This window comes from Haliotis cracherodii, unplaced genomic scaffold, assembly GCF_022045235.1.
Source record: "Haliotis cracherodii isolate W230 unplaced genomic scaffold, xgHalCrac1.p SCAF_19, whole genome shotgun sequence".
Taxonomy (NCBI): Eukaryota; Metazoa; Mollusca; class Gastropoda; order Lepetellida; family Haliotidae; genus Haliotis; species Haliotis cracherodii.
Genome location: NW_027266274.1, coordinates 14,194,701 through 14,255,648, shown reverse-complemented (window position 1 = coordinate 14,255,648; position 60,948 = coordinate 14,194,701). Strand labels below are relative to the sequence as shown.

General features: G+C 43.6%; 1 protein-coding gene across 1 annotated transcript; it reads right to left on the bottom strand.

Moving 5' to 3' along the window:
- Positions 1-7,818: 7,818 nt before the first annotated feature.
- LOC139466773 (glycoprotein 3-alpha-L-fucosyltransferase A-like) lies at positions 7,819-39,058 on the bottom strand. The gene is given in 4 exon segments (XM_071248448.1): positions 7,819-14,648; positions 34,177-34,769; positions 34,771-35,673; positions 38,970-39,058. Coding segments are annotated over 3 exon segments (1,353 nt in total). The 5' UTR covers positions 35,188-35,673; positions 38,970-39,058; the 3' UTR covers positions 7,819-14,305.
- Positions 39,059-60,948: the final 21,890 nt, after the last annotated feature.

The following is a 60,948-nucleotide window of genomic DNA, read 5'->3' as shown; positions in this document are numbered from 1 at the left end:
GTCCGATTCCAAAGTTGGTTTAATGGAAACATCATCGTGTGCCCTAACAGTAGCAGAAACAACATTCACTCACTCACACACCCATTCACTCACGCCATCATAACAAGGATGACACACGGTGACATCAACGACGGTCCGAACATCACCATAAAAACATCGGCAACTGGAGAGTCGCGAGGTATATGTTTATATATATATATATGTATATGAGTGAGTGAGTGAGTGAATTGGGTTTAACGGCGCTTTTAACAGTATTCCAGTTATATCACAGCGTGTCAGCTTAATGTGGGAGGAAAGTCCGAAGTGATGCAGGTCTCAGACGTTTACCACTTCGGTGAAACCAACGAACACGGGTATGGTGCTGACAAACCTAGAAACATAATCAGGGTGAACCGGAATTCGAACCCACAATCATAGGTTTCTGGCATGCCTAAGGGACGCAACATTGGACAGCGAATCGCGGCGCCTTAGACGACTGGGCCCCGTGCCCCCTTTATATATGATGAAGCAAGGGACAACATAACGAAGCATTCAAAACTAAAATCTAGTCTCTGAAATAAACCTATCGTACAGAAAAAGGTTGTTAAATTATCTTAATAAAAATTTAATAAAAAGGAGCCCAGAGACTCTCTTCATTTTCAGCCTGATACTGCATAAATCTAAACTTGCCAAACATTATAGACTTGCATGGGCTGTATTTGATATATTTGTATCAGGGTCTGTAAGACAGACTAGAACCCTTCTACTTCTATCTCACGACTTTTATTAATATCTCAATACTGACTAGTAGATATAACTGAAAGTTAATTAAAGGTATGACGAAATACAGTGTGTTGTCCCTTTGTATAGATGCATAGACATTATTTGCTACACTACCGGGCAAAGGAATGAACACACCCATGTTTCATGGTGGCTAATGGGCGGTCGGGTAGCCTAGTGGTTAAAGCGTTCTCTCGTCACGCCTACGACCCGGGTTCGATTCCCGACATGGGTACAATGTGTGAAGTCGATTTCTGGTGTCCCCAGCCGTGATATTGCTGGAATATTGCTAAAAGCGGCGTAAAACCATACTCACTCACTCACTCACCCACTCACTCACGGTGGCTAAAATGACCTTTGGAACGTCCTCCACATGTCTGTCGACCCTATAACAAGAATGTTAAACGTCTCATCAAACAGCTTTTGAGCAAGATTCGTATGACGCTCTTTGACATTTTCGTAGAAAGTACTAGAAATATTCCTACACATATAGTGTTTTGTCACTCTGCAATCTTTTGGACCTTAATTTACAGTGGTTCGTCGCCTGTTTCCAGCGCTGTAACGTCTTGATAACGTTTGTAAAGCCTTGGACGAATCCAGTAAGAGCTTAAACCAATAAGGGCCAATGTCACGTGGAGTCCGTTTTGAGAAAAGTAATGAAAACTATAACTTTATGCCTGCTAATGGAAATTTTTTATTCACCGATAAATTCCTAAACTTTAACACATTCTGACAGTAGACATATTATTGTTGCTATAAAAAAAAACATTAAAAAAAGAATAATGTTTCCAAACTTCCAAAATCTCTTGAAAAACCAGTCTCAACCACACACGGAAATGAGAGCTAAAAGGGCCAAAATCCAGCAAAGTGACTTTTGAGCCTATTTAGAGCTTGATTTGGCCCTTTTACAGAATTTTAAATAGGTATATTTCAAAAAGTTATCAATGAAAACATACAATAATTAATCTACAACTAGACAAGAACTCATAGATGTTATTCATGCAATAATGTGCAGAAAGGGCTAAAGTGTATTTTGGCCCCAATTGGCCCTAAGCTCTTCACTGTTTTAAAGTGTATACTTTTTTTGCCCGGATCGTTAGTCAGACCATTGCTATTTTTAAACATGTCACAAGTGGTATTGGTCCCTGGGCTGTACCATATTTTGCTGATCCCCACCCCCTCCCATTTGTCATGGCCGATTCCTGTAATGAATTACCAGACTACCAAATTATAATGTTCCAGTTTATACTTTGTAGCACCCCCACCCCCTCCCCACTATCCAAACCCCCTATAGCTGTGATAGATTTTGGCGAACCCGTCTTTTTATCTGTCATATTTTCATAATCTTTGACCCAGAAAAACACGAATCATCATTTGGTATATGGATATGAATATCAAACATATTGAGTTTTCCAAATGTTTGTGTTTTTTAATCCACAAAAGCCTTGCCACTTTGTTATTGCACCTGGATAATTGTTTCATAAAAACCGTAGTATCCTGTCTGATTGTCTATGTGATAAGCTCGTAGCAGCCTGTCTGCGCCGGCTGTGTATTCTGTTCCTTGTTTACACAACACGCCGCAGCATAAGGTGCAACAAACACGTGCATACACACACCTGTTTGCTGGGTCGATCAATATTTGGACACCTCAACACGAATACTGTGAGTATACCCTAGGCACTGGAGACGCCATAGGAAGCATTCGTCAAACGAACTTGTCAACATTTACATTGTAAATATCATTGAGGTTGTACGTGCCTTGAAATAAGGTTCAAATCTTAATGTACTTCACAACACCCTCTCTATGTTCATAGTCACTGGCGATCCCACTGACGGCAATTCTTGCACAATATTTAAGTCTCGGGGAAACTTATCGAAAGATTATTTGACAAAACTGATAGTTATGGTTACACAGCGAATCGCGGCGCCTTAGACGACTGGGCCACCCGTCATACCAAAAGACGTTAAAAGATGGTACTTGTTGTTACCCTGTCCGGCGCTCGGCATTAAGGGGCTATACCAAGGACTGGTCGGCTCGGAGTCAGTATACTGTGTCTGAGTGGGGTATTCATGTTAAACTGCGGCATGGTATCTCAGTGAGCTAGCACTATAAATCGGCATCAGTTCCGGACTAGTACAATTTAAGCAGCTACACACACACACACACACACATACACACACACACACACACACACGTCGCCATATAAGTGCAATAATCTTGGACCCGACGTTAAACCCAATTTCATCTCACCACCACCATTGTATTAGTTGCACGTTCAATCGTAACTAGATGTATACCAAAAAGATGAACAAGTCAAGACTACTTTGAAACAAAATGCATTTACTGTAGCGTGGTACTGTGAACAACAAACCACCACCAAGAGACCATATACCGTACACATGTATGTGATCTCTGCCCCACCCTTCCAATGAAGATCCGGGTTAGAATTGGTCTTCAGCAACCCATGCTTGTTAGAGGTGGCTTATGGTGTCGGGTGGTCAGGTGCTCGTTGCCTTGTTTGATGCATGTTATCGTATCTCAATTGCAGTGATCATATGTCATGATATCAATCACTGGATTATCTGGCCCAGACTCGATTATTTACAGCTTGAATATTGGTGTGCGGTGTTAAACAACAAAGATAGCACGACAAAGGATGAGAAGCGCACGTAAAATGATATATTACACGCAGTGCCCAGTATGTCTTCAAGTTGTGTAAGTATTTATTTACTAATGTTATATTACGTGTTGTGTGATTTGGTCATCACAATATCACTCAAGATTTATAAGACGATTTTTTTTTTACATAAGATAGGGGTTTTCAGCCAGATATGATACCCCCTGAACAATCCCATCCAATTCCACCTCCACGCCCGACCCTCTAAGAGACATGTAACTTCAACGATCTGGAACCATGCTTTATGCTGCATGGACTAGAAGACAGTACTGTTAATCTTTTCATTGATTTCAAGTGGGGTTGATGAGTCCTTTTCGCTGACATGGAATTACTTTAATCGATTCATCCTAAAGCTTTTGTGATAGAAAAGAAAGTTCTGCAACCATGCACTGAGATATAAAATATTAATTCCCTTAACATGTTTGAAGCACACGTGTTAAAAAGCTTATTTGTTATACGTTATATTTGTTATATTTGTTGAATGAGCTATTGCGGCTGTCCTACAGAGAGAAGAGTCCATGTGATCAACATTGTGGTTTTATATCCTAACAGCGATTTATTAAAACAGAAATTTAAAAATGTTAATATTCTTTGCTCGAATGGAACGTTATTATCACCATTAACAAAAATGCAGACAAAGTTTTTTATAAGTTTTTCGTCGATTCATATCGAAACGAGACATATTGTGAACCTTACTGGCTATTTCATTGTATTGATCTTGCCCCCAGTTAGCATTCAGACGTTGGCCCAACGTTGGCAAAGGTTGGCAATGTCGAGGTCGGAATTCTGACGTTGGCCCAACGTTGGGCCGCCGGGCAAAACGATGTTGGGTTAACGTTGATAGTCAACGTTGGCCAACGTAAGTGATAACGTTGGCCCAACGTTGGCCCAAAGTCGGACTGCTACCTGGCCCACTTTCTCAACTGATCAATTTCAATACTGATGGTAGTATAATATCTGTCATGCATATTGTTTCATTCCACAATCAGTAAAATTCAAACCAGTGATTGACAGCATGAGCAACACCCCAAGTCATCGGGCCATGCTGGGGCTGTGTTAGTTATTGTGTCCTTTCTGAGCAAACACTAACAAGTAAACACTAACAAGTAAACACTAACAAGTAAACACTAACAAGTAAACACTAACAAGCAAACACTAACAAGTAAACTTTCCTTTACAATGTCACATACCCGTGAAGATCTGGTCTCATGGGTTAGAAATCATCTTGAGCAACCCCTGCTTGTCGTAAAATGCGACTAACGGGATCGGGTGGTCAGGCTCGCTGACTTGGCTGATGCATGTCACGTGGCGGTCGGGTAGCCTTGTGGTTAAACCGTTCGCTCGTCACGCCGAAGACCCGGGTTCGATTCCCGACATGGGTAGAATGTGTGAAGCTCATTTCTGGTGTCCCCCGCCGTGATATTGCTGGAATATTGCTAAAAGCGGCGTAAATCCATATCCAATCTCACTCATCGATGCATGTCATCGAGTCCCAAGTCCGTAGATCGATGCTTATAATGTAAATCACTGGATTGCCTGGTCCAGATTCGATTATTTACAAAACAGATTTACGGTTAGACTAACATTTAGTCTCTGAAATCTTATATCACACAATATCCTTCTTGACCCTAAAAAAAATCCCTATGCTGATTTCAGAATAGAGCTAGCTTGAGCTGGCTAGACTTGCTTTTGTATGCATTTCTAGATTTTTTTTTTCATAAAATAAATATATTCCACGGTCATGGTGCAGGACTTATTTACAGTGTATTAAATAAATTACATGTGATTCCATGGTATATGACTGGCTAACCGAGCAACTGTTTGGGCGTCTATGTTTCCGTAAACCTAAAAAATGCCACGTCCTGATTGGCTGATACTAAGGTCGGCTGGGTTAGCGTTGCTCTAGTGTGCTGCACGATGTCTCGGATTTCTGAACGTTGTCTACAGTTTTTTGTGTTAATGATAAGCCGTCTGTCAAGTTATTATTGCTGACCTATGTATTGATAAGAATTGACTTCAATATATTCTTGCGTCAAAGCGACACTTAAATGTACATACTGATGCGCACATTTGCGTAACTCCCCTACGCTACGTAGATTTACAAAGTGTTCATGTTGGTGTTTATGTATCCATAAACGCAGACAATATTGAAGTCAATTCTTAAATACAAACCAGCACGTGTCATACTTATTTTACGGAGCTCGTGTAAGAATTCTTGTATTTCCCGAGCGCGGGCGACGGTAATACCTGAATTCTTTCACGAGTTTTGTAAAATCAGTATGACACACAAGCGAGTGAAATAATTTCTTTATTACCCACTATATTTTTTAAGCCCCCCCCCCCCCCACACCCCCCAACCCCCAACCCCCTTCAGAAGAATGCGCTTATCACGACCTCCGTCTCAGATGAGCACGATTGTCGAATGACGTCAGCTATGACGTCGATTGACGTTTGATAAAAGTTCGGTTGCCGATGGATTGCCGCGAAAGTCAAGTAGAAACACTAATTGTTAATGCAGTTGTTGTTTTGCCTATATCTAGTTACGCTACTGTATAAGAAACAGGTTTCACTTTGAACTGTCCGACGGACACGTCATTTACCCTCTGACGTAATATATATATATAAATGCACACATTCCAGGAAACTTGCAATGTTTAGATAATGTTTGTGAGACATGGGAAGAGATTTTCGAGTACAGAATTGAAGAATGACATAATATGATAAAGAGGTTATAACGCTTGTGTCTTTGGGGAAGGTAAATATCCTGTATAAGGAATAAACACCATGTATACGGGGTATTTACCATTCCCAAACACAGTCGCGTGATAGCCTGTATGCACCACAGTGTAACTTGGTTGATGAATGTCATCGTATCCCCATTCCCGTGGATCGATGCTCATGATGTCAATCACTGGAATGTCTGGTCCAGACTCGATTATTTACAGACCGCTGTCATATAGCTTGAATATTGCTGAGTGCGGCGTTAAACAAAAAACAAACAAAACAAAACAGCGTAACTTGCACACTTATTCACTTATGTTTCAGTGATCTCAATTGTCCTTAAACTAAAGAGAAAGATGTAATCGCTTATTACTACAACGGGGGCGGTCGGGTAGCCTAGTGGTTAAAGCGTTCGCTTGTCACGCAGAAGACCCGGGTTCGATTCCCGACATGGGTACAATGTGTGATGCCCATTTCTGGTGTCCCCCGCCGTGATATTGCTGGAATATTGCTAAAAGCGGCGTAAAACCATACTCACTCACTCACTGACTATTACTAAAACGCCTCGTTGCCTGATAAGTGTCACGCCAAAGTACAATGCTCTCACTAGGTGCACGGGCAGGGAAGTCCCTCTTGATGTTCCAATACATTTAATAATGCAATATTATATTGGCGTTATAGCGAGGTCATATACTTCACATGTCTACATAATCATATGAGTGTATGAACTTCTTTAATTTGTTGCAGCATGAAGCAGGTGTGAATTGATTAATATACAGCGTGCCTAGACCAATAGTCAATAGTATATGCTTTGATAACGATGCAAGTTTGACAAGCACCCAAAAACGTTACAATTACATTTTTCAAGTTATGCTAGAACCTTTTTAACGTAGAACACATACCGAGATTTGTCCCAGATCGAAACTTACTTAAACGAAACAAGCCCCCACGCGCATCAAATTCGCTTCACGTTCAATATTTGTGACACATTTATTTACAACAGACATCATATATAATTCAGCTCTGTCCATTTGCATGTACGACTACAGTTAGTGAGTGAGTGAGTTGGGTTTAACGCCGATTTTAACAGTATTCCAGTTATATCACGGCGTGTCAGCTCAATGTGGGAGGAAAGCCCGAAGTGATGCAGGTCTTAGACGTTGACCACTTCGGTGAAACCCACGAGCACGAGACTTAAAGGGGAGTGTTTCAATTCTTTCAATGTGCACCAAACATGCATAGCATGAGGCCCGTCAAGATCCTGGTTAGAATAGGTCTTCAGCAACCCATGCTTGCTTGTGTGTGTTTGTGTGGCTGCTTGTACTAGTTCGGACTGATGCCGATTTATAGTGCTAGCACACTGAGATACCATGCCGCAGTTTAACATGAATACCCCACTCAGACACAGTATACTGACTCCGAGCCGACCAGTCCTTATTTTAGCCCCTTTATGCCGAGCGCCAGACAGGGTAACAAGAAGTACCATCTTTTAACATCCTTTGGTATGATGAAGCCGGGGATCGAACACAGAACTTTTCGCTCTCCGGAGCGGATGCTCTATCCACTTGACCACCGAGGCGGTCTCAAAAACATGGACATCGTGGACATCATAACCAGGACAGAAACAACATACACACGTGTTTATTAATAATAGGACGGTTTATTTAGAAATTTCAACTGAAACAAAACAGCATGTTTTTTCGATTTAATCCCTCCATCCTGTACGCCGGGCTCTCCCAGTCAACATAAGTTACAATGGAAAGCAAGCTTCCGAATTATTGCTAACAAAACATGAATGAAGTACAAAAACATTCACGCCCGTCCGAGCCAGTGAACATCTCCCAGGACATCACGTGGGCTACGTCACACCTCGGATGGCACGTGCGCCTACCACTAACCAAGCAATGCCTTCATTCAAAGTCCACGTGACACGCCCAGATGGCCCCGTTTATCCAGACACGGAGGTTCGGATGAGAAGGCCGGAATGACAGAGTTGACAGGAATAACCAGTATTGGTTACACCATCACAAGTTACATTGTTGTGATGTTAATAGGCCGATATTAAAACCTTTATAATGCATGGATAAGCACCTGATCAGGCATTGAAATATCAGCGCGTTATTCTGCAAAGGAAATATTAGCGTCCTTTTTAGGTATGAAGATTTTGGGGCCTTTTACAGGCATGCAGATACGAGCGCTTTATCGGGAATGCAAATACTAAAGTACTCACGGAAATGAAAAAAACCTGTTTTTCTCAATTTAAAAATCGACACAATGTGTTACGTAGCTGTAAATACGAAATAACAAAACAACTCGAAAAGTACTAGTCTGGATTTGCTAGTTTGATCTCAGTGAACAATACAAAATGTACTTTACAGGAGGTAATTTGTCGGCACTTTCAACATTCAAAAATAAAACTAAGTCCAAATTGACATAGCAGAAACAGACTATAGGCATTATGCACCTGTTCTCACCTGTCGTCAAGGTGTCATAGGTCACCTTGATCTACTTACACCTGGTTATGCCCTGTTTCACAATAGTCTGTTTTATTCACATTTTTACACACTTTTACGTGTAAAAAGGCATAAAAACATTTGATACGCTGTATTTGTGCCTCGGCCCAATTAGTACTAATTTAGTTGTTTGAATATTTACATATTTTGTATATTAACTGCAACAATTTAAGATCTGAGGTCGAAAAAAGTTTTTTTTCATTTCCGTGAGTACTTTAGTGGTTTGTCGGGCATGACCCATGTGCACCAATGTAACCGTAAACATTATTATCCAAAAATTAAGCTGTTCTGTGAAAATACACAGCGTGACAACGTGGGTATGTATTTATCAACAATGTGCGGAGCCGGTAGAAATTGCGTCAGTGCTTTCTTCTCTTCGCGTCTGCACAGCAGCGCTCCATGCAGTGGGGGTAAAGGTCGCGTCAACTTTATTTATACCACGAAGCACAATGCGACCAAGGTCGTAGGCGTTTAGACCTTTGGTGAAACCTACAAGCACGGTATGGTACAATTCCAGGATCAGCTGGATTCGAACCCGCAGTCAGCGGATCCTGGTAAAGTAAGGCGAGTAAGACGTTGAATGTGTTATGGTGTCTGTACAGGGCCGTTCCACAAAGCGATGTTAGCGCCACGGCTGTCGTAAGTCAGTGTTATGGGTGTTAAGATCGTTTTGTGGAACAAGAACTAGAGATTATTCTCCTCCTAATGACAGAACATATTAAACAAACATTTATATATCTAGTTTGTATTGGTTGGTTGGTTTGTTGTTTAATGCCACACTCAGCAATATTCCAGCTATATGACGGCGGTCTGTAAATAATCGAGTCTGGACCAGACAATCCAGTGACTGATATCATGAGCATCGATCCACACAGTTGGGATTGATGACATGCATCAGCCAAGTCAGCGAGCCTGACCACCCGATCCCGTTACGACAAGCATAGTCGCCTTTTACGGCATAGTTTGTATTCATATTATCTAGTCATATCTACTAATATCTGACTACAGCTCTCGTGTGTGCGTACGTGCGTGTGTGTTTAATATAACACTAACTACATCCACACAAAAGAGGACTATAAAGAGGATGGATGGATGATGGATTAGCGTAGCTTGGCAATCCAAGCAAATTTCATTGTAGGTCAACTAACTGAACCCATCTATTGCTTCCCCCTTACTTAATAAATACCCCAGTTACGCAGAGACCAGGTCTAAGTTTTAAATGAATAATTACGACGCCAAACCGGAGATGAGCCGCTTGTAAGACAAGTTTTGCTAATGACTTACATTTTCAAAACTTACTGATATGTAATGTCATGAGTGAGTGAGTGAGTGAGTTGGGTTTAACGCCGCTTTTAACAGTATTCCAGTTATATCGCGGCGTGTCAGCTTCATGTGGGAGGAAAGCCCGAAGTGATGCAGGTCTTAGACGTTTACCACTTCGGTGAAACCCACGAGCACGGGTATGGTGCTGACAAACCTAGAAACATAATCGGGGTGAACCGGGATTCGAACCCACAATCATAGGTTTCTGGCGTGTCCAGGGGACGCAACTCTGCACCAGCGAATCGCAGCGCCTTAGACGACTGGGCCACCCGTGCCCCCTGTAATGTCATGAAATACTATGTCTATGACTATGGTCGATGCCTAAAACACGCATAGCATGGATTATCTGCGAGTTGGGGTTAACGTGGCTTTGGACAGTAATTCCAGTTATATCACATTTGTCATCTTGATGTGGGAGGAAAACCCGAAGTGATGCAGGTCTCAGACGTTTACCACTTCAGTGAAAACCCACGAGCAAGGGTTGATGCTGACAAACCTGGAAACATAATCAGGGCGAAATGGGATTCGAACCACGATCATAAGTTTCTGGCGTGCCCAAGGGGCGCAACTCTGTACAGCGAATTGCGGCGCCTAAAACGACTGGGCCACCCGTGCCCCCGAATTATCCGTGAATAATCACTATAGTCACTACAATACCAAGCATCTCCTTCAAAGATATCGGAACTTCTAACATGGCAATATGATGACAGCGGTTTTTGTTTCTGAAATGGAATGTCTCCAGCTAACACATAACAAATTCATCAACACGTCATAAACATACATAAAACAACAAGTCTTGTAACAATCTCAATATTTACAAAACCAAAACAAGCAACTTTGTACAATTCTTTAGTAACCCACATTCATGGCAACCCGAATTCGCTACACACCTGGTAACACATTCGACTTAAAGGGAGTGAAACGGACCCAGCAGTGTTGATATACAAGGGAGAAGTCTTGGGACAAACCGCGAGACGTGGTTCATGGGAACATACGCTATTCAAAAGAAGTCAAGAAAACCCGATTCTTTTCACGTTACAGTAAACTACCTTAATAACGAACACGCTTATAACGAAATGGCGGATATAACGAACTGTTTTTTTGGTCCCAGCCATTTGCGGTATATATGCTGTATATATGTTTATAACGAATTAAGGTTATAACGAACTAAAATTAGTGGACCCTTTAAGTTCGTTATAACCGCAGTTTACTGTTATAGTTAATCTGCCATGACCTGTAACATGAACGAATCGGGTTTTCCCTAACTTCTTTTGAGTGGTATAAAAAAGATGTTCCAACGTCGTTAAAGACGATAATTCGAGAGAGCCAGTTTCAGACGAGTGTCGAAAGAACATGGAGTGAGTTGGGTTTAACGCCGCTTTTAACAGTATTCCAGTTACATCACGGCGGGTCAGCTTCATGTGGGAGGAAAGCCCGAAGTGATGCAGGTCTCAGACGTTTCCCATTTCGGTGAAACCTACGAGCACATGTATGGTGCTGAAAGACTTGAAACATAATCGGGGCGAACCGGGATTCGAACCCACAAACATAGGTGTCTGGCGTGCCAAAGGGACGCAACTCTGCACAGCGAATCGCGGCGCTTTAGACGACTGGGCCACCCGTGCCCCCGAAACGGGATTCGAACCAACGATCATGGGTTTCTGGCGTCCCCAAGGGAAGCAACTCTATACAGCGACGCCTAAGAGGTCACCCGTGCCCCTCGAATAATAGCGGACCCTGGTAGTTCCCTAAAGAAATTCAAGCATACAATTTCTCTGAATGAAACACCGGGTCGTGTTTGATCAGCTCGTGAAAGCTGTTATATGTTTAGATAAACTCAGGTCACAGTTGCTATTATTAGATGTTTGAAAAACTCCCTGGAATCGACAACACTGCCTTCTCCCAACACTGCAACAACATTTCACAAACACTAAGAGGATAGTGTATCTGTACAAAAACAACAAAAACAATATATTTTCAAAAATAGAAAATATCAATAACGGTACTATTATATATCAAATCATAAACACATACATCTGGTATTAACAGCGACTTGATAATGAATACCTTGTTCTTATCGCTACATGGCGTCAATATTGCCGATGCAACTGTAATTTAAACTCACACATTCGCTACAGTCGTCTTTCAGCGTTTCAGTGCCCTCGGAGATCAATCGTCACAACTCGCGCCTTTCCGTCCCCGGTTTGTCCGGAATGACACGAGTGGTCACGATGGTGCACATTCGTGACCTACTCGTGTTATTCCGGGACAAGCCTAACAGCGACTCGTGCCCATCTCGTGGCCATTTTAGCGACCGGGTTCCGTCTTATCGCAAACAGGCATACCTAAAACAATTGTCAACTCGTTGCGTAATGGTGCACGCATTTCCCCATATATTATATATATTTCAGATGCAATTTAAAGCATATCTTGACATGCGGAATTATACAGTATGATTGAACACATTTAACTGTGTCTTGGGTATATTTTTAGATGCAAGACATAAGTAAAATCAAAAATTATTTCTAAGGGATTCTTTGACAAAGAACTTGAAATCATACGCGCATTCTGATTGGTTTGTCGTATTTTAGCACATAACATTCATCGATTGGGGGACGAGTTTTTTTGCAGGTAACGGAAAGGGGCGAGTGGTGACGAATGGAATGTGTACTGGGATCGCCGGATCAATCCGAGCTTACCCGGGGTAGCATTGGCCGCGTCAATCACTAAACCAAGTACAAGGCCACCAGAGCATTAATATTCTGATGGTTAAGAAAGCAGTTAACGTTTCAAGGAATGGAGATTATCTTCGTGGCCCTGAAGCTCTGTCTTATCGAAAACATTACCTATATTCACCCGGTTTAATTATCAACAGGAGAGGAAGCCATATTTCAACCAGATACTCAACTGACTGTCACAAGCTATTTTTTTTCCAATCACGAACCTCGGCTGTTTCAAATAGTTTGTCCTATCTAAATTAATTCAATGTATCCCCGCGCACCAGTAAATATTTAATCCGCAGGATTATTGATTTTCTGATTAAGCGAAACCGGAGTGAACATACGTATGAATTATATTTGTCATGGTAATGTATATTTATCAGATTTATAACAGTTACTGTAGAAGAATACAATACATACTGTTTCACACCTGGTCATTTTAAGCCAAAGTCAACCTGAAAGCGATAGATTCGTGTCGCCGGCTGCCTTGCAGCTGGTACCCTAGCAATTAGTGAATTATTTAGTACAACAATTGCATATTTGACAAACGCTATCGTCACGACCCAACATACAAACGGTAGCCTGGTCGCCAATATTCACCGCCAACGCAAAAATCCCCCGCGGGTTATTGAATGTATAGAAAAGTGATGACGCATGACAATAACATCTCTTTTCACAACAACGTAACCAAGGAAACGAAGATAACCCCAACCGATGTGAAGAACGGAGCATGACTACATAATATCTTATATATGTAAGATTCATTAAATCACAAGATTATGGATTCAGTACGGAGATTAAGTCTTCAGTTATCATGGATGCAAATTTCACGTTTATCTAAATACACATTTGTATCATTTCTGAACTTAATTTCATTTGAATAGTTTTGGTCTCTGCTATTTTTACAAAATTAACCGTGAATACGTGTATTTTTCCCCAGACATATTTAATTTTCAAACAAGAAAGAAATGAATTAACCATGTAGTCTTTGTTCAGTTAGACTATTTCAAACCGGCTCTGAGGCCAGCGTCGGAAAGCGTGACAGGCGAATGAACGGAAAGAGGGACGGATGAAACCCGATTTCTCTGTCACCCGTCAAATATCTCCCATGGTGGGCGTGACAAAGGCAGGGGTATGCGTAGCTATAGTCACAACCATGCAGGTTTTAATAGCGAACGTTCTTTAAAAAAAAACATTTTAAGACCTCATAAAAAGTGACTTGAGCTTGTTACTTCAACGATAAATATCCCCACACAACACACCAATGTTAACACCCACAAATTCCAACAACAATCGGAAACTTGACCTTCCGACCAAAACTTGGCCCCGTTTCCATGGAGATTTCTGCCCATGCATATGCACATTCAACCTAATGTGACACATACGAATATAAACACATCTTTCCAAAATCTTGGTAATTGAGATTTAGAAAATAATTATAAAAATATTGCATCTTGGAACGTAGATTGTCCGAAGGCAGCAACAGACTGGATTTGCCGGTCGACGGGGAATCGCCGTCACGGTAGATAACTCTTGCATCACAGAAGATCACAGACGATAGTATTGTTCTTAAACATCTCGATCCCACTCATCAGCTCAGCTCCATCGATTTATTCCGCCAAGATTCCTTCCCTATACAAACATGAGGCCCGCGCCACCAATTGTCAACGTCCGAAAACCAAGATGGCGGCCTGGAATCAACGTCGTGAAGCAGACTACATATCCTACACCAGAAGAACGTGTTTATGAACGATCCTGTTCCTTTCCAGAGAAAATACTCATTATACAAATCCTCGTTCTGGTCCAGATGCTTCAAGTACTCCGCTAAAGCACTGGGGCTCTCGAAGTCGTCCACATGGATGAAGGAATGGGGCGGCGCAGCTCGCCTGTAGTCCGACGGAGATCCTCCCATCACAATAGGAATGACGTCATGTCTGAAATATACAAATATCAATATCTGAGGGTTTGACAAACGAGCTGATCCACCAGACTTTGAGAGTGTTTGTTTGTTTGTTTGTTTGTTTGTTGTATAACACCGCACACAGTAATATTCCAACTATATGACGGACGCTTTACGCCACTGTTAGCTATATTCTAGCAATATCACGTCGAGGGACACCAGAAATGGGCTTCACACATTACACACGTTGGGAATTGAACCCGAGCCTTCAGGTTGACGAGCAAATGCTTTAACCACAAGGCTGTCCTAATCCACCAGACAAACGACTGTAAACACTGATAACATCATTAAGCCATGTCCAACCGTTCACCTCAGGTATGCATCAGTGAATGAATGTTTTACGTCAGTTGTATTCAAGCTTTATCACGGTTGCAACTTTATCTAACATCACGAGTAACAAGTTACGAGGTTTGGCAACGAAGTCACATAATCAGCCAGGCCACATAATTCCTCATTCAGAATTTGGCTCGTTAGACACGGTTAGGGTAATTGGGACATATTAAGGGAGAGGTTGGTTCTTGTGCCCAAGAAACCCCCTACGGGGACAGGTTGGTTCTCGTGTTCAATAAATCCCCACGCGGAGTGGTTAGTTCTTGTTCTTACGGGAGACAATGGAGAATGAACGGGCAGTTGTGATACTGAGGTTCAAGCAACGGGACCTATATTTGTTCTTCATAAGACGTGAGGAGATTTATTTATATAAAAATGGCACCAAAATTAATATCAAGAAACTATGTATATTAGAGAAATGCTTTTGGAAGAGGCATTTGTAAAATATTGTTGGTGGAGTAGCACAGTGGTCAAAGCGTCGGATCGTCAGTCCGGGTTCGATTCCTCACATGGGTACTATGCTTGAAGCCCGTTTATGTTGTCCGTCGTGATATTGCTAGAAGCTGCGTTAAGATCATACTCACTCACTCAGCATCGTGGAACACATACGTTATGTTGATGTTATTAGTGAATTTTCCGAATTAATCATCATCATCATCATCATCCTCCTCCTCCTCCTCCTCATCATCATCATCGTCATCATTGGTTGTGGATCAAACAAACCAGATGTTGAAAGCGAGAGCATCGTATGATTCTGTCAGGGTACGATTGCATCCCCGACGTGATATTGCTGGAATAATGCCCAAAGCGGCGTAAAACCATACTCACTCACTCATTCACTGATCACTGAGGTCAAGCAGCAGCCACGGTGAGTGAGTTGTGTTTTACGCCGCACTCAGCAATATTCCAGCTATATGACGGCGGTCTGTAAATATTCGAGTCTGGACCAGACAATCCAGTGATTGATATCATGAGCATCGATCCATGCAATTGGAGTGAGTGAGTGAGTGAGTGAGGGAGGGAGTGGGTGAGTGAGTGAGTGAGTGAGTGAGTGAGTGAGTGAGTGAGTGGGTTTATGCCGCTTTAAGCAATATGCGAGCAAATATCACCACCACTTTCTAATACACCAAATTGTACGATTCCGACGTTATCACGAGCATGTGTTTATGAATCACTTAGCAATAGTACCGACACCAGGTGTTCCCGAACACCCATAAACTTAGCGCTGAGATCGCTTCGTGAACCGGGGCCCAGGGAACCCAACGAGCGCGCCTGATCAACGCGGGTTGCTGAAGAAATCATATGATCCCACTCGGGGCGACTCTGAAACATGGCTGCTTGCGTGCTCTCACATATCGGGCGCTTAGGACGTTACACATTACCAATCCTTTCTTTGTCTGGCTAACACTGGATTATTTACAGTCTATCGTCATTAGCTTGCGGCGATAACAACAGACAAAAAACACCCTTGCGGTAAGGGGGCGCAACCCACGGACAGCAAATCACGGAACCACCCAGACATTTATAATGCAGTACCTAAAAAGTGGTTGATGTTAAATAACTGATCATGGATCATGACTACACAAGCCTGTGATTGACATCATGAGCATCAATGTACGCAACTGGGATACGAAGACAAGCATCAAAAAGAGCCCGATCACGTTAGTCGTCTCTTACGACAAGCATAGTTTGGTGAAGACCAGTTTTAGCCTGGATCTTGACGGGTTTATCATTGAACGAGAATACATCACAGCATTATACTGCTTAAACCAATAATAGCAAACCTACTCCCATTTCCTCGAAGGTTGACATTTACGATTAACGATTTCTTAGTGGCTACATTTGATGCCCATTTAAAACGGGGCGTGTATATATGAGAGAGTAAGTGAGCTGGGTTTAACGCCGCTTTTAACAGTAATCTAGTTAAATCATGGCGTATCAGCTTAATGTGGGAGGAAAACCTGAAGTGATGCAGGTCTCAGACGTTTACCACTTCGGTGAAACCCACGAGCACGCTCTGGTGCTGACAAACCTCGAAACGTAATCGGGGCGAACCGGGATTCGAACCCACGATCATAGGTTTCAGGCGGGCCCAAGGTACGACTGGGCGCGTGGATAAGGTTTCATATCATGAAAACAATGAACAAGACTGCTCTGATTTCAGATAGACACGAACAATGAGACAGCTATGGTAATAGTGGCTATGAGGTTACGTTCAATTTTTGTCATATTACACCTGTAAAATATACACAATGCACAACAGCACGCATCTGTCGATCGATGCGTTCCCTGGTACGACCCATATTGTTATGATAAATATTGATCGTCATGTCAAATGTATTTGTTCGGGCAGTAAGTCAACAATTCGTCTTAATAATATTTTCATATCGCGCAAACGGGTGGAAACTTTTTGTCCACTAGTCCTCATAATGATAACATACAGCAAAACCCTTAAAATTGGCCAATTTCTACTAGTCCTTAGGATACCTTTACCATTGGGCACTTTGGTAAGGACTATAGGACTAGTGCCAATTTCTAACGCTGGCAAATATTGCCCTACATCACTACAATGTACAGTCGAACCTCGATGTGTCGAACTCGTTGGGACCTGGAAAAAAGTTCGAGACATCAGGTCAATTTGGATTCATTTGGACTTCCAAATGAGCTCGACACAAACGTTAATTCGACACAACGAGGTTCGACTGTATTTGTGTAGAATCCTGCACGTACTTGAGGGGACACAGACTTCAAACCTACTTGTCCTTTCGTTCAAAGCCGCACTCAGTAATAGTTCAGCTATATGACAGCGGTCTGGAAAAATTCGAGTCTTGACTAGATAATCCAGTGAATGACAATATGAGCATCCATCTACGCAATGGGGATACGGCGACAATCCAAGTGGCTCAACCAAGTCAGCGAGCCTGATCCCGTTGGTCGTCTCTTAAGACAAGCATGGGTTGCTGAAGACCTATTCTACCCCGGATCTTCACGGGGCCCGTTCAAATCACTGATGCAGAAAAGAGTTATGAGTGTACTGGGCCCGGTTCCACAAAGCGATCTTAGCGGTAAGATGATCGTAACTCCCATAGACCGCCTCCGTGGTCTAGAGGTAGAGTGTCCGCCAAGAGAGTGGAAGGTCCGGGGTTCCATCCCCGGCCGCGTCACACCAAAAGACGTTAAAAGATGGTACTTCTTGTTACCCTGTCTGGCGCTCGGCATAAAGGGGCTAAAACAAGGACTGGTCGGCTCGGAGTCAGTATACTGTGTCTGAGTGGGGTATTCATGTTAAACTGTGGCATGGTATCTCAGTGAGCTAGCACTATAAATCGGCATCAGTCCGGACTAGTACAAGCAGCCACACAAACACACACGTACATGCACGTCGCTATAAAAGTGCAATAATCTTGGACGCGACGTTAAACCCCATTTCACCTCACCTCACCGTAACTCCCATACTTAAACATAGGCTTACGACAGTCGTAGCACTAAGATCGCTTTGTGGAGCGGGTCCCTGGACAATAGTTGACGTCTAACCGCTCAGGTCGAGGTACTGCATTGATTGTGCTATTGAGTAATTTACAATCGATATCATATCAGTAGACGGGGTAAGCAAGTGCTAATTTTGTATACAGTCGACGTCTGGAAATATATGTTCTGAACACGGTTAAATCTGTACATTGGCTAATTCTGTACACGTGGTATTTACTGTACACCTGGTTAATACTGTACACCAGGTTAATACTGTACAACTGGTTAATACTGTGCAACTGGTTAATACTTACACCTGGTTAATACTGTACACCAGATTAATACTGTACACCTGGTTAATACTGTACACCAGGTTAATACTGTACACCTGGTTAATACTGTACACCTGGTTAATACTGTACAACTGGTTAATACTTACACCTGGTTAATACTTACACCTGGTTAATACTGTACACCTGGTTAATACTGTACACCTGGTTAATACTGTACACCAGATTAATACTGTACACCTGGTTAATACTGTACACCAGGTTAATACTGTACACCAGGTTAATACTGTACACCTGGTTAATACTGTACACCTGGTTAAACCCGTGAAGATCCGGGGTAGAGAGGTCTTTAGCAACCCATGCTTGCCGTAAAAGGCGACTACGCTTGTCGTTACAGGCGATTAACGGGATCGTGTGATCAGACTCGCTGACTTGGTTGATGCAGGTCATCGTATCCCAACTACATGGATCGATGCTCATGATGTCAACCACTCGATTGTCTGGTCCAGACTGGATTTTTTACAGACCGCCGTCATATTGCTGGAGTGCGGCGGTAAACAACAAACAAGCAAACAAACAAACACTTAGTTAATTCTGTGAACTAGCATATAGCTGTACACGGGGTTAATGCGACTTGCTGGGTTAATGGCATGGTGGTAAGTAATCTCGTGGTTAAAGCGCTCGCTCGTGTCGCAGAACACCCATGTTTGATTTCCCTCATGACTATACAAGCGGGTCACCCACTCCTAAACTCGCGCGACCCAGGCCCAGTCATGCGACGCACGGTGTTTGTCAAGTCAGTGCCTGCCCGTGGCAGACGTATTTAAGTCGTATTTATCTCATCTCCAGGGTGTCTGACTAAGCGTGTTGTTAGTACGACCTCCACAAAGGGGGTGTACAGTTGCTAGGGGCAACCACTGTGATATTTGCATGAGTGTTAATGTTTACGCTCGCAGAAAGACGATAAGTGTGAGGTCCAAGGCCACAACAAATGGATTATTTCTTGTGTAACGCCTCAATATTCCTGCTATATGACAGCGGTCTGTAAATAATCCAGTCTGGACCAGGTAATCCAGTGATTGGCATCATGAACATCGATCTACGCAATTGGGATCGATTGCATGCATCAACAAGTCAGCGAGCCTGACCACATGATCCCGTTAGTCGCCATCCGAAACTGTTTAACATCCTATCCGCCGATATTGCCCGCAAAGACGAGCCATGATACTCTCAGGTTGGATCGGGGGCACGGTCGGTCCAGTCGTTTAAGGCGCCGCAATTCGCTGTGCAGAGTTGCGTCCCTTGGACACGCCAGAAACCTATGATTGTGGGTTCGAATCCCGGTTCGCCCCGATTCTGTTTCTAGGTTTGTCAGCACCATACCCGTGCTCGTGGGTTCCACCGAAGCGGTAAACGTCTGAGACCTGCATCACTTCGGGCTTTCCTCCCACATTAAGTTGACACGCCGTGATATAACTGGAATACTGTTAAAAGCGACGTTCAACCCAACTCACTCACTCACTCACTCACTGGATCGTTATGTTCAATGCAAGTAGTACATAGAACAATTTAAATTTTCTTCTCGACAACGTCTTATTCTGAAATGTTCATCAAATGTTACAGTTTCTATTTTCTATCATACAAAACAATTACGACTCTTATACCACAAACCATCGCTTCCCGTACCACAACGTAACAGGGCCATGCGAATGAAAACAATGACACTCTCATCACAAAGTCTGAAGTTACAGGCCGCATGATGACAGGGAGATATCCGTTACACGATGAGCCCAATTCAAAATGACACTTCAGTCTGCTTGAATCAGACAAGGAATCAGTATAACATGAATGAAAGGCACGCTGACCCAGTTGTCGAACGCGCCGCAATCCGCATGCCAGAAACCAAGGTTCATACAGTTATGTTTGTTTGTTTGTTTGTTGTTTAACACCGCACACAACAATATTCCAGCTGTATCACGGCGGTCTGTAAATAATCCAGTCTGGACGTGACAACCCAGTGATTGATATCATGAGCATCGACCCACGCAATTGGGATGCGATGGTATGCATCAACCACGTCAGCGAGCCTGACCACCCGATCCCGTTAGTCGCCTCTAACGAAAAGCACACTCGCCTCTAACGACAAGCATGGGTTGCTGAAGACCTATTCTAACCCAGATCTTCACGAGTCATTTATAGAAGTAAAACCTTCCTTTGTCTAATCGGTCATTAACTGAGCTGATAAAAAAAATATATATATATCTTGAAAATATATGAAGTCATCATATCCCCAGCCAATATGACATGTCCTGTTGCGTGCAAGGCAAGAACTATTTCCAAGATCACGAGCACAACCGCCATTTTCAGTCTAAGTTAAAGTCGTTGCCATGGAAACTCGAAAGGTACCACTTCACCACTAGACCTATCCATGTGCCAAGTTTGGTTAAGATATCGCTCAAGGGTTTTGAGTTCTGCTCCGGAAACGAAACCTGACAGACGGAAGGACGAAACTTGATAGACGGAAGGACGAACGGAAGGACGAACGAACACTACCCATCCCTATATCACCCTTCCACTTCCTGGCGGGGAATAAAAATCGGTATTTGAAACCAACCTGTTTCGGTCGGTCCCTAAACAGATTTCTTTTTGTTGAAGTGTGTGGCTCCACAGTATCTGGCCCCTATACACTATACACACAATTCGACGCACAGTCTTCTGGTCTGTTTGGACAGCCATTTGGAAGATTTGTACACAATAAGCATTCAATGATATGATATTGAACTAGAATTAGCAGTTTGTTCAGGCGCAGTGTCGCGAATCTGAATCTGGTGATAGCAACATGGCAACGCGTAGCTGAGTTACGGCTTAATCTCTAACGCCAATATGAGCTGTTATTTGACACAGTGAAACCACAAACCACATATATTCACACACGTAACGGTATTTCTACTTGAAAACAGACATAACTTATGTTATCCTTAGCTGTGGGTAGGACACACACACACACACACTTTTCATAAAAAAAGAAAGAAAGAAAGAAAGTAAAAAGAAAGAAAAAAATAGTTAAACGACCACCAAACAGTTTTTGAAATACAAAAAAATGCCAAAGGACTTAAGAAGTTGCGTGCCCTTAAGTAAATCTTCAAGCCCTCATTAAAAGCCCGGCAACTAATTGTGACAAATAAATCCACACGCAAAGTTACTGCAGGCAATAAGGACCAATACAAATTCGAAATTACGGGCCCGACACAAGATTAACCTGCCACGGGCCTACGGGCAGCGCTTGTTTCGATCACTGACACCAGATTCTTTTCATATTAGTATAGTGAATCTGTCATCTTGGCACAGGGTGGCCATTATGAGCAGAACAATCCAACGAAAGACCCCCATGGAATTAGCTCGTATGGCCCTTAGGGGCACGATTTGTCTATTTAAGCTCATTGATAACATGACGTAGGGAAGTGTGAGTGAGTTGGGTTTAACGCTGCTTTTAACAGTATTCCCCTTATATTACAGCGTGTCAGCTTAATGTGGGAGGAAAGCCCGAAGTGATACAGGTCTTAGACGTTTACCACTTCGGTGAAACCCACGAGCACGGGTATGGTGCTGACAAACCTAGAAACAGAATCGGGACGAACCGGGATTCGAACCCACAATCATAGGTTTCTGGCGTGTCCAAGGGACGCAACTCTGCACAGCGAATTGCGGCGCCTTAAACGACTGGACCGACCGTGCCCCCGATCCAACCTGAGAGTATCATGACTCGTCTTTGCGGGAAATATCGGCGGATAGGATGTTAAACAGTTTCGGATGGCCTTGTGATTCTTGCATGTTATTAGTATCGCTTTCATGACATGGCAGATCCAACTTTAGCAACATGAAAGAATCGGATGATCCTTAACTGTTTTTAGTAGTATATTTTGAATATACACTTTATCACCTGAAGCAATTTACTAATGTAGTGAAATAGACGGTAATATAGAAGTTGTAATCCATCTGTCTGCGTAGAATAATTTTGAGAAAGAATCATTGAGAGTGGGGACGCTATATACATATCGGGATACCTCAGACTTTAAAATGGAATTGTCCAGATAAGATCTGACAAACAAAGCAAAGCAGCTTTAAATAGATACTTTAATATTATACTTAACATTTAATGACACTTTATATTTGATAAATTTTATACAGTTTGTAACAACACTTTGTGACAGTTTTTGGTAATGTACACTTTATATTTAATAACTTTTACAGTTTATTCATCATCGACAGCCGTACATTTCTCATTGCACGTCTTGAAGACACATCTCCAATGTGGGCAGGTTTGCCTCTCGCGGTTTCTGTTGTAAATATATCCATCTAATATCAACTGCTTACTTCCACGCCGAGAGGTGAGGTACTCTACTTTCCTTAAACCAGCCATATCAATACTGATAATGATACGTACCCCAATATCATATTTATTTGTATGATGAGTAGATAATCTAAACTCAACTCCTTCAACTGATCATACAGTAAGACAATTAAGCTACTCCATAGTTTACATAGGAAATCTCATGCCTATTGAACCTGTGCTGAGAGTAAGGTAATTGAGGTTAATTAAACGAAATTATAACATATATCCTCCCTAAACTGTGAGTCCCCTATCCCTACCCAGTACTTTAATCTAATTAGGACTGATCCATTACACCTGTAGGTATATTCCCTCTTTGCCTAAATAAAAATGTCTAACAATTGGGACGTCTAACTAATGGGATATAACCATTATTTCAGTTACATGATGGCATTGTCTACTCCCCATGGAGCTGCGAATAAAATTAGTGTATTGATGTAGCGCTTTCAGCATGTTTGAAGGTGTAGATTTAATGTATTATATATGTAAACATTTTTGGTTTTATACTCCACTTTTGATAAGAATATTTGTATCAAGCATGAGGATGAGGTAGGATAGACAAATGTGACGAAGTTGAACACTTTTATACATTTGGCGAAAGACATGAGCACAGGTCGGGTGCTAGCATCTTTCCATTCGTCAGCATTCAAGTCTTTTCGCAACCATTACCTTGGCATAGACTTACGACAGTCGTAGCTCTGAGTGTGTTTTCTACAACGGCAACCTGGTCGACACGAGGTCTTGTTCATTTGTTTAAATTTGTTGTTGTTTAACGCGGCACTCAGCAATATTCCAGCTGTATGACGGCGGTCTGTGAATAATCGAGTCTGGACCAGACAATCCAGTAACTGATACCATGAGCATCGATCCACGCAATTTAGATACGATGACATGCATCAACCAAGTCAGTCAGCCAGTCTGACCACCCGATCCCGTTATCTTTTACGATAAGCAGTCGCCTTTTACGACAAGCACAGTCGCCTTTTACGACAAGCACAGTCGCCTTTTACGACAAGCACAGTCGCCTTTTACGACAAGCACAGACGCCTTTTACGACACGCACAGTCGCCTTTTATGACAAGCACAGTCGCCTTTTACGACAAGCACAGTCGCCTTTTACGACAAGCACAGACGCCTTATACGACAAGCACAGTCGCCTTTTACAAGCACAGACGCCTTTTACGACACGCACAGTCGCCTTTTACGACAAGCACAGTCGCCTTTTACGACAAGCACAGTCCCCTTAAACTATAAACATGGGTTGCTGAAGACCAGTTTAAAACCGGAACTCCACAGCTATTTTCCGAAATAACACGACAGCATTCGTCCATACTCCTTTCCCTAACCACCAAGTGGGCCAGTTGCGTATTTACATATAAGCTTCCATGAGCAGTCAACCATGGCAGGAATACTGGGTAGATATTTGTTAATAGTTTTAAATTATTCAAACCTGACAAGCTAAGTACCAGACAGATCAATGACGCAACTAGCGCCTGAATGAACATTCATCTGTGAACACATGCGTAATCTGATAATAAAGCATAATGCCGAGGTACCATTAGTAAGTTACAATGTGGTACTTAAGCAATAGAAACTGGTAGATATACACACACCCCAAAACACATATAGTGGACAAGCATGAACTACTCACATCCCCCGCCAATATGACATGTCCGGTTGCTGTGGAAACTCGAAAAATACATTCACAAATCCCAAACTATCAAAAGGCATCAGTTTACCACTAGATCTATCTATGTGCCAAGTTTGGTGAACAAATATTGTACGGTTTTCAAGCTATACTCCGGAAAGGAGCACTATCGCCATTTTCAGTCACAGTCGTTGCCATGGAAACTCGAATAATAATTGGGCCTACATATTGGCCAAGTTTGGTGAAGAAATATTGTACGGTTTTCAAACTCTACTCCGGAATGGAGCACTAACGCCATTTTCAGTCACAATCGTTGCCATGGAAACTCGAATAATAATTGGGCCTACATATGGGCCAAGTTTGGTGAAGAAATATTGTTCTGTTTTCAAGCTATAGTCCGGGTAGGAGCACTACCGCCATTTTCAGTCAAAGTCGTTGCCATGAAAACTCGATGTGGGGTGTCTTTTCCTTTGCGAATGCAGTTCATTCATGAATGAACCTGGCGTCGTGAACACACCACACTCCCCTCCCGATGCGAGATGTGCAGTCATCTGCACAATAACCTGGTAATCTAAGTAGAGTTTGGACGAGAAAAACATTGCGCTACCTTGATCGTGAATACAACCAGCCCCGGGCCTCGATAAAGGGTAGACACTTGACAAACCAGACGCTGTTCCCCCAAGCCCCTTGAAACGCTTATGGCCGCCATATATTTTTAACGAGAGCTTTCTTGACATATTTGTTTGAGTTTGACTTTCACCGCTTTGAACAATAGTGCAGTCATATTAGACAATTTAGGTCGGTAGGTCAAAAAAAAATATATATACCAATTTCAAATGAATTATTCTCCTCTCGCGATTCACCATAATTAGTTGTGTTTTGAAGATTTAACTATAATTTTTAAACAAGCTTTAATCATAGCATAAATAATGTATTGCTAACTACAGTAAATTATTTAAAAAACCCAACCCATTTTGCTTATTTCTGGTGGGATGATTAAAAAGAATGTAATTATTTGAAGACGTTGGATTTGTAAACCAAGTATAAAAATGTGTAAGCTTAACACGGGAGGATATGGAGAATCTCGCCCAAGTGTCCTTTGATATCAAATATACACGAGTCGATAAAACTTTTATCGAGTGTTGATATATTTGATGTCAAAAGACACGAGGGTGAGATTCTATTTATCATCCAAAACTGCCTCCCACAGGAGATATCGCTGCAATGAAATTACATCACAATGCTTTGCAGACCATTGTGACGTCACTGGTTACCATGACGTCACAATCAAATGACATCACTAATGGCCCTGCTACTGAAGCTGTTAGCAGTACATTTTTCACTAAAGACACTGCTAATTACTGTCTACAAATTGAAAAAGTTGGAAGAATGATGTTGGATGGTAAATAAAATCTCACCCTCGTGTCTTTTGATTTCAAATATATCAAAACTCGTTGATAAAAGTGGCAAATATCCTCGGCAAGATTATTTGATATCAAAAGACACGAGGGTGAGATTCTCTATTTATCATCCGACATCATTCTTCCAACATTTTCAGTTTGTAGACAATAATAAGCAGTGTCTAAATGTAAAAAGTACTACTAACAGCTTCAGTAGCATAGTCATTAGTGATACCATTTAATTGTGACGTCATGGTAACATTGACGTCACAATACTCTGCAAAGCATTGTGATGCAATTCATTACAGCGATGTAGATATCGCTTGATCTCACCCAAGCGATATCTCCTGTGGAAGCAACGTTTAGATGACAAATCAACCACTAACTCTCTCAATCAAATCAAATACACACATCAACTCTAGCACAGTACCTCCAAAAGGAGGTGTTAACTGTGATAGCGCCGCTCTCAACAGTACTTCAGTTGCATCAAGTCGTGTCAGCTTAATGTGTGAGCGTATTAACTACAAACCCCACTAACATACATACACCTTAATACTCAAAGAAATATACCTCTTTTTCGAGGTATTAACCTTAAACCTCACTTGCTCGTCAGAAAAAACCAAAACGTCTGTCCCGTAGGTTTTAACTGTACCCAGTTGAGCACAGGTCCATACGTAAAGTACATCATTGGAATATGCAACGAAGCCTACAGTACTTTCGAAAGGGCATTAAATGTTTCCGAGCTATAAATTACAGCCGGCACAGCAAATCGATGAAAATCACAGGCATATTAAGCCTTGTGAACTGTAACATGTGTTTAATATATTGTACGTAATATATAGACATTTACAGCCATAGAAACTAGCATTTGTGGTCCAATAGTCCTTATAATGATAACATATAGTAAAATTCTTAAAAAAAGCAAATTTCTACTAGTCCTTATGATACCTTAACTATTGAGTAGTTTGTCAAGGACTACAGGACTAGTGCCAATTTCTAACTGATTTATAACAACCATACGCTGTCTGGGATTTACATCCGGGTATGTGTTATAGGAGTGTTATAGGAGTGTTATAGGAGTTTATGTCCCGAGTGAAATAATTTGGCCGATGTTTACCGGGGACAAATTGAAAATTATTTAACGAGGGACATAAACTTGATATCAAATTTAAGTGAGTGAGTGAGTGAGTGAGTTGGGTTTAATGCCGCTTTTAACAGTATTCCAGTTATATCACGGCGTGTCAGCTTAATGTGGGAGGAAAGCCCGAAGTGATGCAGGTCTAAGACGTTTACCGCTTCGGTGAAACCAACGAGCACGGGTATGGTGCTGACAATCCTAGAAACATAATCGGGGCGAACCGGGATTCGAACTCACAATCATAAGTTTCTGGCGTGTCCAAGGGACGCAACTCTGCACAGCGAATCGCGGCGCCTTAGACGACTGGGCCACCCGTGCCCCCGATATCAAATTTAAGCGCGCAATATATTATATCTATTACCACAGATGGCATATGAAGGGGAATCAACACAAACAGTTTCAGTACCGTCTCTATAGCAACCGAGAAGGTCAAGGTTACGTTCGTTGACCAATCCACAGCGGGAGTTAGTGAGTTAGTGAGTGAGTTGGGTCGTCCTTATACGGGAGCAGAGTTTAAACTGACACGGGTCAACTCTCCATGAGTACTGTCAGAATACACCCGTGAAGATTCCGGGTAGAATAGGTCTTCAGCAACCCATGCTATCCGTAAAAGGCGACTATGCTTGTCGTAAGACCCGTGAAGATCCGGGGTAGAATAGGTCTTCAGCAACCCATGCTTTCCGTAAAAGGCGACTATGCTTGTCGTAACACCCGTGAAGATTCTGGGGTAGAATAGGTCTTCAGCAACCCATGCTTTCCGTAAGAGGCGACTATGTTTGTCGTAAGACCCGTGAAGATTCGGGGTAGAATAGGTCTTCAGCAACCCATGCTTGCCGTAAAAGGCGACTATGCTTGTCGTAAGAGGCGACTAACGGGATCGGGTGCTCAGGCTCGTTGACTTGGTGGATGCATGTCATCGATCCCAATCATGGATCGTGGAACACGACTCCCAATGGATATATCCCGCTAATACACATTACAAGGGAGACTACACACAGTCTATATAGACTCACTGCCAATACATGTACCTACAGTCGACCCTACACTCAGCCGCCCAGAGCGTCCTCCACGTAGTGAAGCGTGATCGAGCGCCGGTTGCAGGGCCAATCATACGATAACCCAGCTACCAGTACATTTGTTCACTATTCACATGCTTGTTGTATTACGGACCTAGCGTGGGTTAGTTATTTTTCAGTCATCAGCTGGTCGTCGCAACAAACTTTCCCTACATATATTTCATTCGGAAAATATTGAAATATCGCAGCTATATGACGTCGGCCTGAAAATAATCGAGTCTGGACAAGACAATCTAGAAATTGATTTCATGTGCATAGATCCACGCAACTGGGACACGATGACATGCATCAACCAAGTCAGTGAGCCTGATCACCCGTTCCCGATAGTCTTATCTTATGACAAACTTGGTTTCCTGAAGACCTATTCCAAAACGGATCTTCACGGGGCTGGAACGTTTGCAGATAAGCTGGTTTTCAGCACTTCATTTACTTATGAAACTATAATCAAATATAATTTTTTTTTAAATATTGAAAAATGTGTTTAAACTCGGTTTGTGCAATTCGGATCTCAAAAAGCACATGAAACAATAAGCGCTTCTAGGAAACATACTTGGCTATCTAAGCACACTGAAAGTGTTCATCGCTGGTGGGCATAACTTGAAAAAGATTATATATCCCCATCAAGGGCTTGTCTCAATTTCTGGATAGCCCTAAATGAGCATAGATTGCGTTGAGTTTAAAAGTGACATATAATGTTTCACTAGGCCTTGTTAAAATATTCCACATCAGCCTCACAGGGATTAACTGCAGCCCTAACCATGCTTAGTGTAATCACAACGATCTGAACGAAATAGTCCAGTCAGCTGAATATGAGTGTTAAAAATGTGAACACTGTCTGTTGTTTCGTTGCAACTTCCCTTGATCGGCTTGAACTGAACTATTGACATCGAAATAAAGTTGTTTGTTATTTCGTTTATCATGATCATGGATCCACGCAATTGGGATATGATGACATGCATCAACCAAGTCAGCGAGCCTGAACACCCGATCCCGTTGGTCGCCTCTTACAAGCATAGTCGCCTTTTATGGCAAGCATGGTTGCTGAAGACCTATTCTACCCCGGGATCTTCACGGAAATAAAGATTTCCTTTCACTTGCATGAATATTTCATTACGAACAGGGTGTCTGCGACATTCAGTCTCACCTGATATGAAATTAGCGATCCGACATGACTATTTCCCACAGGGCTGGTTTAGAGTTTGCAGAGTATCTAAGAATATGTGCGCGCACGTGCGTGTTTATTTATTGTTTACGCAATATTCCAGCTATATGACGGCGGTCTGTAAATAATCGAGTCTGGACGTGACAATCCAGTGACTGATATCATGAGCATCGATCCACGCAATTGGGATATGATGACATGCATCAACCAAGTCAGCGAGCCTGACCACCTCATCCCGTTAGTCGCCTCTTGCGACAAGCCGATTCGCCTTTTGTGGCAAGCATGGTTGCTGAAGACCTATTCTAACCCGGATCTTCACTGGCCCCGACATATGTACCTAGCCACATCCCCCGCTGTGATCTGGTTCAAATATATTGCTAAATACACTTGTCTACTTGGTGCGTTTCTAGCATTATATTTAAACCAAATCACGACAGGGAAATTGGCCTCGTACAATGTCGGGTGCCGAAAACGGGTTTATGGCACGGCGAACGAACACTTTCACCACAAGGCTATATCGCATGGCCTCTGCCCCATCTGAAAGCCTTTAACTTACTATTTAAACGCGGAGGATTTGATTAATATACAAAACGAGAGAAATAAGTCGTAATCGATTGTGACTAAACGCGCTTCTATTGCCCAATATGTATATTACAATATATAGGTTAGGTGAAATGGGGTTTTACGTCACGCAAAAGATTAAAGCACTTAAAAAGCGACGTGCGTGTGTTCGTGTGCGTGCGTGCGTGCGTGCGTGCGTGCGTGCGTGTGTGTGTGTGTCCCTGCCTGCTGGTCCGGATTGATGCCGATTTTATAGTGCTAGCTCACTGAGATACCATGCCGCAATTTAACATGAATACCTCACTCAGTATACTGACTCCGAGCCGACCAGTCCTTGTTTTAGCCCCTTAATGTCGAGAGCCAGACAGGGTAATAACAAGTACCATCTTTTAACGTCTTTTGGTATGACGTAGCCGGAGATTGCCACACGGGACCGACCTTTGGTCATGATGTCAATCGGGATTGATATCAGACGCAACGATCTCCGCCGTCGGTGTACTGTGGCAGCAATCGGGATTGATATCAGAAACAGCGATCCCCGGCGTCGGTGTACAATCAACCGAGTCACCAAGCCCGACCACCTCGATCCACTAAGTCGCCTGGATGTGTTGCTGGGACTGACTCAAACTCGGAATGACCACTTTTGTCTACAGGGTTATCATTCTGTACAAATTACATTAACCCAAGGCCACTGGCCCAGCGTTTCAGGGTAGATAGATTATTGCGACGTGCATACACGTGTGTATGTGAGTGTACTAGTCCGGATTCATGCCGATTTTACAGTTCTAGCCCACTGAGATATCATGCCGCAGTTTAACATGAATACACCACTCAGACACAGTACAGCCGACCAGTCCTTGTTTAGCCCCTTAAAGTCGAGCGCTAGGCAGGGTAACAACAAGAACCATCTTTTAACGTCTTTTGATATGAGGTAGCCGGGGATCAAACCCGGACCTTCCGCTGTCCGGGAGGACACTTTACCACTAGACCACGGAGGCGGTCCCAGTCTAAATAGGTCAACCGTCATCGGCTCAAACCACGTGACAGATGAGCTATAGTTATATCAGAGAATCGGGTTTCAGTAGTATAAATCAAACAGACGGGGAATGAGTGAGTGTGTGAGTATGGTTTTACGCCGCTTTTAGCAATATTCCAACAATATCACGGGGGACACCAGAAATGGGCTTCACACACTGTACCCATGTCGGGAATCGAACCTAGGGCTTTGGTCGGCGAGACGGTCGAACGCTTTAACCACTAGGCTACCCGACCGCTCCCGACAGGGGATGAGACTAACACTGAGACGCTACCTCCAGGGTGAAAATTTACACACGGGGAAATTAACGGAGACGACGAATAATGTCTTCAAAGTAACCAGATCTCTGACACCTTGAACTTTGAAATATATTGTGACGTAGTGAATTTGTAGACACTCCTGTCTCCGTGATCACATCGCAGCTGTTCCATCGACCTACTTTATTTCTTCGTTGTTTAACACCGCACTCAGCAATACTGCAGCAGTAGTCGGCGGTCGGTAAATAATCGAGTCTCGAGTGAGTATTGCTTAACGCCGCTTTTAGCAATATTCCAACAATATCACGGCGGGGGACACCAGAAATGGGCTTGACACATTGTACCCATGTCGGGAATCGAATCCGGGTCTTCTGCGTGACGAGCGAAAGCTTTAACCACTAGCTAGGGTTCCCCACCGTCCCAATCGAGTCTCGACCAGACAATCCCGTTATTCCGTCAGTCGCCTCCTACGAAAAGCGTGTGTTCCTGAAGATAATTTTTTACCAGGATCTTAAAGGGTGCCCACCGACCTAATTAAACTAACATGTTAACGGTGAACTTTATTTATCAACGCTTGATGGCACATTTTCCTTTATTTCTACCAAATTAAAATAACATATCTAAACGATATAGTGCATGATAATCAGTCAGTGACCTTGAAAATGAACTGATTTTGACACCCTGCGTTAAACAGGGCCAGGTTTGGGTTCTGGGGAGTCCAAGATTTCTGTGTGCGTGCGTGCGTGCGTGCGTGCGTGCGTGCGTGCGTGCGCTTGTCCGGACTGAGGTACCATGCAGGAGTTTAACATGAATATCCAACCCAGACACAGTAAACTCACTCCGAGCCGACCAGTCCTTGTTTTAGCCCCTTAATGCCGAGCGCCAGACAGGAAAACAACAAGTACCATCTTTTAACGTCTTTTGGTATGACGTGGCCGGGGATCGCACCCACGACCTTCCGCACCCCGGGCGGACGCTCTACCACTAGACCACGGAGGCTATGACGTGGCTGATGTATAGTTTCTCTCATGTTTGCATGATGACCTATAGTTGTGTCAGTTTTACTTGTTTAAAATACACATTCAGTATACCCAGTGAACTCCTGGCTCAGAATCAACCGCAACAAAAAATAGCGTAACGTCGTCATAATAGGTAAATGACTCGAAACACAGTGGGATTCCATCAAGATCCGGGTTATAATTTATCTTCAGCATCTCATGCTTGTCGTAAGAGGTGTGGTCACATGCCGGTATCGCACGGAAACAAAGCGCTCTGTAAATATTGTTGTCAAGGAGGATGGCGAGGTCACCATGACCCTAACAGGAATATTATTGTTTTATCTACCCCTCTGCATCGACACCAGTCCAACAGTAAGTCCCAGAAATAAAAATCTTATTTAAAAACATATAGCTACAAAATAAAAAACCCAAATAGTGACCCGAATCAAGGTTACTTTCTAAAGCTAAGGCTATCTAGACTTGACCCGAGTTGGAGTGATTTCTAATATATACTACTCAAAAGAAGTTAATGATCACCTGATTCGTTCATATTACAATAGTTAATCTCTCATGCCATGACAGATTAACATTACCAATATGAAAGAATCGGGTTATCCTTAACTTCTTTAGAGTAGTATATTAAGGGTACCGTGGTTCCTTTTCCAGACTATTATACGCAAACAGTGCTAACCACAGATGTTAACAAACACTGTCACTGAATTTCACAAATACTACCTCTGAAAAAGAAAATATTTTGCAAAAGAGCGATAATTCAGTTTTTCAAAACTCCATTGATTGAAACCAAATTTCTTTTTAAGACAATGTCTTGATGACTAGTCTTCAGCAACCCATGCTTGTCGTAAGAGGCGACTAACGGGATCGGGTGGTCAGGCTCGCTGACTTGGCTGATGCATGTTTGCCAATCAGTTGGTGGTCTGGACCAGACTGGATTATTAACAGACCGTCGTCACATACATTGTAGCTGGAATATTGCTGAGTGCGTCGTTAAACAACAAACAAACCAAATCGCCGCACTACAGGACGCTGGATTAATGTTTCTGGTGAAAGGGTGCTACGTTTTGAAGCTCACGGTGGGGGCACAATATACCCAAGTTGCAGTTAACATGTACGGCGTCTGAAAAATCATAGGGGGGGGGGGGGGGTGTGTGTGCAAAGTCAATGCGATCGACAAACACGTACGCGCGCGCACGCACACACACACACCAGTGTTAATGTTTTATTGATAACTGCATTTTTTCATTAAAACACCAGTAATCCATTGTCTTTCAATGCAAATATAATCTGTTGACATGCAGGTGTAAAACATAGGTTTGTTTGTTTGTTGTTTAACGCCGCACTCAGCAATATTCAAGCTATATGACGGCGGTCTGTAAATAATCGAGTCTGGACCAGACAATACAGTGATTGATATCATGAGCATCGTTCCACGCAATTGGGATACGATAACATGCATCAACCAAGTCAGCGAGTCTGACACCCCGATGCCGTTAGTCGCCTCTTACGACCAGCACAGTCGCCTTTTACGGAAATCATGGGTTGCTGAAGACCTATTCTACCCCGCATCTTCACGGGTCTTACGACAAGCCTAGTCGCCTTTTACGGAAAGCATGGGTTGCTGAAGACCTATTCTAACCAGGATCTTCACGGATCGATACATGGGAGAAATCATGTGGAGAAAAAGAACGTTTGGAATGCTAAATCAATCATAACAAGAAAAGGGTACTTACTGCAGTCCATTCACGAAGAACTTTTCGGTAATATAGTCTCTGCAATTGGAATTTTCAAAGGCTAGATAAAACTTGTAGTCTTTGTTGAGCATATCAAAGCACTTACTGCTCTGGTACCGTGGACACTTTAACTTGCCACAAGCACCATAAATGTCCACCTGAACGTGTTTCGACAACTCGTCGGCGTAGTTTCGACGACCGTTCCGGGCCCCGCAGTTTGAAACGAACCAAGCAACCATTTTACTTTTCCCCGCGGAATAATTTTTGTCTTGTTTTTTAGTTAAAACACTCGAGTTGTACGGCACAAATTTTTCATAAGGAGCTACGATTGTGGAGTCGTGTCGATACGTTGCAGTCCAGTTGAAGACGTCCTTGAACGCCCCTAGTCCGGCCGTGTGGTACGGTGACTCGAGCATGAACAATATCCAGATTTGTTTCTGAGGGCGGTCAAACCAGGGCCGGGCAGGGTTATGATGAAACAAAACTGCATCAGCTTTCGCACCATCCTGTTTGTTGTCAATAAGTTCACAGCGTTGAACGCCACATTTCTGGTCAATGAACGTCTCCTGTCCTTTTTTAACTTGCCACCCCCCCGAATCCGTGGTACAGAAGAATAGATTTGAGGGGAGCATCTTCCCCTCGTTTTTTGGCTTCTCGGACAGGAGGAGGTATATATGCTAACTGGTTAACTATACGATCCTGGTTGTCATTGTCACGGCTATAATAGACAGACGTCGCCGATGATGGGTGTTGCGCATGCTGCACGTGTAAACTGCCTGAGATTGACATATTCGTTCTGACCTTATCACGGTGAACATGTTCGTGAATCTTCGGTCCGTCAAAGGTGAGCGGCCTTGGATTCCCGTCCCTCTTGAAATCCGGTCCCCAGGGTAGAGGCTGATCGTCCGTGTCATACACCCACACATCTCTCTTATAAAGGTTTAATAAGAGTACGATGGTCACACATCCTCCCAACGACCACTGAATAATCTTTTTCAGGTAAAACCGCATAGCGTTCTGTATGGCCCAACGTACCTGTCCCTTCCTGCAATACTGGGACTCCACGCCTCGGTAACGCACAGGTAAATCCGATAAAACGAGCACAGCAGGTCTTCAGTCACACATGCAGGGCTTATTCACAGTTGTGTCAATGGAAGGACGACAGTCTTCTCACCCCACACATTAGTACACTCTACACAGGTGAAATGCCTTCGGGAAAAGATTCAGGTGGTGAAGGAGACAGCTACCCAAGCACTGTATCTTTCAGTTATCATCGACCCGCCTCCGAACGCTCAGAATGCTCTCCACCCGGCCCAAAGCTCCTGGGAAACACACTTAACGATTTTCTTCAGCTCGAAGCAAACAATGCATTGCGGGTGGGAGGCTATAAATAGTTGTCACATGATCGCTTTGGTATTCAGGTGAAGCTCCGTCTCAGCCGTTCGGGAGGAGACCAGCTAAGAGTGACCCGCAAGACTGGTTCGCCCGGGGGTGGAGCTGCAAGGTAAAAACTCGAATTAAGACGTTATCACAACCTGCCTATAATTAGGCTAAAGTTATACAATAAACCTAATAGAGAATCGTGTTTTAATGAATGCTATTATGTTTTACATGACAACGCAGCGCGCTTGACAAAAGCGCCTGTCAACACCTGCAAATAATACACGTACATGTTTTTTTGGCATTAGCAGGTGAGATTGATTTTTTATGTGCTTTAAGTTGTGTGTGAAAGATGTGAAAGCTTTGATATTTATTCATCGTCAATATCACATAATGGTGTAAATGTGTGTCTACATCGTAACAAAATATTAGGTCACATTTTTGTTGACTTTATTATACCAGAGGTCCTCGAGTTTAATTAAAGCGAGTACAGGGCCCCCACCCCCGAGTTAGGGGTGGTCGGGTAGCCTAGTGGTTAAAGCGTTCGCTCGTCACGCAGAAGACCCGGGTTCGATTCCCGACATGGGTACAATGTGTGAAGCCTATTTCTGGTGTCCCCCGCCGTGATATTGCTTGAATATTGCTAAAAGCGGCGTAAAACCATACTCACTCACTCACTCCCCCCCCCCCCCCCCACCCCCCCGCCCGAGTGCTTAACATGGATGACACAGAGCTGAATCACAAATCCAATCAACCACGAGTCGGGTGGCTTCAAGCGTTTATGATAAATGTCTTCCAACTGACTGGTTCAGTCTACGCGGTCTCTTATCTAAACCAGATATGCAAACGGTGTCTCTGATAACTGCTACTGCTACGTGAAGATTCCGGGATAGAGAAGGTCTTCAGCAACCCATGCTTGCCGTAAAAGGCGACTATGCTTGTCGTAAGAGGCGACTTACGGGATCGGGTGGTCAGGCTCCCTGATTTACTACTACTACTACTACTACTACTACTACTACTACTACTACCAACCATGCTACTACTACTACTACTACTACTACTACTACTACCAACCATGCTTGTGGTTTGACACGGAGGTCCTTCCTTGGCACGACCCAGAATATGTAGAGGGCGCCATGGAAAATAATAACTACAATTATTATTATAACATAATTATTTGGAGGAAGCCCGTAGACAGCCTCAGATCTATCCAGGCCAACATACCTGATCTTGTCCTTTTTCATAAACCCAGTGAAATCAAAGGCGGAAATATAATCTGAAAGGTGGTGTTTTAAATTTAAGAAACACTATAGTTTAGTCGCCAAGGAAGAAAGAAGGGAAAGTCTTACATCTGTTTATTTCGTCCATGTAAATTTTAACTCTTCTGGTCAGTGACAAATTCATAGATCGAGGCTGTAAAATATGGTTTATCTTCCTTGCCAGGCAGTCTGTTGATGACTGATAACATGCACGCTCCAAGTAGAATTATCGTATAGCAATAAAAGCCAACTTAAGGTCGAAATCACGAAACGCAACAGACCCAGGCGAAGGCACTTTCCTTCCCTCGCTCACAAGCTACTTCAGTTTTTTCCTTCCTGTTCAACAGGACGACAACGTAATAATTCTGAATACAAATATTTAACTCTCATAAAAGGTTTTCGTTTCCTTGTTCGTCTAAACACGATAAGTTGACATGCGCCTGTTGCTGACACTAATGAAATGACATAATTCTCTACGCCCCAAACCTATACTGCATGATCATTTGGGCTGGGACGGGTGACTCGGGTCGGGTTGGTCCTAAGTAGGACCCAGTACTCACAGTACTACCCGGATCCGTGGTTAGTCACATGATATATTGTTCAATGACAAAAACGCACAAGACCTCAGTGGTTTCACAACAAGTCACTAATGTTCACATTTCATTCTGATGATGCACACATTCCTTTTGACTTGTATATGTTTGAGTAAAGAAAAAGCTTCAGTCAACAATGATTTGATCGTTTCATAAGAGACCATATATCTATTATATGGTCTCTGGTTTCATACATGTATCGAAACAGTTTTGGGGACCGCCTCTGTGGTCTAGTGGTAGAGCGTCCACCCGGAGAGCGGAAGGTCCGGGGCTCGGAGTCAGTATACTGTGTCTGAGTGGGGTATTCATGTTAAACGGCGGCATGGTATCTCAGTGAGCTAGCACTATAAATCGGCATCAGTCCGGACTAGTACAAGCAGCAACAAACACACACACGTACATGCACGTCGCAATAATCTTGGACGCGACGTAAACCCCATTTCACCTCACCTCACCTGAACAGTTTTGGCCAGGGCTACAGTTAAACACCATACCCAATGTGACTGTGTGCCCAACTCTTGAGACCTACAGTGGATACCCGGGTAGAGTCGGGTCCCCTGGTAGTAAATTTGCACTCGTCCAAGCCCCTAATGATCATTTACATTTTGAAAAACATGCAGTGTTATTCAAAGTGGGATTTGAATATGTTTACATAGTAAGATGGAACGTGTTTAGGGTTTGTGATTTGTGCTCAGTATTGAATCTAAATATTCCATGAATGATGGAGCCCTTTGAACAGTTTAAGATGAAGTTTCATAAGGAGATGTCTCGCAGCTCCAAGAGGTAATGCATAGAATATCCACAGAAAACATGAATCAGTAGACAAGTGATACTGCTTGCTTGAAACAAAAGACAAAAACAAGACATACCTACACCTCTCTAAACGTCAGAGAAATTCGCGCAAGTCGAAGACGGAAGGGACGCCACTCACAGCCGGGTATGAGAGTAACCTCCCCTTGATCCCTAAGCTCCACACAGGATTTAATAGTTACATCCCTGCGCGAAGTCTCCGCTTCAATATGATCACATCCCTATTATATATACCGAGCTTCGATTGGATGGTGTTCTGATTGGATGAGACCATAAAAATGTTCACAGGTTCATACCTCAATAACGCAATTCTTTCGCACAACATCGCAGAATGATACACAACAGGGGTCGTCTTGTGGAAATATCATTTTCAACCAGTGCTGACATCAAATTTATTTTTTCTCAGATCGGGAGCCAAACAATTAATTTTTTTATTTTTTCACCCACAACTTCCACCTGGTCGAGTGGCTGAATTATTTGGGGGTACAACCCGAGGACAAATTATTTTGTTACCAGCTATGTCTTCGTAAACAGCATCCCAGTCCTTCTCCGTCCAGAATATCAAATGATCGGCCCCAAACAGAACCTTGATAATGACAGGCATCCCGTCTACCGAGCAAGCAAACACATCTTGGCTAATGTGTTAACACAATGGGACACATTCAGTGGTCTGTTTTTCCCCATGGACGAACTCTACCACATACTTGCTTCCACGAGAAACTGACAGACCAGACAAGATGGTTATACTTACAGCAGAAGAAGTGTCTACCTCCAGAAAAACCTTCGGGTTTACAAAACGAGTATTACTCGCACTACGTCTCTCGACTCGACTGCGTTCATATGTTCCGGGTTGAAGGGTCGCGTTAGTATTGTGCAAGGGGTTTATTATTAGCGTCTGATTGTTGTTGCTTTTGCAGCCATTAGGATCCTCGCACGGGAGGAAGTACATATGTCGGCTCATTGTGACCGGATCATCGTTTGTTGTTTAACGCCGCACTGTGCGGTCTTTTAATAATCGTGTCTGGACCAGACAATCCAGTGATTGATATTATGAACCACACTGTTGATGCGATGGCACGCAAGCAAGTCAGACCAACTGATCCTACTCGCAGAAAAAAAACCCCAAAAAACCAAAACAACAAACCCACACAAAGCAAACAAAACAAAACACAACAAAAACACAACAAACAACACCATCAAACCAAAAAACACACAAAAAAACCCCAACAAACACTAACAACAATAACAGCAACAACACAACTTCGAGCGAATCAGGATTCGAACCCACGATCACAGGGATTTGGCGTGTCCAAGGCCTGCAGTGCACAGCGATTTGTGGAGCCTTTGACGACTGGGACCCCGTCCCCCCTTGTGTGCGAGGACGGCCGATGTGGTGCAGATCGGAGACGTTCACATGCATTCCCCACTCAGACACAGTATATTCCCCTTGATGCCGAACGTATTTTCGTATGATGCGGCAAGGGGATCGAACAACGATCTTCCTGTCTCCAGGCAGACGCTCTCCCCAATGGACCACGGAGGCGGTCCAAAATACTGAGAAATATGTTTGGAGAGCCACCGGGATTCGAACCCACCATCAGCGGATCCGAGCAGAGATAAGGGAGACAACCACGAAAAAGACTAATCATTGAATTTTAGACAAGTCCTTTATTCCAGTGTTAAATGTGGCGACTATGCTTGTCGTAAGAGGCGACTAACGGGATCGGTAGTCAGGCTCGCTGACTTGGTTGATGCATGCCATCGATTCCAATAGCGTGGATCAATGCTCATGATATCAATCAATGGATTGTCTGGTCCAGACTCGTTGATTTACAGACCGCCGTCATATAGCTGGAATATTGCTGAGTGCGGCGTTAAACAACAAACCAACCAACCAACCAACCAGTTAAATTTGTTAAATTTCGAATATTTTGACGACGTGACCATATTCACGCGAAGAGTGACACGAGTTACCTCCCTTCCATTGTTCGCCCGCCTGTCACAATGCTGAATCTGTACATCGTTGCATTCTGTGAGAAACACAATCTACGCTGATCGAACTCCATTTACCAACAGACACTTTTAGATTCACCTGAATCGATAACCTCGACAGCTGTTATGATTATGTCAAGGTCGTGTAGACAACGGATATTAGCCTCCTATATGACAGGAACTAAAACACATCTATTAAGGCCAGACATATATTTCCTATCGGTGGGAGGAATATATCAATATTCAGATAATTTATTCTTTCTATAAAACGTTATCTGAGTAGGTTGTCGTGTGTTAGTGAGTGAGTGAATGTGAGTGAGTGAGTGGGTGACAGTGAGTGAGTGAGCGAACGAGTGACAGTGTGAGAGGTCGAGGTAAGGAATGAGGGAGCTTTACCCCAAAGCCCATTTTGTCGCCTTATTATGTAGGTTGTTTGGTTTGTTGTTTAACGCCGCACTCAGCAATGTTCCAGCTATATGACGGCGGTCTGTAAATCAACGAGTCTGGGCCAGACAATCCAGTGATTGATATCATGAGCATCGATCCACGCAATTGGGATCGATGACATGCTTCAACCAAGTCAGCGACCCTGACCATCCGATCCCGTTAGTCACCTCTTACGACAAGCATAGTCGCCATTTACGGCAAGCATGGGTTGCATGTAGACCAATCATACCCCATCAACGAGGATTAACTGGTCCAGACCTTAGTAATCTTGGTGGTGCACATATATGATCTATTTATTGTCTTTGTTGGTAATTTATACAGAAATAAAGATTTTTTTCGAAATAAAAAGGGTGTGTGTGTGCGCACACCCCGTCCCCCTCTCCCCCCGTATCCGCCCATGCATACCTTTGTATCCTAATTGCGTAGATCGATGCCCATGATGTCAATCACTGGATTGACTATATCACACCCGATTATGTACAGGCTGATGTCATGTATCTTGAATATTGCTGAGTTCAGCGTTAAACAACAAACAAACATGGTACTCGAAATGGAGCAGTATGTGCCTCCCTCCTCCTCCTCTCCCCACCCCCCCACCCCCCACCCCACCCCGACCAACGCCTCCCCAAATATCTATATATAAACACACAACACTCATTGAGACTCAGATGAACATGAGTGTCAACGCTAAGGCAGAGACTATCAATGGCAGCTAATTAACCCCATTAGAGACAATCGTGCCTATTAGACGCGAGAGGGATCTGGTTCACGAGAAGACAACTCCGTGCTTAATTACAATCGCTTTACTTATCAGACAAAAACAAGCCTGCTTAATGAAAGACACAAAAGAGGATACATGGCTACCAACTTACCACAGCCCTCGACCAAAGAGCACGTTTAGGTGAGGTGAGGTGTGGTCAAAACAAGTTCACTTTGTATTCGAGAGGATAAACGATACATTGTGTAAAGCATTTAAAATTGCCACAATCGATATTAATTTCAAATCATATAACATGGACAGCAGTTGTCTTTAATAAAACTTTTACGTAATGTAACACTTAGTCTTTGAAACATTTCTTTGAAATAACTTATTTATTTAAAAACACCTTTGTTCCTCTGCTGTTGTGGAATCAAGGAAACTGGACTTGGTTTCGTTTGATCTAGACTTGCCTAGGCTTTTAGTAAAAAAAAATTTTTTATGGCTCAGGGCTTGTAATAAATACTCGGCATAGGATGTTTCATTCGAATTATGAAATAATTTCGTATGAAACAACCATTACATATGTTTCATAAACATTTATGTTAGCTACATTCATGATTCATTTCCTACATCATGAGGCATTCATGATTGTGTTAATACAATAAAGATGTTATACTCAAGTGATGCTATTTATTGTACAGAAGATACTCCGTGATGTAGTACTGGGTAACCCGGGTAAGAATATAGGTCCCCAGCATCCCATGCTTGTCTTAAGAGGCGACTAACGGGATCGGGTGGTCAGGCTCGCGAATTTAATTGATGCACGTCATCGTATCCAGTTGCGTGGATAAATGCTCATGATGTCAATCACTGGATTATCTAGTCCTGATTCGATTATTAACAGACCTATAGATGGAATAATGCTGAGTGCGGCGTTAACAAAACAAACAAACATAATACTAAGCTTTAGGAAACATAACAATTAAGATAAGATAATTATATCAGTATTTAAGTACTTACAGGTGGCTGAATAGATAGACGCGACGCTAGACCTGCTCCGGACAGAGGCAGAGTGGAGAGAATTCAGACGGGCGTACATGTTCAAACAAAGCGGGGTCGCTGTACATCTTTATCTACAGAGAGCGGCAACTTAGCTGTGTCCCAAGTCAATGTAAAGTTCTTCTGTCACGTTCGGGAAAAAAACTAGCATGGTGGTCATCGGATCTTGAGCGGTAAACCAAATACAGGTAATACGCAGGGAAGGGTGTAGCTATTTGCCTGCTACATGTTACAGAGTATGTCACAAATGTGGCTATATTCTTGTGATGCGTCGCCTTTTGCGTCCGATGACGGAAGTCGCGTTTGAAATAGACATGCAGTTATGTGAAATTGATGATGTCTTTTAAAGCGGGATGTAGCGGTTGATCCGATTACCTTTGAAACGAAAATAGCATTGACCTCTGCAGCTGCAGCAACAAAGCGGGGAACGACCGTCTGGATGACAGGGCTGCAGTGAATGAGTGAGTGAGTGATTGTGAGTGAGTGAGTGAGTGAGTGAGTGAGTGAGTGAAGGATCAAGCGAGCTGGTGACAGTGAGTTAAAGATGTTTTGCTTTTCAAACCCGGGAGTCCTGAAACTCCATCCCCAAAACGATTACTTTCCGAAATAATGATAACAATAATAATAATGATAATAATAATAATAATGATGATGATGGTGATGATGATGATAATAATAATAATAATGATAATATAAAAACAACAACAATAATAATAAGCCCTAATGATAAATCATTAATAATCCCCTTATAATAATAAGCCCTACTACTACTAAAACTACTACTACTACTACTACTACTACTACTACTACTACTAAAGCAGGGTCGGTCGGATAGCCTAGTGGTTAAAGCGTTCGCTCGTCACGCAGAAGACATGGGTTCGATTCCCGATATGGGTACAATATGTGAAGCCCATTTCTGGTGTCCCCCGCCGTGATATTGCTGGAATATTGCTAAAAGCGGCGTAAACGCATACTCACTCACTCACTAGTACTTAAGTCATCAAATAAAAAGTAAACATTTATATAGCGCTACAATCCAGGTAAAATTAACTAAGTGAAAGTGCTGTTGGAGACTGCATGACACGGAACATAGAAAGTGAGTGAGTGAGTGAGTGAGTGAGTGAGTGAGTGAGTGGGTTGGGTTTAACGCCGCTTTTAACAGTATTCCAGTTATATCACGGCGTGTCAGCTTAATGTAGGAGGAAAGCCCGAAGTGATGCAGGTCTCAGACGTTTACCACTTCGGTGAAACCCACGAGCACGGGATGGTGCTGACAAACCTAGAAACATAATCGGGGCGAACCGGGATTCGAACCCACAATCATAGGTTTCTGGGGTGCCCAAGGGACGCAACTCTGCACAGCGAATCGCGGCGCCTTAGACGACTGGGCCACCCGTGCCCCCGGAACATAGAAAGAGAGAGTCTACATCCATCTATTTACAACATTGAACAACTGAGTGTTAAGCAGTCCTTAGAAGGTGGTCGAGTGGGGGGAGTGTCCCGCAGCAGAGGAGCTGCTCTTGCAACGCAGCGATCCCCCAAACTGGCAGTCCGCGATGCAGGAACGGGGAGCAGGTTTTGACGGTATGGTCTCAGGGATCTCTATCATACATAATACATATACTCCATATCCAAGACCTGATACTTCAGACATGTGTCAGTCTGGATTATGTTATTGGGAAAAGTACCGTCCGGATTAACGAGTTGCTTTTGTGTTGGCGTCATGGTCTGAGCGGCCAGTGCTGAAAACGTGGCGATGAGGGACACAACACAAAGATGATGAGGTGAGAACCTGGGAATACACGTTTTTACTTGTTAAAATGCAAAAAAAAGCCTAGAGCATATCGCCATGCGGGAACGTTGATCCATTTCCATATTGCGTGTCTTGCCTGTCGAGAGAGACGGAGACAGGCCAAAAGCATATTGCTATGCGGGGTGAAAGCGCGAAATCGGGATCAGTGAATTTCGGTTTATGTTAGGTACCGAATTCAATATCGCGCGGTTAAATCTACTGCGAACCCAACTTTTAATTGAAAACACAGTACGTTTATCTCTAATTTGATACCTCTGGCGGACCAATCAGAATGCAGGATTCTTAACTGTCATGTTCGAATGTTTTTAACTGACAATCTTTCCATTCTATTTATGCACAATAGTCAAAGGTATTTCTGTAACTTTATTTTCAAAATCCATGCTGTCATTTAGAAAAAAATTCTCTTCTGATCTGACGCAGTCCGACGTTCAGTAGATCGAACTTGACATGTTAAACATTTCATCGACCGTCAATATGTTGTATTGTTAAGAGAGAGACATTGGCAGGGTCGAGTACAGCTTAACACACTGAACATGAAAAAGTAATCTGCGAGTCGATCGGTGCACGTGGCATTATTTACCGATATTCAGTGCAACATGAGCGCTGGCGAAGTAGGTGACGATTGTTTGGCAATCGACTGACATGCTACACGCCTACCGGTAATACCTTAGGGGCCGACCAATGTGTGTGTGTGTGTATGTGTGTGTGTGTGTGTGTGTGTGTGTGTGTGTGTGTGTGAGTGTGTGAGTGTGTGTGTCCGTCCCTGCTTGCTAGTCCGTGTTTCGATTCTATAAAAAATGTTATTTTTAGAGAATCATATTTAACCTTTAACGCCGCTCTCAACAATATTCCAGCTGTGATTAACATCATGAGCATCCATCTCTTACGAGAAGCATTGGTTGCAGAAGACCGATTCGACCATTGATGCGGACCGCCGTGAAACAGATGGAATATTGCTGAGTGCGGCGTTGAAACAATAAATAAACAAAGAAACTCTTAAACATTTAAGAAGCGTCAATTCGATATATGTTTATGATTCATAAAGAAATAGTGTATCATTATACTATGTTCCTTGGCGGTCGGGTAGCCTAGTGGTTAAAGCGTTCGCTCGTCTCGCCGAAGACCCGGGTTCGATTCCCGACATGGGTACAATGTGTGAAGCCCATTTCTGGTGTCCCCCGCCGTGATATTGCTGGAATAATGCTAAAAGCGGCTTAAAACCATACTCACTCACTAACTCCCCAGTTGTCCACACCATGTAGCAGGCCACGCGTGGACATTGGACGCTGAGTGGACAGCTGGACTAAAAATAGCCATGTCAGGAACTCGGTGAGAGGTGTTATGTACATAACGCTAATCAGCTAGATAACGCTTATTATAACTCATTGTTTGGGAATTGGGATCGAATTGCGATTTGGGTTGTGGGCGTGGTCGGGGTGATGTGACATGGGGTTTAAAGTCGCGTTCAAGACAATTGCACTTATTTTGCGACGTGTGTGTACTGGTTCAGACTAATGTCGGTTTTATATTCCTAGCCCACTTAGATACTATGCCGTAGTTTAACATGGATGCCCCACTCAGAGTATACTGCCAAATCGATTATCCTCGAGCCCACACACACAAACCAAACCAAACAATAACATCAACAAGCAAAAGGAAACGGACACTCATCCACCAGGACACCGCCTTGACCCAACTCATCTACCAGGACACCGCCCTTGACCCAACTCATCTACCAGGACACCGCCCATGACCCAACTCACCTACCAGGACACCGCCCTTGACCCAACTCATCTACCAGGACACCGCCTTGACCCAACTCATCTACCAAGACACCGCCCTTGACCCAACTCATCTACCAGGACACCGCCCTTGAACCAACTCATCTACCAGGACACCGCCTTGACCCAACTCATCTACCAAGACACCGCCCTTGACCCAACTCATCTACCAGGACACCGCCTTGACCCAACTCATCCACCAGGACACCGCCTTGACCCAACTCATCTACCAGGACACCGCCATTGACCCAACTCATCTACCAGGACACCGCCCATGAACCAACTCATCTACCAGGACACCGCCTTGACCCAACTCATCCACCAGGACACCGCCTTGACCCAACTCATCTACCAGGACACCGCCTTGACCCAACTCATCCACCAGGACACCGCCCATGAACCAACTCATCTACCAGGACACCGCCCTTGAACCAACTCATCTACCAGGACACCGCCTTGACCCAACTCATCTACCAGGACACCGCCCATGACCCAACTCATCTACCAGGACACCGCCCATGAGACAACTCATCTACCAGGACACCACCCTTGAACCAACTCATCTACCAGGACACCGCCTTGACCCAACTCATCTACCAGGACACCGCCCATGACCCAACTCATCTACCAGGACACCGCCCATGACCCAACTCATCTACCAGGACACCGCCCATGACCCAACTCATCTACCAGGACACCGCCCATGAGACAACTCATCTACCAGGACACCGCCCTTGAACCAACTCATCTACCAGGACACCGCCTTGACCCAACTCATCTACCAGGACACCGCCCATGACCCAACTCATCTACCAGGACACCGCCCATAAGACAACTCATCAACCAGAACACGGCCTTGACCCAACTCATCCACAAGGACACCGCCTTGACCCAATACATCTACCAGGGCACCGCTTTGACCAAACACATCTACCAGGACACCGCCTTGACCAAACACATCTACCAGGACACCGCCCATGACCCATCTCATCTACCAGGACACCGCCTTGACCCAATTCATCTACCAGGACACAACCTTGACCCAACTCATCTACCAGGACACCGCCCTTGACCCAACTCATCTACCAGGACACCGCCCATGAACCAACTCATCTACCAGGACACCGCCTTGACCCAACCCATCTACCAGGACAGCGCCTTGACGCAACTCATCTACCAGGACACCGCCCATGACCCAACTCATCTACCAGGACACCGCCCATGAGACAACTCATCTACCAGGACACCGCCCTTGAACCAACCCATCTACCAGGACACCGCCTTGAACCAACTCATCCACCACAACAGCCCCTTCACCCAACCCGTCTACCAGGACACAGCCCTTGACCCAACTCATCTACCAGGACACCGCCTTGACCCAACTCATCCACCAGGACACCGCCTTGACCCAACTCATATACCAGGACACCGCCTTGACCCAATACATCTACCAGGACACCGCTTTGACCAAACACATCTACCAGGACACCGCCTTGACCAAACACATCCACCAGGACACCGCCCATGAACCAACTCATCTACTAGGACACCGCCCTTGACCCAACTCATCTACCAGGACACCGCCTTGACCAAACACATCCACCAGGACACCGCAATTGACCCAACACATCCACCAGGACACCGCCTTGACCAAACACATCTACCAGGACACCGCCTTGACACAACTCATCCACAAGGACACCGCCTTGACCAAACACATCTACAAGGACACCGCCTTGACCAAACACATCTACCAGGACACGGCCTTGACCAAACACATCTACAAGGACACGGCCTTGACCAAACACATCCACCAGGACACCGCCTTGACCAAACACATACACAAGGATACCGCCTTGACCAAACACATCTACCAGGACATCGCCTTGACCAAACACATCTACCAGGACACCGCCTTGACCAAACATATCTACCAGAACACCGCCTTGACCCAACTCATCCACCAGGACACCGCCTTGACCAAACACATCTACAAGGACACCGCCTTGACCAAACACATCCACAAAGACACCGCCTTGACCAAACACATCTACCAGGACACCGCCATGACCAAACACATCCACAAGGACATCGCCTTGACCAAACACATCCACAAGGACATCGCCTTGACCCAACCCGTCTACCAGGACACCGCCTTGACCCAACTCACCCACAAGGACACCGCCTTGATCAAACTCATCCACAAGGACATCGCCCTTGACACAACTTATCCACAAGGACACCGCCTTAACCAAACACATCTACCAGGATACCGACCATAACACCGCCTTGACCCAACACATCTACAAGGACACTGCCCTTGATCCAACTCATCCACCAGGACACCGATTTGACCAAACACATCTACCAGGACACCGCCTTGACCAAACACATCCACCAGGACACCGCCCTTGATCCAACTCATCCACCAGGATTCCGATTTGACCAAACACATCTACCAGGACATCGCCCTTGACCCAACTCATCTACCAGGACACCGCCCATGAACCAACTCATCTACCAGGACACCGCCTTGACCCAACTCATCTACCAGGACACCGCCTTGACTCAACTCATCCACCAGGACACCGCCTTGACCCAACTCATCTACCAGGACACCGCCCTTGACCCAACCCATCTACCAGGACACCGCCTTGACCCAACCAATCTACCAGGACATCGCCTTGACCAAACACACCCACCACAACAGCCCCTTCACCCAACCCATCCACATGTAACCTCCCTTGACCCTGTACTACGGAATGACGGACAATGTGGTTGGGAATTTTCTATTGACCATTATCGCCCTTAATTTGGCCGATGAACATCGAACCGTCCGGATAATTGGTTTTCCGTCAAGGCCATTCTGGATGAAACGTGTCCGTGGGTCATGTCTTGCTCTACATATGCCCGTAAACACACACTTGGTCTATCAGCATCTGTAACGTGACACCCTTCTCCAGACGCTACATCAGCAGGCACCACTTCCTCATCCACAACAACATCACGTGCGCTTGACACAGAAAACTTTAGCCTAGTTTGGTCAGCACAATTTCGTTCTCGTAGCTCTCGTTGTCGTATAGTCCAGGCAATCGAGGCCATTTTGTCACTTTACTTTCGTTCAGTGGGGTGTCGACGGTTTCTCGTCATGGGTAAGTGGGGCGGTGGGGTAGCCTAGTGGTTAAAGCGTTCGCTCGTCACGCCGAAGACCCGGGTTCGATTCCCGACATTGGTACAATGTGTGAAGCCCATTTCTGGTGTCCCCCGCCGTGAGATTGCTGGAATGTTGCTAAAACGGCGTAAAACCATACTAACTCTCTCACTTTCTTGAGCCTCCTTCGTGTTTGTTTATTTATTTGTTTGTTGTTTAACGCCGCACTCAAGGATATTCCAGATATATCACGGCGGTCTGTCAATGATCGAGTCTGGACCAGACAATCCGGTGACTGATATCATGAGCATCGACCCACGCGATTGTGATACGGTGACATACATCAAGTCAGCGAGCCTGACCACCCGATCCCTAGTCGCCTCTGACGACAAGCATAGTCGGCTTTTACGGCAAGCATGGGTTGCTGAAGATATATTCTACCCTGGATGTTCACGGGTCTCAGGATATACATGTTGGTACACATTGAAAGAATTTAAAAACTCCCCTCTTATGGACAAGTCTGCGCTGAACTCTACTGTAGGCTAATAATGGGATGCTAAAAACAAATTCTAACCCGTATCTTCACGGGTCTCCCCTTCGTGAATATGCTTGAATATTACTGAGAGACCCATGTAACCCATCTCACTCACTCACTGAAGCCTACTTTTGATCTTAATACTAATGAATTGACTATCAGAGCAATCCTAATTAAAAGCCTGAAAAAGTGGGCGTTTCTTTAATGACCATGACGCGTGTCGTGCTACTACTACCACAACTACTTCTACTGCTGCTGCTACTACTACTACTACTACTACTCCTACTACTAGTGCTGCTACTTGCTGCTGCTGCTGATTTTATAGTGCTAGCCCACTGAGATACCATGCAGCAGTTTAACATAAATACCCTACTCCGAGCCGACCAGTCCTTGTTTTAGCCCCTTAATTCCGAGGGCTAGGCAGGGTAACAAAAAGTAACACCTTTTAACGTCTGTTGGTATGACACGGCCTGGGATCGAACCCCGGACCTGGCGCTCTCCGGCGGTCTTTCCCGGACACGTCGTGATATGATTACAGTACTGTTCAAAGCTGCGATTAACTTAGCTGATTCACTATCTCTTAATCCCGTGGTGATTAAGGGTTAGAATTGGTCCCCAGAAACCTATGCGACTAAATGGATTGGGTGGTCAGTTTAAGGCGCCGCGTTTAGCTGTGCAGAGGTGCGTCCCTTGGGCACGCCAGAAACCTATAATCTCGGGTTCGAATCCCGGTTCGCCCCGATTATGTTTCTAGGTTTGTCAGTACCATACCCGTGCTCGTGGGTTTCACCGAAGTTGAAAACGTCTGAGACCGGTATCACTTCGGGCTTTCCTCCCACATTAAGCTGACACGCCGTGATATAACTGGAATACTGTTAAAAGCGGCGTTATATCCAACTCACTCACTCACTGTAAATAATCGAGTTTGGACCAGGCAATCCTGTGACTGGCGTCATGAGCATCGATCTACGCAACTGGGACACGCTGAGTCAACGAGTTTGACCTCCCGATCCCGTTAGTCGCCTCTTACGACAAACAGGGACGCTCGTAAATTCCACCACACGTACAGCCTTGATTATTATAAGCTTCCATCATACAGATGTACTACTCCTAGGTACGACGTCAACCAACAAACACGTGTATCTATATACGTAATGGTCTAGTGGATAGAGCGTCTGCCCGGAGAGCGGAAGGTCCGTGGTTCGATTCCCATCCGCGTCAAAGACTTCAACAGATTTGTTGTTACCCTGCCTCGGAATTAAGGGACAAGGACTAGTCGACGCAGAGTCAGTGTAGCGTGTCTGAGTGGGGTATTCATGTTATAACTGCAGCATTGTATCTCAGTATAGCTCTATAAAACCAACACAAGTTTGGACTAGTACAAGCGCACACGCGCGCGCCCACACGCACGCACGCACGCACACAAGCATACACATACACACACTATACATATATCTGTAATAATCACCTCACCTCATCATAAACGTAACAAAGTCAATTTGGGTTGGTTGGTTGATTGGTTGGTTGTTTAACGCCGCACTCAGCAATATTCCAGCTATATGACGGCGGTCTGTAAATAATCGAGTCTGGACCAGACAATACAGTGATTAATATCATGAGCATCGAGCCACGCAATTGGGATCGATGGCATGCATCAACCAAGTCAGCGAGCCTGACCACCCGATCCCGTTAGACGCCTTTTACAAGCATAGTCGCCTTTTACGTCAAGTATGGGTTGCTGAAGACCTATTCTACCCCGGAATCTTCACGGGTCGTTAATTTGGGAGATTCCCTTTCCCAAACACATTGCATGCCAAGATGGAAGACCGACGTACCCTAAGGTGATCCTGGTGTAAGGTGATGTTGTTCGAGCCAGTGATTCCCCTCGACAATTACACAAAGGCTGCCCACGCAGGCTCCATGTTGTTCCCCTGACCCCTGGCGTCTACAGACCACTACTCACATCCATTGTGCCAGACTAGCTCACTTCCTACGTCTCATGTTTATTTTGACAATTTTCAAAACACCGAAATCTTGTTGCCAGTTGTACTACGTGCCGCGGTGAACACCACCACCATGTTTTGATTCCGCCATTGAAGGAACAATGTCTGAGGTTATCGGCGGCGTCTGAAGGGTCACTTTCATGACGTGAATGATGATAGTCAACAAAGAGATCAAGTATCCGATCCACCGTTTATTGACAGCAAGAGAAGTGGTTTAATGGGTAGTGAACCAGTTACTGCAAGGGGTCATATGCCATGGTATATTTTGTTTCATGTGTTTATATGCTTTTTTGAATGGACGTGTCTCACAAATAATGTAAAAAAAATGAAAAAAAATGAAATAAACTACTCAGATGGTCTCCGCAATTTTGTATCTCGAATTAATGATGTCTATCTCTCTCTGTCTCTCTCTCTGTGTCTCTCTCTGTCTGTCTCCACCTCCCTCTGTCTCTCTCTGTTTCTCTCTCTCTCTCTCTCTGTGTCTCTCTCTCTCTCTCAACGGTTATAACGAACCTAAAGGGACCACTAAATTTAGTTCGTGATAACTGTAGTTCGTTATAAGTACATAGACAGCGTAATTACAGCAAATGGACGGGGCCAAAACAGTTCGTTATATCCGTCAGTTCGTTACAAGCGAGTTCGTTATAAACGTAGTTTACTGTACTATAGTTGATTTGCCATGCCATGAAAGAGGCACTATTAATATGAAAGAATCGGATAGCCCTTAACTTCTTATGAGTAGTATATGATGATGTCTCGTTGTAGATTGAAATAATTCTTCCACTGTGGCTAAGCTGTGATATAGAAATCGTGCTCCGAAGGGCCATACAAGCTGATGTCATGGAGGTCATTCGTAGGATTGTCTGCTCATAATGGCCACCCTGTGTGCCAAGATGGTAGACGACAGGCTCCGCTCATTGGCCCTGATGGAGTATATCTGCCGACTGTGTCAATACAACCATCGTCAATATACACTGATGCCTATAAGTATACATCATATCCATTTCTTTCCAAAGCCATTGCGACGCCTCTCCTTAATAACTCACGTTGTATCCAGCGGCACTGGCATCTATACCAAGAACAAGCAGTCTCTTCGTGTTTTTTTAATGATACCGTTCTGTTTGTTTGGGAGTAGATCGTGGACAATATCAATATTCTATTACACCGAGTAATCCCCTCACGAAAGTCCAATCAGAATTCTTCTCAACACAAACGATAACGTCAGAAGTTAGAACTTTCAAAGCCTTTCCAATTCCCTTTCAAATCTACTTTGACAGATCCCCTTACCATAACCTCATAACGAGAGTACGTTTTTATGTGAATGCATAGCTGAGTTTTTTGCCGTAATGGGAAGCGAGCGCAGTGAGATAAAACGTCTGACAGTCGCTGGTCAAAACTGCATTAAATGATACAGATATTATATTTGGAAAACACATCCTGAGTAAAGTTCAAATTCTAGTAGACAATGCCAGCGATTTAAACCACTCAGCCACCGAGGCTTTCACTAAAGAGTGCGGGGTTCGAATTCCCGATGGGACTCAGCCCTCCACCAAAATACTAGAATTAGTACTTAAATAAGAAAGTGTTATCCCAAATATAACATATGTTACATATGATCACTTCCTAAAAGGCATTGTGTATTCATGCTGAATTAAATGTTACCCTTGTTTTTGGTTTGTTTTGTTTGTTTGTTGTTAAACGCCACACTTAGCAATATTCCAGGCGGTCAGTTGAAATGGACTATTGAAATGTTCTGTTGTAACCCTAAAGTGTTGAACACAACACACAAGGCACTCAAAGAACAACTGACAGGATATGGTTCTTTGTTTGTTTTTGTTTGTTGTTTAACGCCGCACTCAGCAATATTCCAGCTATATGATGTCGGTCTGTAAATAATCGAGTCTGGACCAGACAATCCAGTGATTGACATCATGAGCATCGATCCACTTAACTGGCTTACGATGACATGCATCAACCAAGTCAGCGAGCCTGACCACCGATCCCGTAAGTCGCCTCTTACGACAAGCATAGTCGTTACCCTTGTACTAGCCATGATGATAATGACAATAATAATAATAGTCCACTTATATGGCGCTGTATCCCTTGCATAAGCGTGCTCTTACCGCGAAGACATTTTTACCCCAGTCAGTAGATCAGTGTGCACTCAAAAATTATTCTCAGCTCCCTGTGGTGTATACGACCCAAGCTGCCCGTTAGGCACGAGAATGTTAACAACCACATTGTCATCTCATCCTACCGGGTACCCATTCACTGCTGGGTGAAGAGAAGCACATTTCAAACAAATTCACTTATCCAAGGAGGTAACACATGTGCTACATGTGCTTCGGTGTGGGGCAGGGTCGAAGCCCTAGAAACTCTCAGGGGCCAAGCAGCCGGACGCGGTCACCCATCCAAGGATTCTCCGTGACCGACGTTGCTTAACTTATAATTAACCTGATGCGATGTGCATAGAACCAAATGCCACCACAAGGAACAACAAAGCTATAAGATGTCGCAACAGCGATGTTCCAAGAATTGGGAATGGTGCCATTGAGTCAGGAATGCAGTGCACTGACAACGATGACGTCGGTATCAGCCATGATGTCCAACATCAAGACGCGATGACGCCGTGAAAAAGTGGGACAGAAACGATGACGACGTAAGCACTTGAAATGGTGACGTAGGAGCAAAGGTTGATGGGACGCACAGACAGTGATGACCTGACAAATCAACAAACTGGCATCGCGAGAAGCAGAAACGATGACTTACGAATATGTAAATCAGTGAAACGGCTTTTACGCCTCCATTAGCTGTCATCCATTAGATCACAGAAAGAGAGACACCATGGCTGACCTTAACACATTGTACCCAATGTCACCAGCGACCTGACTGCACCAACATAGGACACATCTTCCTGAGGCAAGGGAGTTTACTGACTGTAAAAGTCCTGTTTCCACCCTTGACAAACTACGCTGGAATTTCTTTCTCGATCGTAGCGCAACCCGTGGCTGTTACGAGTTATGTCCCTTCTATGTCCCTCCTATTCACCAATCACATTCCACCTCTCATATCACGTGCATTTGCTTCAAACAAAATGGCGTCGCCCAGTGAACACGATCTGATCGATAATCAAGATCTATTTTCTGATAAACTGGGTCTTATTTCGCGAGATGCATCAACTCACGTGAACACCTTCATTTAAAACATGAAAAGATTTGGAAAATATCTGTAGACGTCGAGATGGCGGTACACATGCATATGCTTTGCAAATCCTGCAGTCGACAGAAATCTGCACAGCAGATTACGAACCGGATGTAGATTTCGTAACTCGATTTTGAATGGACTGTGCACAGACTCGTTAGACCTGCCAAAATATAACTCCATAATTGTAGCCTAGTTCCCAAAGGTTGGAAACTGGACTTTAATAGTCAGGTAACCCCCTTGCCTCTCGAAGAGGCACAGGGCAATCTTTCAGTCATTTCTCCATCAGTAATAGACAACACGACTAGCGTGAAGGTCGTACGTTTCTTGTGGACATCTGCAGCAACTTCATCGTCGTCCCGACTCAATTATATTAGATCCCCACCCCCGGGGAATGACGACTGGATTATATTTGTACACGAGACATGCTGGTAGCTACAGATTTTTTTAGCCTGAAGACCACGACGCAAAATAATGATTAAACACCTCACACGAGAGCACACCCATTTCAAGTCAAGTGACCACGATCTTGATCGACATAGTCTTGAAGTTACCAAGTAATTTGTAGTGAAGTATAGGGCAATAGACCAAAATAGCGTTTTTGTTTCGTCCAAACGTCATATTACAGTGCAGTGCGATTATGTTAGCGATATTTCCACAATGTACATATGTATAAATTGATTGAAAACTTCCGTTGTGAAATTGTACATTTCTTTAGTTAAAGCACACATGAATAGATAAATTCAATATCAATACGAACTTCGTCAAAAATGACCAAAAAGTTCCCCTTCCTACATGTAAGTAACTTAATTATTATCGGGAAGAATCTCAAGTCCATGATTCAGTTAGAGATCTGTCTCCGAGAATGGCTGCCGTCGTGCAGATGCTTGCATAGCAAAATAATTACGAACGAATCAAAACTATACAAATCCTTAACAAAGTGAGTGAGTGAGTGAATGAGTGAGTATGGTTTCTAAAAGAAATCATACACATTCAACATCAACTGTTTAACATCTGCTGAGTAGCGCATCTTGTCATTGAATGAACACGGTCACTGTGTAGCAAGTGCAGACCGTGCTTGCGCTGTTCCTTCCACGGTTTGTCCCCCCTTCGTGTCATGTACACATTTCTATACAAAATTACATGATAGTTTCTTAAAGAACTTCATCCGTCATGGGTCTTAAATTAAACACAATTCAGATTTTGTTGGGTACAGGGTATTCATGGTCAAGTACCGTATTGATGTTTCATACACTTTTCTGGATTTCGAGTTATTTTGCAATTCATCGTTCTCATTTGGAGTCAAACGGACTGTACAAGACTTTCAATATATTCCATCCCTGTAATGGTCTGATTTCCCAAAGAGCTAGGGTCAGAGATATTTTGTATTTTCAAAGCCAATTGTGATGAACAATACACAGATAAATATGGTTATCGGCGGGGAAATGCTCAATCACTGGATCGTCTGGTCCAGACTCAATTATCTACAGACCGTCGTTATATAGCTGGAATATTGTAAGCTGTGGTGTTAACAACAAAAAGGAAAGAAAAAGAAAAATTTGAACACGTCGCAGTAGTTTATGACGTCACAGCCAAATGGACATTATATCGACACGTTTAGCATATCATCGCGGTCTTCAACGCAAGAGAATATGACTCTGTGACGTACTGCGTGGAAACTTGAAAACCTTGCTTAATTTTCTTTAAGGCATCTTACAAAGGCAAGGGCGTTAACTGGCTATAAACGTCCAGTTTACACGTGGAAACTGGACTTTTATAGTCAGTTAACGCACTTTCTTCGGGAAGATGTCTTTAGGGGTGCCCTTCATGTTGATTTAGGAAGGAGGTGAGATGCACACATTGCATGGCTGTCTTATTAAACGGGTAAATTATGAGGATGCAAAGAAAGGTTTGATTATGTTTACGGCGATACTTTGTTCCAAGATTTACATCAGTTTGTCCTTCCGACAGATCGATCACCCACTATATGTTGCTACACTATCTTCGCAAACACCAATAAGTGCATTGGATTTTATCCTGGTAGAATGCAAATGAACATGCTGTGCTGAAGGACAAAGTTACAAGTCGATTTAACCGCGAATAAATCCCCCATAAAAATTGAAAAAATAATTACGCTTCAGACTGTTTAAAAAAAGGAGAAAGTGCCCTCCATGAAAATGACATTGTTTTGGGCGCTCAGTTTAAATTACAAATATTTCTATTTTTGCGGCTGCAGCTGAAGAAAAATATCTCATCTCGATGCAAAATCCCCCCCCCCCCTCACACACACGCAGCTCCGAATATCAAATGGTCTGTAACTTAGCGTTGTTAGTCAACATGTAAATTAGCTATACATTGAAAAGGCAGTACGGTATCGCCTAATTGTTACTTTCGTGTAAGTATCATTCATGTTCCTCCATCGCAATTACCCTAGAAATACAAGCCTCAGACACTCGGTTCATAATCCCCCCCCCCTCCCAACACACACACACACACACACACCATGCATGTAGAGAAGACGCAAAGTGTATATTACATGAAACAAAACTAACCCATTAATCTCAGCAGGGGCCATAAAATAGGTTCGTTTTATGGTCTCTGATCTCAGTTTTAATTATAATGTATGAGACCTCTCAAAACAAGCATCCATAAAAAAGATACCGCCTTGTGATATTTTCTAGCGGCCACCACGTTTCCGGGGCATCCTTCAATTAGGTATCAGTTCCTCTCCACGCAGTTTGGCGAACAGTGTACGCCAAGAATCACTGTCGTTACGAAAATAAACCTTTCAATAACCACTCAAGTATTTATCCAGTCGAATGGATACTTGACCGTATATTTTGAGCTTGTATAGTGCCGAAACATGGCTGAATGAATTGGCTGTCTAAGACCAGCAACATGGCGCAAACGCCTCTATGTCAATTCCAACGCCGCGATTCGCTGTGCAGAGTTGCGTCCCTTGGGCACGCCAGAAACCTATGATTGTGGGTTCGAATCCCGGTTCGCCCCGATTATGTTTCTAGGTTGTCAGCACCATACCGTGCTCGTGGGTTTCACCGAAATGGGAAACGTCTGAGACCTGCATCACTTCGGGCTTTCCTCCCACATTAAGCTGACACACCGCGATATAACTGGAATACTGTTAAAAGCGGTGTTAAACTCAACTCACTCACTCTTCTCGAAACAGAATAGCATATGGTCTATTCCTTATATCAATCAGGTTAAAATAAAACAGTGAATTGAAAAATGAAACATACGAAGAGCATTCTATCGTACCATTTTCGGAGTGACAATTCTTCAAGGATGTAAATTTTACAACTGTGTGAATAAATAATATTGCACGCAATTTAACTTCAGCGAGCAGGGTTGACATTCAAACAACACCGTAATTAACCTTATAATATACTAAGTAACACCCACGTTGTCTGACGGGTAATCAAACGCCGACCAAGTCGCCATGGCAACACGCAAAGATCTTCGGCATTTAAACCGATGTATTCCCAGAGGACATCATGTCCACGCCACGTGTCATCGAACGGAAGATAAAATCGCAGAGGACATCACGCGTATTCATCGCGTCACCATGCACATGAAACTTCGCTGATAACACACAGCCCAGACATTTCTGGCAAAAATAGAAATAGGCGACTGTTGGACGACGTCAGATCGGATTTGAGGTAATGAGGCCTAAACGGCCGGTAGTGCCTGAAAGGGCGCATCGCCCAATGACGTGACTTCCTATCGTCTCTCGCTATTTCCGGCAAACATGGCGATCAAATCGAGCGGTATTTTATATATATATATATATATATATATATATATATATATATATATATATATTACTTTTTTTTAAATCGGCGATATAAGCAACATCGGGCAATGTTAGCCCAAAGATGTTCCGGAATTGTTAAACCACGTTTGAATTGATCTCTTTTTATTTTTTGTTAATATAATGTTAGGCTTGCAACATGTCCTCGTAGGATTTGTACAGGTGTGGTGATCTGTTTGTCAACAACAACAATAACAACAACAACAATGATAATAATAATAAATCAATCATTTCCATTGTGAAATTTAGTTTAAAAATAATCAATCAATAAACTTTAAAAGTATTTCAAGCATATATTTGTATACAATTTCTTAAATGGAGCGACAACATTCACTCCAAAATCACAAGAAATATCTGCAAAAACCAGAGTCGATATGACGCTTCCGACTACAGTATGTGCATGCGTTTATGAACCAGTATCAAATAGTGATGATACCAGGTGTTCCCTAAAGCATTCATAAATTGGACCGTCAAAACACAAAATGTAACAGTCTGAGATTAATCTTAACAGTGTTTAGACGCAATTCTCAACAGGGCCTCAAAACGCTTATGGAGACACCTGATATTGAAAACTCCTTCCGTCTAATGGCGACTGACTACTTCCACGCTGATCTACCATGTAGCTATCAGGATATGCGGCAATTTCACCAAAAGCTTCTGTCACAATTGATTTGAGGACAGGATCTATCCCTCCAAAAGGGCTATCGGCGGTTTCCGCCACACTAATTCATGGGCGTCGCTCTCGTCCCTGCAAGGAGTTTTGAAACAAATTAATGACATTGCAATTGACAGGAATGGGAAAAAGACCTGAGACCGTCTACACATGACTGCGTTGATGTGAACGAGACGACAAGTAATATTGCGCCACGACTTCCAGGGCTAATAAGAATTTTATTTAGACAGATTTCCTTAACTTTCTCCAATGGGTTGAATACAAAGAGCGATGCATGATTCCTCGTTTCGAGACGCTACACCAGGAAATGGCTTAAAGATAAAGATCGATGCTATCATATGCCATATTAGGTAATACCTTGTCTCATTATTGGTTCTCAATACTGCAATCAGGGAACTTATTTGTAATCAAAAGACTTGAGCTGGCCTGAATTTTGAATCATACTCATCAAAGACGAATCGATGAGTAGGTCACTGGTGGCTTTACAAGATGGCGGATGGGTTGTGTGCTGGGAGTGCATGTCCGCTCCTTCATCAACTTATTGAATGCTGACATTTAAAAACTATTATTGAAAGAAGACGAGCCCAGGCCAATATGCAAACATGGAAATATTACCTGAACTCATCTGACATTTAAATTCACCGAACTTTTGCAGCAATCAGCAAAACATGTTTGCATGTTCAACATATGAGATAGAGATATCGTGTGTAGAGGTAGAGTGAGTCGAATTTTACGCCGCTTTGGGGAATACTCTAGTTGCATCTCTAAGTTGACAAAAAATTCAATATATACTAATTTGACATTTGTTTCTTTTATTCTATTTTTGGTTTGTTTATATTTTAAGGTAGCTTTAGATAATGATATAAACAAACGTGGGTTAAAAATTCCGAGCTGAGGTTGGCACGGGTGGCCAAGTGGTCTAAGGCGCCGCGATTTGCTGTCCAGAGTTGCGTCCCTTGGGCACGCCAGAAACCTGTGATTGTGGGTTCGAATCCCGGTTCGCCCCGATTATGTTTCTAGGTTTGTCAGCACCATACCCGTGCTCGTGGGTTTCACCGAAGTGGTAAGCGTCTAAAACCTGAATCACTTCGGGCTTCCCTCCCACATTAAGCTGACACGCCGCGATATAACTGGAATACTGTTAAAAGCGGCGTTTAACCCAACTCACTCACTGAGGTTCTGCGATTATTCCATTTAACAATTTGGACAAGACACTGACTTTGGAAAGAGTGGTCACGTCAATAGTATTTGTGAGTGAGGATGGTTTTATGACGCTTTTAGGGATACTCTAACAATATCACGACAGGGAACATCATTGTACCCATGTGGGGAATCGTACCGGCGGGAAGAGCGAACGTTTAACCAGGAGGCTACGCCATCGGTTCCGGGTTAAAGCTAAAGGTCTCAAATCAACACTTCAAACATACTAGTTATATGTGGTACCCCGTAAAGATCCGGCTAGTCTAGATTTTCAGCACCCATGCTTGTCGTAAGAGGCGACTATGCTTGTCGTTAGAGGTGACTATGCTTGTCGTTAGAGGCGACT